This window comes from Chenopodium quinoa, unplaced genomic scaffold (assembly GCF_001683475.1).
Source record: "Chenopodium quinoa cultivar QQ74 unplaced genomic scaffold, ASM168347v1, whole genome shotgun sequence".
In the NCBI taxonomy this organism is placed as follows: domain Eukaryota; kingdom Viridiplantae; phylum Streptophyta; class Magnoliopsida; order Caryophyllales; family Amaranthaceae; genus Chenopodium; species Chenopodium quinoa.
In genome coordinates this window covers 1,811,105-1,883,193 of record NW_018744996.1, presented here as the reverse complement: position 1 = coordinate 1,883,193, position 72,089 = coordinate 1,811,105, and the positions used below count along the sequence as shown (strand labels likewise).

Below are 72,089 nucleotides of genomic sequence, written 5' to 3'. Positions count from 1 at the left end.
GGGTACTCAATCTATCAGGATTCATCATAAAACGTGCACAATGCAGCAAATATCTTGTAATCGTTACTTAGATCCAAGCAAGCAAATACACTATGTAGTTACATAGTTAATTCAAAGGGTGAAATAAGACTGAGGTGGGAATAACGTAATGATGGCAACGAAACCAATTTCTCCCAAACAATACAATCATCCTGTTTCTTCATAATCCCGATAAATACCCTTTATAGGCTTTCATCTCAACACATTGATATGAATAACAATCACCAAGTGAAACTGGCACTGGAAATTCTCTTAACTTTTCGTCCACTAAATTAAAACAAATAATAAATGAAGAACCTCCCAAAGTGCTGGCAGTCCAATACAAAGAATTACCAACAAAAACTCCCCTCAAATCATACGGATAGGCCATAAAATTGAGATTATTACTCGCAGGACCAATCTGTTTCCACCATTGTTATTAAAATGCCGATTTAAATCTTAGAATCTTATGATTTTATGATTCATGTATGTCATACGATTTGATTTACGATTCTACCCGATTTTACATATTTCTCTTAACTAGCCAAATCCTTACAAGTTTAAAACATGTCGTTATTTATAAATATATATTGTCAATTATTGGTTGCTTAATGGGTAAACAACTATTTTCTATTAATAATTTGTAATACTCCGTATTTTTTATAATATTTTTATACATATAAATTATTTATTTTATAAATTAAAATGATTCATTTCATTTTAAAAAGAAATTAATTATTTAAATACTATGTAAGTGTGCATAAAATAATATGGGTCAATAATTGAGGCAAAAGTGCTTTGAATTGGGTCATCTTTATTTTAATAGTTGGATCAACTTGTTGGAAAATTGGGAACACTTAAAAGCACAACAAGTTGGCCCTAAAGGAAGAAGTCAAGGGGGAATAGGATCTAGTAATGACAGTTTTGTAATTATGAGTTTTTGTTTTTAAAAGGGGAGTATAAATACTTCAACACCTCACGAATTTTCACTCTAAAATAATAATTGTTTGATTTCACAAAAAAATTCCAAGGTTTTCTCTTTATTTTCTCTCTCCTCTTTCTCCTTATTTTTCCTCTTCTTTTTCCTCTCCTTCCCCACGCCTCTCTCTCCCTCTTCTTCTTCCCTCACGCCGGCAGCCGCCGGCGCACCACCAGGGGCAGCAGCAGCTGGCGCACCGCCGTGCGCCACCCTCTCCTTCTCTCTCCTCTTTTGCAGTTTGGTATTAATATTATTATAATAAAAAAAAATAATAATAAAAAAAAAACTCTTTTTCCTCTTCCTAATTTAATTCCATTGTTTTTATTAATTTAAAGCATGATTTTGATTATGTTTTCGTATTGATTTTGGGTATTTGATGTTGTTAAATTATTTATACAATTATCAAATTTTTATTCAATCAAAAACCCCAATTTACAAACCCTAGAATTTGGGAATTTAATATTTATGGTTAAGGTTTGATCCTAGGTTGATGTTGTTGTTTAATTAATGGTTTAAGCATGTTTTTAATGAGTTTAAAGCCCTCAAATTAATGCTGAAATTTATCTATGCACACTACTTTTTAATTATTGAGTTTGAGTTTGATTACCCATAAAAAGGGAAAAAGGTTTTAATGATTTAAATATGATTTCCTAGTCTATTAGTGATGTTTTCTATTAAATAGGTATGCTGGAATTTTATTTAAGTCATAAGAATTAAGTCTTTTTGAAAGAATTTAAAGTACCCACTTAAAGAAAAGGTTTTATGGCTTTTATGTCATTAAATTGAGTTAATTAGTAAGGTTTAAAGAGTATTATAGTTGCTGGAAATTTGTGAGAATAGTAGATTAATTATAGTTATGTATTTTCATTTGTAGGAAGCTTTGAGCTAGGTGATTTCTAGCGAGTGTGGCCGAGTTTAGGCATTATTCAAGGTACATATGTGCACAAGAATATTTGTGTATGCATAGTATCATGCTAGGATTCGTAAAGTATGATTTAAGTGATGAATTAGTAGCAAGTTTGGTTGATTATATGCTTGAAATTAACGTTGATTAAGCATGAATTATTATGCAAGCATGTGAATATATTATTTGAGGCATGATACAAGTTGAGTATGCATGAATTATGGAAGTATGTTTTATTTTCAAGTATCAAGAAAGTATGTATTTAATAAGCAAGGCTTATATATGAGTTAATGAGTTAAAGAGTTAAAGTTAGAATTATTGATCATGATTCATGAAATTATTTCTCATCAATTTATTATTGGTGTTGAGTCAAGAAATTAGTTTATTTATTTACTCACTCAAGTAAATTGAGTTTGAGTCAAGGAAGTTTAGTAGTGCGTTTTATGCACCAAGGTAGTAATCGTGCAATTTTGTGCACAAAACTAGGCAAGGAACCTTAATTATAATAAATAGTATCTGCTCACTAATTAATTCAAGAATGAATTGGAAGTTTGTGTTGAATGTTGTTATGTTTATTCTTAATTGATTGGTTGGAGTCATCACAAGTTAAATTGGTAAATCACGTAAAGTGTAAGAGGATACGCACCAAAACTCTTGGAACGAATATGCCTTTGAGTATGAACATATGGGAGGAGTTATGGGGTTTTATATTTAACCATAGCTTCTACTGGGATACAGGACGCTGTACTTTCTTTTATTATTAATGCGCTGGAATTTCGTCACCAAGTGTGACATAGTAGGTGTCAATTGGGGTAGCTTCCTGATTGGAAGCTCCATATTTAAATGGGCTATTTTCAAGGAAGGAAACCCGTTCGATGCGTAATCCAAAATTATTATTAATAATTAATATTGCTAGTTATGAGTCAAAGGTAATTTGACTTGTGATTGTGTGGCGAACATGTTGTAATTATTATTTTTATTTTGATGCTAGGACATTCATGTCAATGTGGTGCATATGTACTCAGCTTTGCTGATTCGTACTTTTGTGTTTGTGTTTGGCTTTCCTTTGGATCGGCCCTTCTATGACCTTTATATGGTGCGTAGAGGGTTGAATAAAGAGGAAGTAACAGGCCCTTGAAGCATGAAGAGCATGATGGGATAGAGTGCAGAGAGTTACTTGTTATGTTTCTTAGTTTTGATGTTTTTGAATTATTGGTTATTGTTTATGGACTAATAATATTATGTTTGTTTTTTTAGTTGGTTTTTAAGAAAGGCCATGTTTGAATTGGTTCCGACTTGTGAATGTTTTATTGTACTTTTGTTTAAAGGTTGTGAATTCAAATTTATTTTTAAAAGTTGGTTTTTGTTTTAGACTTCCGCTGTGAGACTTTGAAAACTAGCCTTAGCCGTTATCACGGTGGCGGTAATATTTTGGTTATTTCCTAAAAAGGGTTTTATTTAGAGTAAATAGAATATTTTAAAGGAAGAAAATTTGCAGGGTATTACAAAGCGGTATATGGGAGCTTTGGTTCGATTTTAATTACCACTAAAGCCAAAAACATTTTTTTAGGTAACTTTGTTTTAAAGCTTGGCCAAGTGCTTATTTAATTATGTTTGAAAATATTTTTCAAAGGTTCAATTTTTTTTAAGAAGGCCGATTTTTTTAAAAAAAATTAAAATAGTCCGAATTTTTTTTTTATTTAATTAAGTCCAATTTTTCTTTTCTTTTTTTTTTTTAAATAAAGGGGTCCAATTTTTTTTTTTATTATTTTTGGACAATTATTTTCGAAAAATGAAGTTCATTTAAAAAATATATATATTTATATTTATATTTTTGTATGCAGGTATGCGAAGGAATTAAGGTATGTAATTATGTGTTAATTGCTTTTGAAAGCATGTGGTGAGATTGGGTAGGAAAGAAAGGGCATATAAGTTAGAATTGTATGTCTTCCTATGTGCATATTTTATTTATGCAAAGTGTTCAAGCATGTTATATGATAATATGCATTTATGTGAAAGCATGTTTATGTGGAATAACCTAAATTGTATGATTGAGCACCAAACTTAAATTTTTTCAAGGAACTGTATATTGATTGAAAAGGAATTTTCTCTCATTGAGTCATAACCCAAAATACCTTGTAGGAGTTTGATTTACCTAGTAGATTCACTACCACGGGTACTTTAGTAAAGAAGGACTATGAGCATGTGTGGGATTATATTCTCAGGATTCGTTTTTATTGTACTTATAGATCTGATGTGTTTTGAGAGCGTCATCTTGACCAACCGGACTATGTCTCTGCCATGATTGTTCACTGTTTGCCTAACTATCCTCCCTATTAAGCTATTAAGAGTCGCTTTCGTGATTTTTATTTGCCTAATGGTGTAGCTAAATATACTAAGTATAGGGACTCTAATGGTCAGTGGGGAGCAGATTGGAGATGTTTATACCGTTTCATTGCTCACAAAGAATTCATTTACCTTAACCCTCAGTATGCTTCTTATCCTCCTCCTTATCATAACTTTGGTGATCCAGCTCCACAACAAATCATTATCCATTATTTCACTTATGTGCTGTGTCTTCTATTTTTTTTGGCATCGAATTGTATGCAAAGTTTTCTATCAATTAGCTTGAGTTGTTTGTGCTTGCTTTGTGGTCAGGAATTCAAGATGTTGTTTAAAGTGCTTGGCGTGGGCAGATGAAGAACCCGAAACAACTGCTAGGAAATTTAGCAAGAGTGCTTATAACCAATGTAATGCTAACAATATCACCTGCATTTTGGTAAGGTTTCACTGTGACTACGCCAGTGGGCCCTAGATTGAGCTACATAAGCCACTTGAATTCCATCAAGACATAAGTGCGGAACCCATTAAACTGGTGAGAGTTTATTTTAAGCATGACATTCTTATTCTTTATGTGTTATGGTTGATTTCTCGTTCAGCGGCTTGTAACTACTGTCACTTTATATAAAGTATTGATTAGGCTTGCCGGCTTTTTTACAAATTACCATATGGTTATTTGGTGAATTAGGGAGTTAATTTAATGAATTAGTAAGTTAGTTATTGATTTATTGAGTTATACCAGTTACTCCCTCCGTTCCACATTGTTAGTCCCCTTTGGAATCAATTACTTAAAATAAGTAAAGGAGGAATCCTAATAATTTGGAATTTGATTGTATCTTTGTAATTAATGTTTTGTCTTTTCCTGTTTTATTTGTTTTATTTATGGGAATTGGTTGTAATTAAATCACCTACAATAAATATTGATTGGAAGAATTAGCCATATGAACAATCCACTAACACATATATTAACCAATCAAAATCATTTGACTCTTTGCACTTAATCTGCTGTCTTATGGTCTACACTCCTATAATGACCGTTTGTGTAATGGATTCATGCTTAATTATTATTTTTTTTTTTTTAGCAAGGGCTGTTTTAGGAGGGGCTTGTGGCTTGAATTTCGAAAATCTTTCCATAAAAGTAAAAAGGATCTTGACAATTCAAAAGAATAAGGCAAGGGCTAGGACAGGCCAGGGGAGTTTTCGAGGAACCACCCTCAATCCATCATCATCAACAACAACAATAATCATACTACTGGCTTGTGAATTACTGATAATTAGATGGTGCCGGTTTGTGATTATTTGAGGCAATTATATTATACAACAATGAGTTCATGTCACTGTCTTATGCATAATTAACTAAGGGATATATGCATGATTAACTAAGGGATATATGCATGATTAACTAAGGGATAAAACAAAGGTCTAGTAATCAGTCAAGCCTTTTGACCATACTATTGTACAATTGTTGGTATTGTAGCCCGTGGGGGAGCATGTCCCAAAGAGGGTAAAGTAGCTATAAATTGATTAGTGTTACTTGATTTATAACTAATATGTTTGTTCTAAACTTCTAATAAGTCTTCTTACATAAAGATAGTACATACAAAAGCAATGCTCTGATAAATCTGTTACAATTTGATTTCTGGCTACTTAAACTGTGGTTTTTTAAAATTCTGTTTGAATTAAGTTGTGCTCTTAATTAGTTTCCATGCATTGCACGAGTTCTGGACCAGTAACACTTTGAAATTACAATTTCTGAATGTGGGTTGTATAATGTTGAATTAGTGTTCATGCATTACATGAGTTCCAGACCAGTAACACCTTGAAAGCACCATTTTATTCATGATTTTTTTTAACAAAAAAACAATACATTTTAATAGACTTTATTCTTTTACATTCGGTGTTACATATTGTTAGAAAGTTAATCGCAATTTCAAGTCTTCTATGTGATTTTATGTTTATGGAGTACAGATTATATGCACAGGATGAATGTTATATCTTTCAACAAACATGTACAACACCCTTTTTAAAGGAGTACGCAAACAGTTAGGGTGATTAAGATAATCTGCACTGTTTCAAAAGAAATTAAAAAAAAAAAAAAAAAAAAAAAGATAATCTCCATGAAAAATCTAATCTTGATAAAACAATTTAGATTATACCATTAACCATCTTTTTTTTGGTTTCTTCATTTGGTCTACATTATTAGTAAAATTCATCAAATCTTTATACTCATACACTTAATGTTTTCCATTTTATTTCACAAAATTGGAATCTTTAAGTAATCAATAACTAAATGACAAACCAATCTAGATTATACCATTGACCATCTTTTTATTGTTTCTTCATTTAGTCTATATATAATAATAAAAATTCATCAAATCTTTATGCTCGTACACTAATGTTTCTCGCTTAATTCCACAAATTTTTTTTGGGGGGGGGGGGGGGGGGGGCACACAACTAGTGTTTCAAAAATTCCGATCCCCACTCTTAGAATCTAGCTCTAAAAATTACCAAACTTGCATAACTAACCCCTAACACCATTCTCATCATAATTAAACAATAGTTAGATTAAAATTAGAAGTTTTAAACCCACTAAACACTAGAAATTTTGTTATTTTAGTGGAGACAATAATGAAAAAGCATGGGTGAAGTACATGAAGGCACCAATTTTATAAAGTATTTAGAAATTTTTATTATGTTTAAAAGGCATAAAGTAGGGTTATGTAAGTAATTATACGTGAAACAAAAATAAAAAGGAAAAATACACTTTAATAATCCCAACTTTGCCCAATTTTCTTGAATAATCACAATTATCGATTATTTTGCAATAATCCCAACTTTTACCTCTGTTTTCTTCTAGCAATACCGAACACCGCTTACGTGCTGAAAAGGTTTTTTTTTAAAGAATTAAAATCCCACATGTCACACTTTTATTAGTCCAAAAAAATAAAAACAAACAAAAAAAACCCATAGCCACCCCTTAATTCCCAGATCCGGCCACCAGAAATCCACTCCCCTTCCCTAGCCCCATCCCCTCCTCCCTAGCCTCATTGGGAACCACCCCAACTGCCACCCCAATTCTGTACCACTAACCTTGATCGCACCACCGTCAAATTCTCTCTCCTCGGCCACAAGCCCGCAACCACCAACCACCATAGCCAACCTTGTCCTCGATTTATTTCCAGTTCGCACTACCGTCAAATTCTCTCCTCCGCCGCAAGCCCGCAACCACCATCCACCATAGCCAACCTCGTCCTCGTTTGTTCCACCATACCCCAACTGTCATTCCCAGAACCTACACCGTAAGCCCGCAACCACCAGTTCTCGTTCCCCGCCTTCGTTCTCGCAGATTGAGCGGTTTTGGGGGATGGGAGTGGTTTCAAGGGAAAGGGTTTGGGGTTTTGTCCGATTTCGACGGTGGAGCTAGGGAGAGGGGGTCGTTTCCGGTTGGTTGGTCGGGAAAAGATGTGGTTTAGGTGGGTAGCGGCTGTGCGGCGACAGGTTAGGGTGGTTGTATGGCTAAGTCAGTTTTTCATTTTTTTCTGTTTTTTTCTTTTTAAAAAAAAAAAAAAAAATGGACCACTCACGTGACGACGCGTGTCCAGCAACCTACAATAAAAGGTTGTTGACTTTTGTTGACCAGTTTGGGATTGATAGAAGAAAACGGGGTGAAAGTTGGGATTATTGCAAAATAATCGATAGTTGGGATTATCAAAGTAAATTGGGCAAAGTTGGGATTAATAAAGTGTATTTTTCCAAATAAAAATAGACACTAAATTTTGGGACACCAAATTAGAATATCAGGCACTTAGGGCTTGTTTAGTTCACTTTAATTTTGCTTATCTGATTTGATTTGGTATGATCTAATCCGATCTATGTACGATAATCACCTAAAGTTGAGATTATTAAAATGAATTTTTCTTTTAAAGAAAAAATTATTAAGTGATTCTTGTTAGATTTGTAATAATGTGTATTTTTTACTTCCTCCGTCCCATAATACATGTGACGTTGGCATTTTTTTCACTATTCATGCATTAGGTTTGACCATAATTTTTTACTAACATAATAAAAAATATATTTTATCATAAAATATGTTGTTAGATAGGTTTTAATATAAAGTTTCGTAATATAATTTTTAAAATAATTTTTATCAATATTTAATTATCATATCACTAATATATAAAGCCGGTCTTGCAGCCAGGCCACGAGACAGCGACACTTGACATTCCAGTTTTTCGCCAAGTGTCACGCCATGTAGGAGATAAATAAGTGTTATTGTGACACATATGATGCTAAGTAAGCAATTTTTGGATAGATTTTTTAAGATAAGATTGTTTTATAGAGTTTTATTATCGATAGAATTCTAATATTTCAATCGTCAAATTTGTTTTAAAAAGTTATTTTAAATAAGATCCATTTATAATATATTTAATTACAAACTTTTATACGTAGCTGGCCAAGCCGTGTCACCAACTATTACAAGAGTTACTTCGTTAGTGCTATAGGGGTTACTTGGTCAATGTTATAGTGGTTACTAATCAGTGATATAGATAAGGGTTACTTAGGCAGTGTTAGAGATTACTCAGTTAGTATTACAGGGGTTACTTTGTTTGTCCAGATGGTGTGGCTAGCCGCATAAAAAATGCATTGTTATTTAAATTATTTTAAAAAATTATTAGAGAATCAGTAAAAATAATTTTTAATCAGTAGAATTAATTTTATTTTGGTAAAAATACTTTCAGATTAGTAAAAATAATTTAAGTTCAATAAAAATAATTTCAAGTCAATAATAACATAGATATCTATTTACAAAAAAACTACAAAAAGTACACCTAATATATAAATATAAACCATATAATATCGTATGTCTAAATATCCTACATTATCAAAAGGGATTATAGAATTGTATTTAACATTCAAGAAAAAAAAGTTTATACTGAAATTTTATCAACAATCTAGGCATCGCCCAGGCACAAAACTAGTATAAAAATAAAGTCAGGCTAATGGATTGGCATGTGTGCAATGTTTGAATGTGTCATGTATTATGGGACAGAGGGAGTAATATGTAATTTTCATAATTTTTTTCGTTACAAAATAAAGATATTTAACGATAAAAAACCGCACATAAAATTGTTAAAATTAATTTTTTATTTTATTTTTTTTTATCTAAATTGAACTAATCTGAACTTATTCTTTATCAAAAAAAATTTGTATACATTCTTTCAAAAAAAAAAAACTTTTGTATACATGCGATGTACAGTAATATTACTGTACATCGAGATAACTTTTATTGAATTTAGGGTAACTTTTATTTTTTTTGGTAACTTTTATCAATAAAGCATAAATAACTTTTATTTATATTAGGGTAACTTACATATGTGGGTAACTTTTATTCATTATAAGGGTAATTTTTTTATCATTTTAAGGTAACTTTATAGCAAATGTATAATATTTTACAAAAAAATTTGCATGCCCCCGATTTTCAATAAAGTTATTGTAGATCCAGCGGCTGGCACATGCGAGCATTTTTTTTTTAATTTCAAAAACAAACACGCAAGAACACGCAGAACAAAAATGGAGGAGAGAGAAATTGAGAACATGCAGAGAGAAAGAGAAAATGGGAAAACTCATACCTTAGGAATTTGATCATCAACGGAAAATTCATCAACAAACTTCAATACCTCAAATTGCGGTAATCTAATCCACGAATTACTACAATAACAGAGGCAAATTGAAACTCCATTGTTAGGTAATTTTGAGAACTCAAATTCTTTTGTTGAAATCGATTTAAATCGCTCGATTATAGAAAAAGAAACAAAGAGTTTTGGCGATAATAACAATCCAGATGAAGCAGACAATGCAGAAGCGAGAGAAAATCAGGTTGTCCCTCATAAATCAATTGACACAAATTCAAAACAAACATCCAAATCAAATGCAACTAAAGGTAACTTCTATACAATCAACCTTCTAATTAATCAAAATTCATATTGTTTTATTTTAATTGTTGAGTAACCAAATTAGATGAATAAGGAATCATAATTGTTATTTTTGATATGATATTATGTTACATGTATGAATGCACGAATTACTAATCCACGAATTACTCTCGAGAAATTCAGAATACACAAGTTACCCTTTGTATGCACAAATGTTACCCTTTTTATGCATATAAGTGACCCATATACCACATATTATTACTCCCCTTCACTTTGATTTATAAACAGAATGTTATGCTGCCTCTGGTTGTTTGATATGTCTGAATTAATCCTTTAGTATGAGTGTTGTGTGAATATTATGCTAAAACATATACTTATTACATTAAATCACGGATGCAAATCTAATTTATGCTTCTGGTTTAGATATTAGAGGATCATTTGTTGGTGTGGTAAAAAAAAACTTTTGCAAAAATTTTGGAATCGTACGAAAAACATGCTGCTATACTGGGGTTTTCAATAAGAAAGCATACAACAAGATACTTCACACACACAAAGATAGTCCAAGAGAAGAATTATGTGTGTTCTACAGAAGAAAAGAGAAATTTAGGTGATAAGAAAAACAAAATTAGTTGAAATGGTTGATGAAGAGAATGTAAACGTGGAAACAAGAAAGCCAAGACAAGTAGCCATTACACGAACTGATTGCAAGGCATGCATAAGAGCGAAAGTAAATAAAGGACATTTTGAGGTGGTGGCGCATGTATTACAACATAACCACGAACTAACAAGGTCACAGTGGCATTATTTGCATCGTTCTGAAAGAAAAATGACAAAAGAAAAAGTTGAAGCAATCAAAACAATGAAATCTTCAGGTCTGACTACAATAGACACTTATAATTACATTTCTACATAAGCTGGGGGAGAGAAAAATGTAGGGCATAGTGTTATAGATCACCTGAATTTCTGCTCAACGTTAAGAATGGAGCAAATTGAGGCTGGAGATGCTCAAACTTTAGTGAACATTTTAAATCAGGAACAATCAGAGGATCCAAACTTCTTTTTTAGAGTGAAATTTGACAATGAAGGAAGAATTTTCAACATCTTTTGGAGAGATTAAATGATGCTAGAAGACTATAGATATACGGAGATGTTCTTGTCTTTGATACAACATACAAAACCAGCCGATATAATCTTATATGTGGTCCTTTTTGGCATAAACAATCACTAGAAAAATTGTATGTTTGCATGTGCTTTTATTAGGGATGAAAAAACAGAGTCATTTGTGTGGTTACTAGAAACCTTCAAGAAAGCTATGGAGGATAAAACACCAACCTCAATATTCACTAATTAGGACCAAGCAATGTCAAATGCAATTAAGCAGGTAAAAAGTTTATATTTACATATTACCCTAACTATTTTGATTGCAAAACTAACAAGTTCTGACAACATACAACATTTTGCTTTGAATGTAGGTGTTACCTAATACAAGGCATCGACTTTGTATATGACATTTAAAACAAAATGCAATCACAAGATTTAGGACTCTTAAAAAAGATAAAGAATTTAAGCATGAATTCAACAAATGCTTAAAGGGTTGTGTGACTGAACAAGAATTTGAAGAAAGGTGGCATGCAATGATACACAAATTTGAATTGACAACACACTCTTGGTACAAAAGAGTGTATGAACTCAACAAGAAATGGTGTCCAGCCCTTGGTAGAGATTTCTTTTCAGCAGGAATTCTTTCATCACATAGGAGTGAAAGCACAAATCATGCAATAGGTTTCAGAGCAAGTAAATCAACTACCTTGACAAAATTTTATGCCATATTTAAGAAGACAATCAATCGTTGGAGAAGCACAGAGAAATATAATGAGTTCACCTGTAGCAAGCCAATAGCATTCACTTCATTGCCACTGCCCGAAATACTAAAGCATGTTGCACAGGTAAAAAGTTATACTCAAAAGTTATAAAAAAAACACAAAATATATAGCAAATTAACAATAGCTACATGATTTTGGTGCACAGGTTTTCACTTTGTCATTCTTCAGAGATTTTGAAGAGGAGTTTGGATACTCTATGCCAACAACTGTTCAAATGATAGGGAGAACTGAGGAATATGTACTTTATCAAGTATCCCTAGAAGACAAGCCATGGTCTGCACATTAAGTAAACTATTTACATGAGAGCCAAAGTGTATGGTGTACTTGCAAAAATTTTGAAGCAACTGAATGGCTATGTTATCATTGCATCAGAATTCTACACCTACATTCAGTAACAAGAATACCAGAAAAGTATGTTACAAAAAAAATGGACTAAGTTACCAAAATCTGAGGCATGGAATAGGTTGAAGAATCAAGATCCTACGCAGCTATATATACCATGGAGGCAAACAATGATAAGGAAATACTACAATTTAATCTTAAGAAGTCAAGAAAAATGAAGAGACAAGAGCATTTATGGAAGAAATCTTTCGAAATAGTCTAAAATGGGTGGAAGAGTTACTTGCTACTACTGCTCAGAGAGAACAAGGTGCTGAAGCTACTTCTGACATTCCTGGTGTGGCAGATAGCACTCAGAGCAATAATGATGTTTCTTCATCATCCAGTACAAGCACAAGTGTACCAACTATACTTGATCCTAAAAGAGTTGTAACAAAAGGAAGAAGCAAGAGAGAAAAAGGAGGGCTTGAAAAAGGGAATTAAAAAAAAAAAAAAAAAAAAAAAAAAAAAAAAAAAAAAAAAACCAGCACTGCCACCTCCAAATTCAGAATTTGGATAAAAAAAACTACATACAACTCTTTTAAGAATTTTTTCTACCAAAGTTAGAACAATTTTTTATCATTATTTTTATACTTTGTATTGTTATACTCTTTTTTTTTTACTCTATATATAGTTTGGTTAAAATTTAAGTACTCATTTCAAGCTTTAAATGATACTCTTATTAGCACAATACACTAGTAGAAAATAGGTAATGGGAAGCCACTAATTGGAAGCGGTTATTGGAATCCGCTTCCAATTTCATACAAAAACCCGGGAAAAAAAAAGAGGAGAATTGGAAGCGGTTTGGTTTGAACCGCTTCTAAATATTGTAATTAGAAGCGGTTTGGGGGTAAACCGCTCCCCATTCCCCCAAAAAAAAACACGGACCCCTCTCTCAGCTCCCTTATTTCTTCTCTCTTCTCTCTCCCCTTATTTCTCACGCCCCTTCTTCTTCTCTCTCCTCTCCCCCCTTTTCTCACGCCCCTTCTTCTTCTCTCTCCTCTCTCCCCTTTTCTCACGCCCCTTCTTCCGTCATTTCTCACTCCTCTCCTCTCTCCATCTCCTTCGTTCTCTTTCTGATCTTTCCTTCTCCTTTCTTAAGCCTCCCTTTGTTTTCTCTCTCCTCTTATCACCGGCAAAAATCCGAGGAAAAAACGAGCAAAATCCGAGCAGGTAAGTATTGTAGATCTAGATTTTTTTTCTTTTGTTTTCAATTTAGTTTTTTTTTTAATATATTTATTTTATTTTTTGGTTTTCTGGTGGTGAATTTTGGTGGTTGTTAGTGGTTTTAGGGTTGTGGTGGTGGGCTGGTTTGGGTATTCGGTGGTTAGGATGGTTTGGATTGTGGGTTAGGGTGGGTGGAGTTGGTGGGTTCAGGGTATGGTTATGGGTGGGGGTGGCGTAGTGGTGGACAGAGGTGGAGGTGAGAAAGGGCGTGGATGCAGGCTGGGGGTGGCGTAGTGGTGGACAGGGGTGGAGGTGGGAAAGCCGTGGATGCAGGCTAGGGGTTTTGGGTTTTTCTGGGTTCGTAGGGATTTCTGGGTTACGGGAAAAATCGAGGGTTGCGGTGGTGGGCTACTGGCGTCAGTTGCGGTGGTGGGCTGCCGGCTTCTGTTAAATGTGTTAATTGCTGGCGTCGGCTGGTGGCGGACTGGTGGCTTTGACTGTGGTGGTGGCGGAATAGGGTGGTGGTGATTTTGGTTGTAATTTTTTTTGGTGGTGAATTATAATGTAATAATATTAAAATTAATTATTAATGGAAATATAAATTTTTATACATATGTTTTATATTTTGTGTGTTAATTTCTGTTAATTTTTTTTTTTAATTTTTTAAATTCACAATAGGCAGCGGTTTAGCATATAACCGCTTCCCATTCCATTTAAATTGGAAGCGGTTTGAACCGCTTCCCATTTAAAGAGACAATGGGAAGCCCCCTAATGGCAAGCGGTTCAAAAACCGCTTCCAATTATGGTTTTGAACCGCTTCCAATTTACTAATTTCTACTAGTGATAGTGAGAACATGTTGCTATAGTGGGAACATGCACAGAGTAAAAGAAATAGGGAAACACATACCCTTTTGTGAACATAAGTTACCCTTTTTATGCACAAAAGTTACCCTTTTTATCCACAAAACTTACCCTTTTTATGCACAAAAGTTACCCTTCATGTGCACATAAAGTGACCCTTTATGTGCACAAAAGTGACCCCATAAAAAAAACTAAACTTACCCTATTTAGTGCATAAAGTGACCGTTTTAAATAACTGCATAAAGTGGCCCTTTTTAGTGCATGAAGTGACCCTATTTTGTGCACAATTTAAAAGAAAGATATATACCAATAACATCTTAAATTACTTAATGTATGCACATACATTCAGTTTTCAAAAAAAAAAGGCCACCAAAAACTACATTCAGCTTTTACAAAAAACCACCAAAAACTATACCATCGAAACTTTAATTACATCATTATACTTGATGTATGCACATACATTGAGTTTTCAAAATATACTACTCCACCTAATCATAACAAGTCAGTTCACTCTTTAGAAGGAGTGTACTTCTTTGTCGGCTTTTTTGTCCTTTTTTCTTTGGGATTTTCTTTTTCCTTACCTGTGCTGCTTTCTTTTTCTTCTCAGCTATTGTAGCCTTTCTTCTTTCTTCAATTTCCTTGATATAATCAGCATTTTTCTTCCTCTCATTGAACTTGTCTACTTATGTCAATACGTCTGCCCTTGATTCATTCATATCACACAATACAAGTGTGGTACGGATCTGTCCACGCAAATATTTTCTTCTAACAACCTCACAACAGAGAAAAAAAAAACTTATCAATATGAAAGAACTAAACATCAGAAAGGGGAAAAAAAAGACAAATAGATGAATACTTACTGTACGTTTTGAGTTCATTTTATATGAACAATTCACCAATAAAATGGAGCATGTGATACATGACAAACACTCCACATTCAGTGTTGTCAATCTTAGTCTTTTTCCATTGAAAATCAACAACTTTAAACTTATAGAAAGGTAGCTGCTTACTCTTTAGATGATTTCTTTTTCCAAGAAAATCACTCAATTGATCACACTGATAGAAAAATATAAAAGTTAAGAATGCATTGAATACAAAAAAAATGAAATTGAAAATATAAGCTTGTATATACACAAAGTATATTACTTCTCAATAACAGGAACATACCATATGTAAAGAAAACTTTTGAAAGTAGTTTAGAGTAGCATCACACCAAATAATATTGTCAAGATAGTAAATCAACTGTTTTGCATGATCAACAACAAACAGAACGTAGTGTTCCTCAATAAGAATAGGAACATAGATCTGAAACAGTAATTAAAAGTGTTTTAATGAGCATTTCACAGACATGACTCTTTTAAGGGTATGATATTAGTTTAGTATGAAATATACCAGTTTAGAATCCAATATATCACATCCATGATTCTCGTAGTCGACCCACCCTTCCTATAAACCTTGCAAATCATTAACAAGACCAGAATTGTCACCTTTCTCAAGCTCACAAACATGCAACAATTCAAACTATTAAAGTATCAAGTTATTGTGTTTAATATAAATATAAAGTCAATGTGTTTAAATATAAAAGCATCAAGTTACTTACACTTTGCCTCACACCAAAAAAGAATCTTCGAGGACCAGAAGACTCAAAACATGCTACCTCATTCAAATACAGAGCATAGCAATCAACAATGCACCATCGAATCTTAAGTGGAGAGGAAATGGACACCATATCTTCTCTTGGAACTAGACAATTCATCCCAAAAGTCACAAGGTTCTCACTGCAACGATAAAAAATAAGATAAGCATTAAAAAAATCAAGCAAAAAAAAAAAAACGGAGAAAAGAATATTTATGACTGAAAATGACACTTAACTTCCTATCCATTGCTTTATCCTTCAGCAAAGAATAATCAAGAACTTCCAACTGTAACTGAGGCAATCTGTCGAAAATCCGAGCATTACCCTTCATAAAAAGAGTCACAAAAGGCACCTTCATACTGGCCCCCAGTCTAGTGAACATAAAGATTTATTGGATCTGATAGGCTGAGGAACATCTTGATTATTACGAGGTTCAAGAACATCTTGATTATTACTAGGTTCAGGAACATCTTCATTATTACCACGTTCAAGAACATCTTGAGGAACATCTTCTTGACGACAACCTTCAACATGAGTTCTTGCAAAAGGAATGTCAAACTGAAAAAACTCATGTGCAGACTTCATCTTCATACACTCCTCAATTATACCATCTAAAAGCTTATGATAATGAGGATCAGAGAGTAATTGTTGAGTTTGAAAAGCTGCTACAGGATCCTCAAAAGACAATGAAGTAGTTATTTCAGAAGACCAAATCACTCAAATTTTTAAAACTCTTTGACTGAACGCTTGAAAAAACAACCATATTTCTTTTAAGCAAAAGAAAGGATTCATGAACAACCTACAAATAGAAAAACAAAGAAAAAACTAAACAAATGTAACAAAGAAAAATAATGAAAAAGTTACTTAAACTGAACATTTAGGGTAACTTTAGTGCACATAAAGTGTAACTTTTGTGCGCATAAAGGGTAGCTTTATTAAAATAAAGGGTAACTACTAAACAAATAAAACACTTACAGCAGTTGAAATTTGTTTGATTTCATCTAGGGGTGTACATAAATAGGACCGGATGTAATCCCCCATATTTTTCTTAGTAAATAATAATTATATATTTTTATGTATACGAATATTTTTAATAATTTTATATTCATGCAAAAATATTTTTGGGAAGATTTCACAAAAATAAAAACAAGAATTTTTAAACCCATACTTCCATTTCAATTAAGTAAACTTACCCCTTATTTCTCCTCATTCACATTTATAATTAAGGAAACTTGCTCCTTATTTCCCCTTCTCAAAACCCTCGTATATTGCCTTCTACTTCTTCCCCTTATTACTCCCTTTCCCTTGCTCCCTTCTTCTCCTTTCACGACTCACAAACAAAAAAAAAAAAAAATTTGCTGCTTCCTCTGTTGCGCTGTTGCTGCCTCAACCGTAACCCACCACCGCAGTGCCGCCGGCGACCCTCGCCGCTGCCTCAACCCTGCTGCCGCCGCCAGTTTCCTCCCTTTCCCCCTTCTCTTCTATCTTCCTCTCTTTTCTTGTTTAAATTCTTCAAAGCTTTAATCTTTACATGAATTTTTCGTTGATTAACAATTATTATAGTTTGATTATGTTTTTGAGTTGTGAAAGATTGCAAATTTATCGAGTTTATGATATGTTAAGCATATAATTAATTTTCAGATTTCATAATTTGTGAAATTAGGGTTTAAAACTTGATTTTCATGGTTTTAGGGCTTAAAAACGTGTTGCTAAAGTTGTTTAATTTGAGCATGATTTTGTTGTGATTTTGCTATGACTATGATGATGTTTAATTCAACAGCAAGTTCTTAATTTTTCGTAACTAATTTCTGAATTTCCGTTCGTAAAATTTCTTAATTACGTTTTAATCGCATTTTGACTGTAACCCGTCTGATTTTCGCAAAAGAATATTGTTTTTCGTGTGTAAATGATGTTCTAATCAAAACTCACTACTTATGGTAGTGAGCACCACCCTCTCGTGGCCAAATTCAGCTTCTAAGTATGGTTTTCGTGCAGTTTTTTTTTATTTTTATCGAAGGTTTAATTGAGTTTTTATGAAACAAATTAAATTATAATTATATATTTCGAGTTTAGATTGTTGTATTCATACACTTTACAATTAAATTAAATTTTCAGATTTTAATCTTAACTTTACATAGCTTTAAGTCATGGTTTTATGATGGGTTTTCAAGTTCTCAACATACTAACGTACTATATAATGATTGTTTCAAATGAAAATGTTTGCGAGATTGTTTTACATGCTTGAAACGAATTTTCGGATTTATAACTCACTTTAAAGTTGCTGAAATTTTTGCTATAAGCCATATTTTTTGTGATTTAAGCATATAAACTCATAATTCAAGTACTAAATTATTAACTTTGGCTATTGGGAATAATTTAAGAACATTATTTCAATGATTTAAAGGATTTTAAAATAGTTTAGTATTGTTGTAATATATGTTGCTTGGGTATTAATTGAGCAATTGTTGTTCTGTCTAGGAGAGGACTTCGTAGAGGGTGACTTCTAGCCTTAAAGTGGCCAATCAATTTGCGTACTCAAGGTACGTACAAGTATGCGAAGAACATTGACTTTAGAAGCATGTTTAAGGACTTGGAAAGACCTAAAATCATGTTAGGAGACTTGTGGATTGGTTGAAATTGTTTGGTAATAAGTTGATTGTTGATAAATGTGATGATTGCTTTAATTCATGTATGAGAAATTGCATTGATGTTTCCTATTGAGCATTATTTATGCAATATTTTGCAAGGAGAGCTTAGAAGCAAAACTACAAGTATATATATGGAATGAATCATTTTAATTACTTATTCATCTGTATTGAAATGGAACGAGTAAAGGTAGAGTTAAAGTCTTATAAGACAAGATTGTAGATATGAGGTGCCTTATGCACTTAAGGTGTTTATACACCGAGGTAGTTAAAGGATTCAATAATAAATGTTGTTTGTCACTAATAAATTAAGAATTAAATTGGAAACTTGAATGATTTGAATGATCGATGTATGATTGGTTGTGTTGTTTGCATATGAGTCATCACCAAATTTAAACTTGTAAATCACGTAAAGTGCAAGAAGGATGAGCAATAAAACTCTGGATTTGTGCACATCTAGAGTAATGACAAACAGGGGTTAGGGTTCACGGGGTATTAGCCGTGCACTTTTCAGAGGCCGTCTGATCTACGAGTCTCTTGTTTTAAATTATTTTAAAATTATAATGAGTTAGATGAGATCTCATACTAGCTATGGCCACGGAGTCGCGCCCGTCTGCCATTGGATGTTTATTAATGTCTTCCGAAAGGAGGCATATGGTTTTCTTATTTAATGTTCCGGAATGGAGCACAGGGGGACAACCTGGTCTATTGCTTAATCCAATTAAATTAATGAGGTGATCAATACTATTTAGAGAAACTTTGTAATAAGTAACAGTTGAATCATGTGTTCGAGTCAATGATTATATTGTGAGTGTATGGAATGCTTGATAGTATCATGCTAAGACTCTTTACTATATTTCGTAGCTTGTATGTACTCAGCGATGTTGATTGCGTGCTTTTGTGTGTTTCTCTTGGTCATGGCCTTCGCCTTCAATGACCCTGTAATGATCCAATTCTTACACTTGTAATATTGGGGAACAGATTAATCACAGGTTTTTGCATAAACTGATTTCAGGGTGATGGGATTTGGGTGGAGCGTCGGTTAATCACTTAGCTTATTTTATATTATAGATTGAATTTTATTTTGGTTCTAATTCCATTTACTTCCTATTTTACTGGATTTTGAATAAAGGTCGTTATGGTTCCAACTTGTAAGACTAAATTGAGTTTTGACTTTTAGTTTTGAAACTTATATTCTTTTTAAAACTAAGTTAGTTTTCCGCTGCTGATTTCTAAAACCAGCCTTCACGTTTGAACACGTGGTGGTAGCACGCCAGTAATTCTCACACATATTATTAAAAGTATTTACAGGTGATTATAGGTTATTACAGGTTAATATAGGTTTTAAAGAGAGATTTATTGGGGTGTTACACCGGACCTGAAAACCAACCTGAACCAGACCTGTTGGGACCAGACCTGATCCGGACCTGTAGATTCAGGTCCGGTCCCGGTCCTTGAAATTCAGGGATTCCGGATCCGGTCTAAAACCAGGGGTTTCAGGTCCGGACCTGAAACCTGGTAAAATTGTGTTTTTAAAAAAAAAAAAAAAAAAAAAGAAATACAGCCTTGTAAACCCTAAAAAAATCATTTCAGTGTTCAGCCGTCACTTCAAACTTAACTCTTCTCCTTCTCCACTTCTCCTTCTCAACTTCTCTAGATAAGCTTTGACATGAACCAATTTCTCTACATTAATCACTCTATTTTTCGCCACTTTTGACCTCTTCTTCGCCCAACCTGTAATGGTTCATGTTAATGTCTCAAAAGTTGTTTCAAGATAAGAGTATATTGAGAATATGGAATCCTTCTATTCGAAAGTTTTTGTTTCTTCCCTCATGTCCTTTGAGTTCCGACCTATTTCATCCATATACATATTTGCTGGGATATCCTTCTTCTGACGATGGAGACAATGATTTTAAGGTGGCTGCCTTTAAATGTCATCCATTGATATCGAGCCCAATGATACAATTGATCGGGTTAAGGAGCGTGTTGAGGAGAAAGAAGGCATTCCTCCTGTTCAACAGAGGTTGATTTATGCCAGAAAACAGAGTCCGATTAGGTCGAATTCGATCAAAATAAGTATCGAAAAGAAGAGGGTTTTGAGCAATGAATTCGTTTGGGCTAAAATGTTAATTTTTTTTTTTTTTTTTTTTTTTTTTACTTGGGATTTTTTTTTCTTGATATTTAGTTTATTTTAAATTTGGTTAAAATTAAAAACAGGTCTTTTCAGGTCCAAACCCGGACCGGACCTGATTTTTCAGGTCTAACCCGGAACCGAACCTGTTGAATCAGGTCCGGTCTCCGGTCCTCAAAATTCACTAATTCAGGTCCCGGTCCCAACAAGTCCGGTCCGGTTTTGGACCGGTGTACAGCCCCAATTTCATCATCAGTCATGACACCATCTGGAAGCTCAATTTGAACAAAGCGACCAATTATACTACCTGAACAAGCACCACCAACATTTAAACCACCCTAATCAGATCCCAAATTAAGAGGTTTCTTAACAAAAGTTTGGCTAATTGCAGACTGTGACAAAGGATATGTAGATGTATCCAATGGTCCCTGCCCTAAACCACGAGCTGTAAGCTCTTAATTAATCCTACTCTTAACCTTAGCATATGTCCAATGTTGAATCAAAGGAAGGCTACAACTTTCCTTTTGTCCTTGAAAGTTTAAATAGTGAAAATACAGAATTTGCAAAGCCAGCAAACATCCATTCACGCTTTGAACAGTTAGATCCTTGTTATACTTATCAACAGACTTTTTTAACTTCCTCAAAACATAAGAACACCAATCAAAGTTTTTATTTCATCAACTTCTTCAACAACCTTTAGCAAGTTCAAAGAAACTGTCCTATTAGGAGTAGGAGTTAAAAAAACTAGACATAGCATGAACAACAAAATACCTCTTAAATGCTACCCCTCCATCAACCAACTCCTGCATCCAAGACTCTAATTTTGCCAAAGGAATAGATTGCTTATCAGAAGCATCAAAATCATATCTCCATGCTTGAATAATACAGTTATCTACACTTGCAACTTCAGCACTTTTGTTGAGTTCAGGAACAAGAATATTACCCATAGGTAAGGAAAACACATCACATACATCATTCTTAGTAACTACAAATTCTTTACCACTAGCAACAGTAAACATGCAGCTACCACCATTAAAGTTTTCAACAAGCCAAGGAAGCATTTTACGACATAGAGTTTGTAATTTTAAATGCAACAAACCGCCAAAACCAACTTCAACAACAGCTTGTTTTTGTTTATCACTTAGGTTCTTCACCAAATTTCCCAAGGTATGTGATCTACACCTTGTCATCAAAGGTCTCTTGACCCTAAATAATTAAAAAAAAAAAAAAAAAAAAAAGTAACTTAAACAATATAGACTACAAACAAAATATAATAAAAAAATGCAAATCAAGAATCATTGAAAACATGTTCTCTTAAAAGAAGTATCAGTATCAGAATCAGAAACCAATTCCAATTGGGAACTCCTCTTTCTCTTCTTTACATCAGGTGCTGTTTTGACATTCTTACGTACTATTTTGACCTTCGTAGGTACTAGATTACCCTTAGCAGACTCTTCAAGTACTGTTTTGACCTTCTTAGGTACTACATTACCCTGAGCAGACTCTTTAGGCATTGCTTTTCCCTTTGAAGGCACTTTATAACGATATCCACCTATAGAACCACATATATCAAATAGTTATGCATAATGATTAATACAAAGTTTTTATGCATATAAATGACCCATATATCACATAGTATTGCTCCTTTTTACTTTGATTTCTAAACACAATGACATGCTGCCTCTGGTTGTCTGATAAGTTTGTATTAATCCTTATAATAATCCTTTGGTATGAGTGTTGTGTGAATATTATGCTAAAACATATACTTATCATATTAAATCACAGATTATATGATAATTCCCTAATCATCCCTATAAATTCTCATACTCTACCTAAAGACCAAGATCAAATCCAATTATCATACTCTGCCTAAAAACTAAGCAAAAAATTCAATTACAAACTCTGAAAATAACATGTACTAGTTATTGGACATATAACAGCACAATTATAAGCAATTTATAAGCAATTAAATACAATAAACAAAAAAGTAAAGCAAACTTAAACACATTAACTTCAAAATTCAATTCCAATTATCATAATCTGCCTAAAAAATAAGCAAAAAATGCAAGAGTAAATTCTGAAAATAACATGCAGTAGTTGTTTGACATAAAACAACACATTTATAAGCAATTTTTAAGCAATTAAATACAATAAAGAAAAAAAAATAAAGCAAAATTAAACACATTAACTTCAAAATTCAATTCCAATTATCATAATTTGCATAAACAATAAGTAAAAAATTCAAGTGCAAACTCTGAAAATTACATGCATTGGTTATTGAACATATAACAACACATTTATAAGCAATTTACATGAAAATTGACTTGAAAATATTGAAAAAAAATCTTGAAAAAATTAAGAATACGAATATACATCATCTGACGATTTATTTTTACTCTTCTTCTTCGCCATTGCAGAATACGAACACTATAAAACAACGAAACCAAAAAAACCAAAAAACCTAAAAATCGAAGAATCAAAACAACTAAAACTAACAAAAATGCTCAAAAAATTAAGTAAACAAACCTGAATTTAGCAAAAACAACTTCACAAGTGAAAGAAAAGAGAGAGAAAAAAAAACTCGAAAATTGCTGCAATAGGAGAGAAGAAAGTAGAACTTCCGTGAGAGGAGAGAGAAAATACAGGAAAAAATTGAAGAAGAGAGAGAAAGTAGTTTGTCTGGATGAGGATGAAAGAGAATAATTTTTTATTTTTAAATTTAAGGCAATTAAAGCCTTGCACGTGTGAAACAAATTAGGAACAAATTTGTTTCCTTTTGCAGCACTGATTTATAAAAGCTTAGTGTAAATTCGGTTTTTTTGAATATTTGTGAATATTTTGTTGTACATTCAATTTTTTTAAATGTTTATCATTCTTTCTAATCTAATTTGAAGTTATTTTTTCCGAAATAAGTAAAAATAAGGTGAATTAAATATGATTTAATAATGGGACAAAAAGGAGTAGATATAGATTTGTACTTTTTCTTTTTTAAAGGTTAATAATAATGGGACAAAAAGCAGTTAGGTGCTCGACACTAAAGGTAAAAAAAAAAAAAAAAAAAGTTTTAAATTTTTTGTGTTTTTTTTCTTTTTTAAAGGTTGACTTGTTTTTGTTTACCACTAAATCAAGACTTTTCATCTCCCCTCTTTCTAATTCTCCTCCGTCTTAACGCGGAATCAGGAATTCATGCCGGAGTTAACCAATTCCCTATCTACGCCGACTTCATTATTTCTACTCCGTACTTTAAACCAAGTTTCAAAAGAACCCTTTAAATCCAAGCATTCAATTTCCAATTCCTCCATTTTCTTTGTCAAAATTTCACAAAGTAACTAAGAAAAAGAGGGAATCATTCCTTCTCAAAGATGGGAACTCCGGCATTCCCAAATCTGGGTAAACATTGTTCCGTTGATGATTGTAAACAGATTGATTTCCTCCCTTTTACCTGTGACCGCTGCGACCAGGTTCCTACTTTCTCTCTTTCTATATTTTAATCTTATAAATTAAATGCGGTTTATTTGAATTGTTTATTGGGTAAATTGATTTAATTGTTATGTAGACGGGATTTGATCCGAGGTCTCGGGTACCACTGCCATGACATATGCATCATTTAAAATTGTTAATTTGTATTTGGATTGTGAAATTGAATGTTTGATATCTTCAAGATTGAATTTTTGATAATGTATTAGAAATCACAGAATTGAATCATTAGGAAACACTATTGAAGTTGGGGCAGAGGGATTTAGTGCAAATTTTGAATTGGGTATATTTTTTATACTAAATTTATTGACTTGGGTATATTTTTTATACTAAATTTATTGAATTGGGTATACTTGTTATACTAAATTTATTTAGTTGGGGATTAATTGTTCAATCTTCGAATTATTCATGGTAATTAGCTGAATGCTGAAGTTAATTTGGGGATTTGGAAGGCCTATTAATCTTTATGAGAGAGATGCTGGATGCTGGCTATGAAATAGGAGCTAGGAACTATGGACATGTAGAATAATAGCCCGTTTCGTATATGGTTATGGAAATCTTGGGATTTTCTGATTATTCAAAATGTATATTGGGGTACATTGTGATAACTAATAGAGTAGAACATTAATTTTGATATCGCAGAACTAGAGATGTATTCAGTGGATATTGATAAAGGACAATTCATGCCAAATTGCACAGAAATTTCAATGACCTTTTCTCAAATTATTAGCTTCAAATAGAGGAGCTGTTAGGGTTGTGAAGAATAATCTAGCTGCTTGAATTTCATATTTATAGGCGGGGTTTTCGGACAGTGGGTACAAGCTAACAAATTGCTTTATATTATATGTACATTCTATAGTTCTATGTGCCCTTGGAAGCAATCTGTTACTTTGAACTAGAATGAATGAAATAGTTATTGGGCTGATACTATATTCTGTGAAGTTGTAAGACAGTTTGTTGAATCTCCTACAACAGTTAAGCGTAAATAGCCTGAATCTCCTACAACAGTTAAGCGTAAATAGCCTCTTCGCATTTAAGTGGTGATGTGGTTGTCATGGCTCTACTTGTCTCAATTCCAAGTGGTGCCCGCCTCTTGTTACAAGCTTGAAAGAAATTGCAAAAGCTTGCATATGTATTGATTAGCTGCTTTGGTATGACATTGTTATGCTAAATGGATAGATCTACACTCTGCAGATAGGCTGTGAAACTTTTTTTCCTTTCTCCTGTAACCTGTAGGATAGTTAAAGGATTTAAGGCTGGTCTGTGCTCTAAACCCCTTGAATTGAACCACATGAAACCAAGTTGGTTCTCAGCTTTCTTCGCTTGGATTGGTCAACATTTAAAGCTCATATCTTGACAGACTTTGGAAAAATAACACATCTGGAATTCCTGATCCCAGTGCTACAATGTATAAGTTTTATGCATTTGGCATGCATGTAGCCGGTACAATTAAGAATTACTGATAATTGGTCCTCCATCTTCTAGGTTTTACCTTGCATCGTAGCCTTTACGTTCATGAGGAAGTGAATATGTGTGTGTTTGTGCTCTAGTTTAACCAGGAATGAAATGCTTTAAGGATTTGTGGTATTGATTGCTTTAAGGATTTGTGGTATTGATTAAGTTAATAAGATGTTGACTTGTTCCTATTATGCTTATTGCATTGTGCTGACTTGTTTGTTGGAGCTGGAGTAGCTGCCTAGTATCTGGATTCCATTTCATGGCCTTCTAAATACCTTAGAGTATGGAACAGCTGTTTGGTCTTATGTTTTGAATCTTGTGATACAACTTGTTTCCTACTTAAATTTCCATTGTTTCCTACTTGAATTTCCATATCACTCGCTACTTGTGCATCAGGGACCAACTAACTGAATTTGTGCCTGTATTCAAGTTTGTTGATGCTCTAATTTCTGTGGAAATACTATGCTTTTTGGGACCAACTATTCGGGATTGTGTATAATCCACTTGAGCAAGGACTGTAAAATCTATGTTTCAGTTGATTTCATCATGATTGGTCCATTGTTTATCAGGAACAGGTGTCTACACTCACTTATTTGTCATTGATACTCACTGCAATGACCTTTATTATTTTGATTATTTTCTCAGGTATATTGCCTTGAGCATAGAAGCTATAAGCAGCACCGATGTCCACATGGTGACAACCAAGGTGTCACTGTTGTCATTTGCCCACTTTGTGCCAAAGGAGTTCGCCTAAAACCTGATGAAGATCCAAATATCACTTGGGAATCTCATGTCAACACCATCTGTGACCCAAAAAATTACGAGAAAGTAACTAAGAAGAGGAAATGCCCTGTTGTTGGTTGTAAGGAAATCCTCGTGTTCTCCAATACTGTCAAATGCAAGGATTGCAGCACTGATCACTGCTTGAAACATCGATTTGGGCCCGACCATAAGTGTCCTGGGCCCCCCAAATCCAACACTGGATTCCCATTCATGGGTCTCTTGACCAGCAGTAGTAGAAAAGAAGTGCCACGGCCTAAAGCTCCAGTCCAATCAACTTCATCAGTATGGTCTCGATTTGTTAATGCAGCTGAAACAGGCATGGCAAAGTTGAGCAATGATTTCAACCAGGTACTTCAGGTAGGCCAAGGTAGTAAAAATAGCTCAAATAGTGGTGGATCAGGTGGACAGGAAGTGTGCCCACAGTGTAACGCGAGGTTTTCATCAGTTACTGCACTTGTGGAGCATGTGCAGAAAGCGCATGAAAAAAGTAATAATTGCATGGGTGTTAGGAAGTCAACAATTGATGCATGCCCTAAATGCAGCAGAGGATTTACTGATCCTGTTGCCCTTGTTGAGCATGTTGAGAAGGAACATGGTGGCACTTCAAGGGCTTGAAAAGGCCATTTCTTTCATTATCTTTGGGTTGATCTGGTCATGTCTGCCTGAGTAGCTGGAAAATTATAATTTAGTGATTTATTCTGTTCTTGGGTGTCCCTTTAGGGCTGGAGAAACCCAGGTCTGCAGATTATTTTTGTACTGATAGCTGAAATATCTCATCAAAATTCTTTTACAAAGTTGAAATGTACATTGAATGCCTGAACGGTCAGATTGAAATTTAGTGTGAATTATACCGTGTTCGAATTTTTCTAGCTGTAAATGAAGTCTGCACTGTTTTATGTCTTCTTAGTTCTTACTTCATAGCCTGTTTATGGTTCTTGGTGGGTGTATGTAGAGATGAACCATGACCTATGATGGCTCTTGAGTTTTCTTTTGTATTCATATTGCAATACCAGATTACCAAGTTCTCAATATCCTTCTTTAGTTCTTTATAGTCATCTTTTTCCTCTCTGATATTAGGTTTTGATCTATTTTAAATGAAGTACACCTGGTTTTGGAAGTCCTATCCTAGATCGCTTCATCTTAACCCCATGATTTCTTCTGAAGGAAATTAGGTGTAGCCAATTACACGGTCTTCGAGATGCAAGAACAAAATCCTTTCAACCCTTCTGAAGCCCAGAATACAAGCGCACAAAACAACACTTGAACCAAATCTGATGCCTAAATCAATAAGATACACCCTCAAGCTTCATTTGATTAAAAAAAGACCTAAACATGCAGCTAAAAATATAATGATTCGGTTTTGACAACATCTCTGGAGCATAAGTTATAGGACCTTTATCAACATCATAGACGATAAATCAATAATATCAATACTTGTTCACCATTAAAAAACTTAGAAGAGTAGCACTTATATAAACCTCAAAAAGAGTACAAATCCAGCATAGAAACAAAACTGCAAGATGAGTTGGTGTCTTTCTAGCAATTTGGACATGACATTAAGCAACCAAAAACATCATTAATAAACCTATTAACTCAAATCACCTAAAAAAAGTTTGTTTGCTCATCTAGGAAAAGCTTAGGCTTCAACCCTCTCATCTTCAATTAAGGAGATCTTGGCAGTTGGCTTTGAGAGGAAATCAGTGTGCTCCTGGAATGGAGACTTGGTGAAGCGAGTCTCTTTCCATAGATCAGGGGTCAGGAAACTGTAGGTCTTCAACAGACAGTCGAAGGTGGCCTGCAAAAGCATAACACGTTAAGCTATTTACAGAGCATAATGCATTACAGACTTACAAACATGTATTACTCCATACAAACCAGCATTGGAAGACGATAACAAGATACAGGATGAAATTTTGGAGCTAGACATCATACTGATATAACTCAAGTCACAGAAACCATGATTTACTGAAATCGTAACAGGATTCAGCAATTGATAACAAAATGAATCATCTACAAAGGGATCATCTTAAACAATGAGAAGAGTACTGAGTATGAGGTTAAAAATTTCATTGCATCCAAAACTTACCCTGATCCATAAAAGAAGCAATCAAGACAAGTTCAAACCCATTAAACATATACGCCTCAGACTAGTTTACAAGAAAAATCGCATGTTAATGCCTCAGATGGTCCACTACAACTTCAGTCCAATACCATGATTTCATAATGCATAAACCACACACAAATGAATCACAGTCCCTAATGAAATATCACAAACAATGACAACAAATTGACAAGAAAATATTGCAGGGCAGTAGTACAGCATGAGAAAAATGACTGCAAAAGAATACTAACCTTTCAACAAATAATCTAAAAACTAAACTAGATAAATAAAAATAACATTGTTAGAAATCAATACAATACACATTAAACATAGTTATCATTCCTATATTCCTTAAAACAATGTACCAAAAAATGACCTAACAATAAAATTTAGCTTTTTGGCGAATTCGATCACTTTCACCTACCAAAAATACACCACAATAGATCAAACTTATTGCAAACCATAATTCACATTCACATATCATATTATAAATCATTTTAAACATAATCATATTTAACAGATCAATTATAAACCATTTTGAAAAAGAAAAACAAAATCAAACAATAAAACATTAACAAAAAAATAAAATCACAATCGCAATTACAAATCTAACAATAATAATCCAAAAAATAAGACATTAATCAAATTAAGAAAAAAATAATAAGCAATGAAATTATACCTTAACAAAGTTACCAAGAGTCTTGGTAGATCCACGAGAAGAAGTAAAAACATCTTCAATCCCAGCAAACTGAAGAACCTTCTTAGGAACCCTAGCAGCAACAATCCCAGCACCACGAGGAGCAGGAACCATCCTAACAGTTACAGACCCACATTTCCCGGTAACCTTACACGGTACCGTATGTGGTTTCCCAATCTTATTCCCCCAGAAACCTCTTCTAACCGGAATCACACTCAACTTGGCCAATATAATCGCGCCACGAATAGCCGTCGCAACTTCCTTAGAACACTTAACACCAAGCCCAACATGACCGTTACCATCACCGACCACAACAAAGGCCTTGAACCGGGTCCTCTGTCCGGCCCGAGTCTGCTTCTGAACCGGCATGATCTTCATCACCTCATCCTTCAAGCTTCCGAGGAGTTCGTCGACGATTTGGTGCTCTTTGATGGGAAGAGAATGGAGGTAGATTTGTTCGAGAGAAGTGATGCGTTTGTCTTTGACGAGACGACCGAGTTTGGTGACGGGAACCCATTTTTCTTCCTCGTCACGACGGCCGGCGCGACGGCGACCACCTCGACCACGGTCGCCGCGAGGAGGGCCACCGCGTCCGCCGAAGCCGCGGCTGAATCCGCCTCGTTCTCCGCCTCGTTCTGCCATTGTTAGGGTTTTGGGGGTGGGAGTGAGTGGTAAGGGAGTTTAGGGTTTCAGAGAGAAAGGGGGCGATAAGAGGGAAATGAAGGGGGGATTGTGGGTTTATATATGAAGGTGGGAATTAGGGTTTATTTGGTGGGAATGTGAGACAGAGTTTTAGGGGGGTTTGGGCCTTTTTTATTTTTAAGGGTTGATTTTTGGGCTGCTTCGTTTTAGTTTGTTGAGATAAATAATGTAGTGTCTTGATTAATGAAGATGAGATGAGCCTTATTTACAAGACAAGATGAAATAGATAAGAAGGGGTCTGACCGTCTAAAGATTGTTAAACGTGAACAACGCTCCCATTTTACAAGGCATCGCTCCCATTTTGATATGAAAGGACGATATTGTTCTTTGTGTAAGTTGGACTATATAATGGTCCATTTTGAGACACATGGGCATTTTAATATTATTCCGACCCCTCCACATAGTACCACGTGGTTAAAAAAATTCCCGAGCCCACCACATCCGACCCCACAACATCCAACCCCACCACATTCGATCCATCACCAAAAATCCGATTTTTTTATTAAGCTTTAGCGACAGGTTTAGGACGATGGACGACGACAACGATCGTACACCGACGGCATCGTCGGAGGATTTTGTAAGTTCTCGTACTTTTTTTTATTTTTTGAAATGAAAACATTCGCCTAACATATCCTAAACCACCTTGGTGGATCGCTTAAAATTTCCGGATCCACCAAGGTAGATCCGGAAATTTTGGACAGATGTCTTTTTTTTTTGGTATTGTATTGATTAATTAATCAATTTTAATTTTTTTTTTGAAACCAAATCAAATTATTAATGTAATCTTTGTATTATTATTATAAATTTTATTGTGATTATTATTGTTTTTGTGATAATTTATTAGTTAATGTTGGTTTATTTATTATTTGCTTATTATTAGTGTTTTAAATATATTATTGTTATCAATCTTATGATTTAACCCGTGATTAGTGATATTATAGTATTTATATTGTTTTATAAATATCTTTATTAATATTATAATAAAAAAAATATTGGAGAATTTTGTGTGTTCCCTTTTATTTTTATAGGATTTGGAGTCTGAAGACGGCGGTGATGGTGTGAATTATAGTGTGAATTTTGTCTCAGACACGTTATTTCCAACGTTTGATGATGCAGTTAAATGGGCGGATGCTGTTTTGATAAGTCGTATTTTGTGTATATTAATTAGCTTGTTTTTAGTTGGTTTTGTTAGCTTTGTTGAGTGTTTTGGTCTATTTTGATGCGATTTGGTTTAGTTTCGATGATTCGATGCTTTTATGGGTAGTTTCGTTGTTTTTGATGTATTTCAGGAATAATGGAGCTAATTTGGATATGTTACGAAGCCATGAAGCTAAACCGAGGCCCACGAACCTTCACGAAGCTTGATGATTGAAGAAAGAATGATTTAGGGCTTTTTGGAGCAAGGCACGACCGTGCCTAGCTAAGGCACGTCCGTGCCTCCAAGTCAGTATACTCATCAAATTGCTTCGACATTAGGCACGTCCGTGCCTATAAGCGTATTCAAAGACCAGCGCAGGCACGTCCGTGTCTGGAAGTCAGAAGCTACCCAAGTTTATGCACGCAGGTAGGCACGTCCGTGCCTATGAGGAGGCACGTCCTGGGATTCTTGTGCACCAAGCCTTTTGCCAATTTTCTTATCTTTTCTAGGCTTATATTTACACTAAGTGGTGTTTTATTATTTTCATGAAGTTTTATTCTAGCCTTTTATTTTACGTTATTAAGAACTAGTTCTCTCTATTTTATTTTCTTTATTTTTGTAATTCAAGATTCAAGATTTACACTTTCCGCCTTCAATTCAATTCAAGATTCGGTATTTTCTTTTAATCTCTTGTTTCTTAATTATGTTTTCTTCAATTATTTTTGTTATTGTTTCCTTCAATATGTGTGAGTAGAATTCCTATTCCAAGATCTAGGTAGCCCAATTATGATTGATGCATGAATTAAATCTTTAAATTCTCTAATGACTTTTGCAATTGCTATGCTAAATTGATTGTGATCATGCCAATACTAGGTTAGACGTAATTTAGTATTGCGATTATTCCATTGTTTCTATCACAACGAGAGTTGGGTTTAAACGGATTTGAGTAGATCAATTTAGGGTTTGATATTCAACACGAGAGTAGTTGGGTTTGATAATTGGGAAGTTAGAATAATGTGTTCAATGTTTCTAATATGCATGATACCATGAGAATAGGCTTGATTGTATGTTAGGGAAGCCATTGATACTCGAGAGAGGTCTTTGGTATTTATTAGGGTTTACTTTTCCCCGTTCAATTGGAATTGTATGTTAGGGGTAGAAATATAATTGCATCAAATGTAATTGTGGTGATACTAGATCTTAGATGTTTTAATTACCTGGTTTCTTCATATTCTTTAGTTTATTTTCGAATTTTCCATACATTAGTTCCTTAGTTAATCGTTTACTATTGATTCTTGCTTAGTAGGGATTTGAGTCTATTTAATTATTTTTGAACCTTAGTCTCTTGGGATTCGACCCTTGCTTGCCAGTCTACATAGTAGTGGTTAGTTAGGTTATATTTTGTTAGGTACGCGACACGCCTATCATGTTTCCATAAATCTGGGATTTATTTTGGTTAAATTGTCTTACAACAAAATCAGAGATGGTCCGCCATATCGATATTTGAAATGTGATCGGGGACGGAAGAGCAAGCCGAGAGATTTTGAGAACGCAATACGAAAGGACACAAAAACCAAAGCTAACGCTTGTCCTTTCTACATCAAGATATATTATGAATTCATCACAGACAGTTGGAAGATTCGTGCAAAAAATGATGAAACTGGGACCCATAACCATCCAATGATTGTGTATCAGGAGGGTCATCGTAAAATTAGTGGCTTGAGCCCGGATGCAAAAAAGGCTGTGTGTGACATGACAAATTCCAAGGTTGCACCGCGTAATATCATGGCAACTATTGCAGAGCAATCTCCTGATGATCATCCAAACATTAGACACATTTACAATTGCCGCAATGACTTGAGAACGGAGATGTTTGAAGTCACAGGAGTTGTTCAGCAATTTCTTCATTTGGCGAGACAAAGTCAATATATTTACTGGGTCATGGCCGATGACCTCGGCATTCTACAACATGCATTTATGATGCACCCAATCAAGGTAAATATACTACGCACATACCCACATGTAATCGGTATGGATTCGACATACAAGACCAACCGATACGGGATTCCGTTCTTTGAGATAATAGGTGTAACACCGACAAATCAGAATTTCTCGTTGGTTATGTGTTCATGCGCAACGAGTGCCACAACGAGCTATCGGTGGGTGTTGTAGAGATTAAGGGAGTTGATTAGGTATGATAAAGAACCATTGGTATTTTTGTCAGACCGTGAACTTGGCCTTTGTGCGGCATTGAGATAAGTGTTTCCAGGGCCGTCGCATTTACTTTGTCGATGGCACACTAATAAAGATGTGGAGGCTAGGGTGACTGATATGTTCAAAAATAAGAAGATCGGTGCGAGTTTTAAAAATGGCAAATGGAAACGTATCATGGATGCTACAACCGAGGCGGATTATAATGTTGTTGTGGATACAACGAAAGCTAGGTGGGCAAGTTATCCGGCAGTGATTACTTACGTTGTGTGAACATGGCTTTGTCATAAAATCAAATTTGTGACATTTTGGACGAACCAAGTTCTTCACTTTGGTAACACGAGTAATTGTAGAGTTGAGAGCCAACATTTGGCAGTGAAGACGTGGTTTGAATTATCGACAGGTTCGTTGTTATAATGTTGTAGTTGTTGTCTTTACTTCGTTTTAGTAATTTTAATTAAAAGTCATAATTTTTTTTTATAATCTGAATCAACGACAGGTTCTTTGGATACCGTATGGGCCCGAGTACATTGTCATATTGGTAATCAGATCATTGCAATTAGTAATGGTTTGGAGGCATCAAGATTGAAAATTAGTGAGAAGTACAGACAATTGCCACTGCCACATATAAATGGCAAAGTGTCTCAACATTGTTTGAAAATTCTCGATGATAAACGAGAAGGATAAAGGAGTTGAGTTACCAGGTGTATGAGCATTGTGGATGTGCAATGCGTGTGACCCATGGCTTACCATGTGCTTGCCAGATACATGATTCGCTAGTTGCACAATCAGGCTTGTATATCAGGCAAATTCATCCATTCTGGAAGACCTTGGTTATTGGTGATAGTGTTGATATACCGTGTTCGTTAACGATTCAATCGAGGAAGCTACATATTTTTGTTCCCTGGTTGATGAGGTCATTGGTAGTGATCCTGCTATACTTCGAAATGTATCTCGCATCATTGAAGAGGAATTGCATCCGGATCATACAAACCTTGAAGAACCACATGTAAACCACAATGTTCGAGGTCGACAAAAGAACAATGATACCAGGCGTGATCCTTGTTATTCGAACATGTAAACCGTTGAAATACTCAACGTTGTACACAACAAACAGGTATGACCTCAGGTAAGTCATGAAATTACACGTATTTACACTTGTGAATTACACGTATTTTATCTTGTAGCGTACTAATAAATGACCATTAATTTTATGCAGAAGATCAATGTGACATCAGTCAATGCATGTATTTGCACTTGCTTCCAGGACCGATGTTACCTTACAAAACGGCATGGAAGGATGTCATTGGTGATGGAAATTGTGGCTTTCGTTGTGTGGCTGACTTCTTTGGAGATCAAGCGCAATGGTTTACCGCTCAGGAAACAATAACAAACGAGGTTGCCGCTCATCCAATGTTGTACAAAAGGATTTACAGGATTGGAAGGGTTTGGATGAATGTAGAACGTATTCGATGGGATGTTGGGGCGGTTAATATGCGGCATTGGATGGTAGAAATTCAAGATTTATTTCCTATTGCTACTTGGTTCAACGCAAGGGTGATTTGTCTCAGTATAGGCAGCGTACCAACCTACTACTACCCATGCATCACAGTGTTACCGTTGCGGGCACGAAGCACGGTCAGGGCACCCGCTCGAGAGTTCGTGATCGCTATAGTTGGTGGGTCACATTTCATCCGTCTTGATCTTACACAAGATTCACCTCTTCCCCCAATTGCAAGTTGGTAGACCGAGTACCATGAGCCAAGTGTTGATGGATGAGATCAGCAATATGAAGTTAGAAGGAACATGTGGGATGCATTAATTAGGTAGTGAACTTATTTAGGTACTTTCACTAAGGTTGAACAGTTGTAGCTATGTAATATAGATTAATAAAAGTAAATAAACTAAGTTCCAACAAAACCAAATATAGAAGTGTCCAGTTCTTACATTACATGCTGAATACAAAGTAATATAAAATAATGAAGACAAGTAATAAATATGCAACCACTAATACGAATGAAGAGTAATCTACAACTCCATCATCGCCTTCCAGTCAACTATCAGCTGCTCAGTCATTGCCCTTAATTCACGCGACATGTTGGGATACTCATCTAGTGCTCTTTGGTGAATCTCCATGGACCGACTCATCCACTGCAAATAAGAAAAAACATATTATAGAAATTACAATTATTGGAAGTCGGATTAATAAAACACAACTACTTATGTTTCGAGGTTTTTGGAGTCCCTCGGGAGAGTTACAATTCCAAGAATGTGTGTCAACCGTCTGTACCTGCAAAACCACGGAAAACTCCGGTTGGGTGAAGTTCTGCCTCCGACGATCAAGTTAGAACGCATCCGGATGTATAAGAGTGTGGAATGTAAGGGTTTTTCTCTCGGATTTTGAGAGAATTCTGCAATTAATATTGCTCAGATTTTTTGCGTGTATATTTATGAGAATGTAATAAATGAGGATTTTCCTCTATTTATAGTGTAAGGGGATGTGTATATTTATGAGAATGTAATAAATGAGGATTTTCCTCTATTTATAGTGTAAGGGGATCAATTCCCCTTTCATGGATTGGCGTGCCACGTGTCACCAGAGGGTTGGTTCTCTCATAACCTCTCTGATGTTGACACGTGTCAGCACGCGATTGGTCCACGTGGACAGGGGGTAGTTTTACCTTAAACATTTGCCCCTCACAGGTGTGACGTGGCTTGCCACGTGGCACTTGTGACAGGTGTCATGATCTGAGAAGGTGAGTTTCGTCTCCTCCTCTCTCCTTTTTTTTAATTTGAACTTGAAAGATGACGGTTCGCCTTCTAGGGTTCTCTATAAGTAGTGGTCCCCCCCCCCCTCATTTCAACACTTATTCACTTTTGAGAAATTTTTCTGAGAAAAATCTCTGATACCGGCTGCTATTTCTTACACAACCGTCTTTCTTTTCTTCACTCAACCGGCTTTCGTCTAAGTGCTCTTCATTCAAAGCATATTAAAACCGCCCGAGGGTCTTTTGACATTCTCCTAGCTTTCAATACACTCAGCACCATCATATTTCTCATTACACCTGAATGGCTCCCAACCTCCATCAACATAATTCTGCTGCAATAACTCACCCACATTCTCTTCCACTACATCCGAATCACCATCCTTACCTTCACTCTCAATCTCAATCTCTTGCTCTTCTTCAGGTATGTGCTCACCATCACTCTCAGAACTGTTGTCATCATCACTATGCAGGCTATCATCATCATTAACCTGGACCCCACTTGCACCTCTTCTCCTAAGTACCCTACCACTCCCACCTTCTAGTGTAGTTTGGGATGACTGACTATGTGGAACAAACACACCCTTAAGCCTTGTAGTGATGTTAGACAATTTCTTACCATGAGGAAAGAAAAGTACTCTACTTTGGCAAGTTCTAGTTTTTCTGGTAGGCTCAGATGGGGGTTCATTTTAGTTAACTTGTGGTGGTCTCAATGGTACCTGACTAAGATTTGGGCTGGGGGTAGCTTGCAATAGCCTTGGACTTCTTTTGGGTGCAGGAGAAAGCATTTGGGATTCAGAGTTAGATGGGTGAAAGAAATCATCATCACATAGTGTGATATGCGGGGGAGAATGGGGGGATATTTCTTCTAACATCCTAGGTAACCTCCTAGGTTGACTGAATGAGGGGGTAAACTTTTGGGGTGACAAGGAATCAGTCAACCTTGGGCTCCTCCTAACAGGTTCTATTATACTCAAGGTCCCTGATCCACTACAAGGGTGTTCAACTTGTGAAGGTTTTGTGTTTTTCCAAGTGGTTAATTTTGGACTGAAATGCTTGGGTGGGCCTGGTTTGAAGGTGTCTGGTTTAGAAGAACCTGGTTTAGATGTGGATGGGTTAGATAAGCCTACTTCATTTGGGCTTGTGAAAAGTGGTTCTAGGCAAGCAGAAGATGGCCCAGCAACAAGAGGTTGGCCAATAGCAGAAGTTGAGCCATAAGTAGAATCTGGCATAATAGCAGAAGTTGAGGCATGTGGCTTAGGCTTAATTTGTTGAGGTTTCACTTTCCTATCCAAAGTCAGTATAAAACTAAGCTCACTCAAACAACCCACCCACAAATCTATCTCTTTGCTTTGCATAGTCCCAAACATTTTCATCATTGTACCATCATCCACTAAATTAAAAGCCTTCTCATTATAGCAATAATGTAACCCAGGATACTCAGGTAACTCAAACCCTCTATTAGAAAATTCCTCACATATATCATTAATCACATCAATTAGCAAACATTTATCAACATCATCAATTGTTAAATCAACACAATTACCACGATAGTGGATTTTCAAAATCCTTTCTTCATCCATCTGCAAGATGTTACCAATACATCTATCAATATTTAAGCAACTTCAAAGCAATTAAACTAATCATACCCCACTTGAAAATTAGTCACAACAAAACCCACAAACAATCACGCAATTATACAAAAAAAATACCCCCACAATCGAAATAACCGACACACGAAGTTACCCACAACCAAAGCACGCAAATTTCCAAATAACCACCACATAAACACTACAAATCAACAAAATTTCCAAACTTTATGAACTCGTCAAACCAATACATTCATAATTCGACAAAAATGGAACAATTGTAAAGGGATGAATAAACGACCGAAATACATACCTCCGTTGATGCTACTCCTCCACTCTGAGATTGATCTCCACGAATGTCGCAGCCTAATTTTCCACGCAAGAATTTTCGCAAATTTTGTCTGAAATTCTCTTCTTAGGGTTTTTGATCAACGAGTGAAACAGGGGGGGAGTGAAGTGAAGTAAGAGAAGAGGAGGGAATTTTGAAGGAGAGAGAAAGTATAGTGCGTGTACAGTAAGAGTTAGGTGACGGAATAAATGCCAACTCAAACGTCCGTCATAAATGCATGCTAACGTAGGTTACTGTATATTCACTTTTCTTACTTTAGGGTTATAGCGTAGAAAGTCATATATGTTAGTGCACAGCGTAGAAAAGTGAAAAAAAAAACGAGGTTATTACATAGAAAAAACCAAAAAAAAAAAAAAAAAGTTTTATTATTGGACCAGCTAGAATAGATGCACCAGGGTCCATCTTAAAATTATTATTAGGGTTTGTAATATATTTTTGATGTGGGTTGAGCAAATGTAAAAAAAAAAAAAAATTACAAAAAAAAAATCATGCTTTTTAACAGTATCTTGAGTAGACATAGAACTCAAGTTGACACCGGCTTAATCAGTTTAGCCTGATACTTCAAGAAGTACTAGGCCATTACTATTTCTTACAAACAAAACTATGGTTTCTCATACAAACTATTAGTAGTATTCACAACTTTCCAAATCCTTCCTTAGGATACGATCAAATACAAAGAATCGATCCACTCCAAGCACAAGCAAAATATCGTAGTCATCGTTATCAAAATTCAATATCACCTAATTCATACGTAGTATTTAGTTTACTTATCAAAAAACACTCCCTATGTTCTCATTGTATGGGTATGCAAAGATAAGGCTTGGACAGAGCACCACGATTATCAAGAAACCTGAAAAAATAGAGACAAATTTTAGAAAGTACTACATCATATTATTGATATTCATTTAAATTCAGGAAAAAAAAATAATAAATTACCCGTAACAAAGCTTTTCCAACCGACAGATCGGCTATTCTCTGCTTAAGATGAAGGATTTGAGCATGAATTGCTTCGTGGAATTCATAGGCAGTTACTGTGACAACAGTCTGAGATATGGCTATAGTACCAGCATGACCAAAATGCTCTCTCTCCAGATTATTTGATGTAGGCCCAACAATAGCAATATCATCAAGAATGAGTTGTGATGGACAAGTAAGGCCCTGTTCTGCTCTGTTTTGAATTAAAAATAATAATTAATAATATCTTTAAAATAAATTATTAATAATAACAAAAATAATAAGAATAATAATAATCATTTATAATTAATATTTAATAATAATAATTAATATAAAATAATAATAATTAATATAAAATGATAAAATATTAATAATAATAATTAATATATAATAATAATTAAAATAAAATATTAATAATAATAAATAATAATTAATATATAATAATAATTAAAATAAAAAATTAATAATAATAATTAATATATAATAATAATTAAAATAAAAAATTAATAATAATAAAAATAATTAATATAAAATAATAATAATAATAATAATAATAATTAATATAAAATAATAATAATAATTAATAAATAATAATAATAATTAAAATATTATAATAATAATAATAATTATTATTATTATAATAATAATTAAATGTGATAATAATAGTAATAATAATCAAAATAAAATAATAATAATAATATTAATAATAAAAATAATAATGATAATAATAATAGTAGTAACGGAAATTATTATAATAATAATAATAATAATAATAATAATAATGAATTTGCTCTGCTTTGCTTTGTTGAAATCTGCTCTGTCTAGAAGCTAAAAAAAAAAAAAAGGCCTAAGTGCAGCAACAACATCTAAACCACTAATGAGATTAGAGCCAAGTGTAGCTAATGCTTCTTTGCCAATATTCTCCGCTACTATGATTATTATGGAGGTTTCAGTCAAAAATTCTTGTAAAATTTTAATCATTTCAGCCGAAAAAGAAGAGATGGTATCTCTCACCAAGAGCACCTGTCATGTGCAATAAAGTTGAGTATGTTAGGCTACAAGAAGAAAGCCTAGAAGCCAAAAAAAATATACAAACCCACTCCAGCTCCTTCCTTCAAACTAAACAGATTAATACCAACTTAAACACAAAAATTAACAAAATAAATTGTACCTTGCAATTAGTAGTTGTAATTGATTTAACAATTCCATCATTCTCGAAATTGAAAAGATAATCTTTGGTGACATCAAGAATAGCAGCTGATCTTGCCAAAGTATAGATTTTTATTGTCCGTGTGACTCTCAAATTCAAAAGTGAATTTATCTTCCTTTCCAATTGCCACTACCTAAAAAAAAAAAAAAATAATAATAAATAAAATAAATAAAAAAATACAGTTAGAAATATATAATTATGGCATACCACCTACAGAATCTGAAAGGCTTTTTGACAAGAAAAAGTTGGGAGTATATCAATAGCTAAAAAACAAAAATAATGGGGGGTGAAAACTGATGAAAAGTTACAGAACACTGAAAAATAATGGGCGAACAACAAGAACATGTGATTTCACTCTAAGACAAGTTGGGAAGAGAAACTAATTACTATACAATTTCTCTAATAGAAGAGTTTGTACATGTAGATTAGAGTAACTCATTGTTTGGCAGGCATCTTATGAGTAACTTTCCATATGTAGAATATCCAAGGAAGATATAATTTTGACCTTATGGTCCATGGTTATACAGTAACTCCTTGCCCATTTTCATTACTTTTTTGATAGGTATACATGTAATGAATGTAATCGTGTTGTTGATTGGATAACAAATGTAGCCCATTTTAAATTAGAAATTCTTCTTTGTTTTCAACCAGTATCCAAGGAAGCCTTACTTTGGAACTTTTTTCCACTGTAGAGAAAGACGGACAATGTGTAGTTAAAGATAGCATTGAGTCAAGCTAGCTTTTGGCAAAATAAGGTCAAACGCAAAAAAGCATTGCACGACACGAATGTAAGGTAGACACGACACAACATGTTATTGTGTATGCAATTTATCTAAGACATACAAGCAAGAAACAACAATATGTGTGCTTGAATTGTACCTGGTTTGTAACTGTAAAAATTTCACTAGGACACATGGCAAGTGGACTTAACTATGGGCTAGGCGCAATACACGCAGAGGTATAGTCCGACACGACCAACAACCATCTTCTGATCTTCTTGTATGAGCCTAACATAAGAATGAAGGATTATCAACCACTAGAAAGAAGAGAATGCAATCTTTAGAAGAAACCAAAGTAGAATTGCCTCTCAAATTTCAAGGCATACAATTATACAAGGCCTTAATGAATTTTCCTAGTGAATGAATGCTACTACTCCTATGTAATAGTACTACTCTACTAGTGCTCAACAGAGCAACTTGGGAGTGACCTACATACATTTATTTAGCAGTCTTTTAACATCCAAAAATCATAATGTGGGACACACAAACAATTCATGAAAGACAAACAAAAACACAAAAATAATTACATTATTTTGAACAAAAAGAGATCCTAAGCTAGCAAGCAACAAAGTTAACAAACATTGTCCTTAAAACTTTCATTCGGGAATCTTATATTATTTCACTCATAATCTTAACGTTAGCTCTTCTTCCCTTTATTACATACTCTCACCACAACACAAGTATCCATTTTATAACTTTTGCCAAAATAACATGCCAAGAAGTGTACATAGGTGGATAAACGTGGTGGGAAGATGGGAGGAGGGCAGCAATGATCTGCCACCTCTAGTAGTCCCGCCGCCGCCACAAGTAGAAGTCGACACGGGGCGGTATAATCATCGTTCGATCGAGACTCTGGTAGTGGTGCTAGCAGTAATAACTATTGCAGCAGTCATTGCCGGTATCATTGCTAGAGTGTGTGGAGGTAGACATCTTGGAGGAAATGGTGAGCATGATATTGAAGGGTGGGTGGAAAGGAAGTGTAGGAGTTGTATTGATGGTGGCCTTCCTCCTCCTCCTCCGTCTCCGCCACCAGCTCCTGCAGCAACAGCAGTAGCTGCAGCAGCAGAGGAATCAAAACCAGCAGCCACAGAGGAAGAAAAGAAGTAGCGCGAATATCATCAAAAAGTTTAAACCAATGCTTTTATTCTTGTAAGTGAGTTCATATATTTATTTTCTTTTTTTTGGGTTCAGAGCATGAAATGTAGGTTTTTTAACCTGAAATTTAAGTAGGTGTTATCAGAACATAAGTACTTATATAACTACTGAGAGAAAAAAAAGGATTTTTACTAGAAGATTTTCAAGATTAGTAGCAAAAGTTAAGGTTAGAATTAGGAAAAGCTGAACAATGTTCTGTGCAATACAACTTTATTATGTTATAAAAAATACAGGTGATTAATTTGTCCTGCAAGCAAGTTTCTACCCCCTGTTCCTTATTGTTAAGCCGAGGTTTGCCTGATTTATAACTGTGATATGTTAAAATACATATATTACGACGGTGTTTTTGTATATCATGGGGACTAATTGGAAACATTTTCGGGCTAATTGGGGTTGCTATGGGGTTGCTAAATGCAACAACCTGCACTTGCATATCGCGATTACTCGGACTTACTCTTGATAAGCTAGCCCATGAAGACCCTTATAAGAAAATTCCTGCCAACAATTGAAAACTGCACAATGTATATGGCACCCAGTTAAAAATTCCCATCCTCAAAAATGCTTGGTATTTTTAATTTTACTAAATATGGTTTCTAAATTATCCTTATTTCTTGACAACTAAATGGGATAACATGATTTCTGACAAGAAATCCAAGTAATCTTGGTAAAACAATATCAAAGTTTACAGAACTGACCTGTTTTCCATTTTGTACAACATTTTCATAAATGCATATTATCAATTTTATCAGAAATCAAATGTTTTTCATTTACTGCACGTTCATAAAGCCTTCACCAATCTAACATTTATGTAACGTCTCTCAAGTCTCAACTGCCGTGTTAAAACCAGCTAACAGTCCACATATCACATCGAATTACACTTATAAAGTAATTTCAAGTCGGGTGAAATTTTGCCAGGTCTATTCGATTAAATCGGAGCACCGAGATCAGAACTATCAAGTCAACTTAATTCAATGTCAATGTTACAAGATCAGTACTGTAATCATTATTCACTGTTGTAAAATCCCTCATGTAAAAATTACAGTAACACAGTAGAAAAGGTGTGAATGGAAGTATAGAACTACAAGCAAGTTTTCTGTTGAAAAATGCAAAGAGTTGAAAAAATTGACCAAAATGCAGCTGCTTTAATAAAGCTAATGTGTTGAACTCTCATATCTTAACTGAAATTTAATTTATTAATGCAATTAACATACATAAAATGTGACCGTTGCGGGTCCCAAATTCCTTTTTACAACGAAAGATGAAGCATGAAAAGGGGGAACCTGACTGATCTTTAGGCTAACAGTTCTCCCGTAATATTTGAGTATTTGTCTTCTAATATAGCACCTTTTTTTCCTAAACCACTTTTCTAAGATTTTGATTTATGTAATTTTCAAGTGAGGCATAATGATTCATCCATTATTCATCCCAACGGACTTTTATACAAGAACATTAGTTAAAAACTTAAAATGATTGATCTTTCATGATAACTTGATATCCATAGACCAAGGTATGCTTTGATTCGAATTAACCAAAGCCGAATTGAAACTAGCCTAATGGCTCATCACCTAGATATAACAACCCAAACCAAATTATTTGGATCTACTATTCCCAAAAAAAGTATATATATATATGCAGATCTAAATGGTCCGCTTATGACCTCAATAGACTTTCGCGATAAACTTTTAAATCAACCAAATATTTATCGTGGAAAGGAATAACCTACAAAAAGAGTAAGAGTGTTATTTAGCTGCAACGTATCACAGGCCATTTTTCCCAAGCCTTATGAAGGGATAAGATTTATATATGCCAATTAATTTAGTTGGTTAAAGTTTTCAGGATGGTACCCAAGACTAGAATTAAATCTCGTCTACATCACCACCTTTTGTGACCTTTCACTGGACCAAAAAAAATGCAAGGGCTAGTTTGGAATGGCTGGAAAATGCATCCATGTATCATGTTTATTCAAATTCTTAAAAGCACCAATGCTCGAAAAAAGAATCATAAATAATTTGTAGTAGGAGAAGAATTAAGGAGACGGTGAAATCTATTTACGTATCAACCACCCTTTGTGGAGAGACTAACAAATTAACAACTTCGTACAATCATCCAGTATTACAAAGATCTTCAAAGAAATTGCTTATCGAATTTCACTATGACAAAACAAATCAAAAAATTTTAACTTAATGACCTAGCTTCCAGTGGCCAATCTGATCCAAATACAAGAATTTCTTGAAAGAGAGCTAACTTTCTAATAATACACTTAACTGCTTGGTAACAAAAAGGAGGGAGAAGAAAGAGGAAAAAAAAAGTAAAAATACATATAAAACAATTGCAATTGGCTACAGTATATGTGCTCACTGTTTATACATATTATAGACGATAACATCAGGCCAAGAGATGATAAGTTATGATCCAATACCTTCAAATATTGCTGCAATGAAGTATGGGATAAATCAGAGGAAGTTGCGAAGCTTTCTCCTTATCGAGCCATACTAGCAATTAATTCCACATATCTGAGTGTCGGGACCAGTCACCCGGGTTGTAAATGGATCAACTCTAACCCATAACAAGGAAAAGATAGATGCAAGTAGAATCGACCAAACAACAACAATTGTTGGAGTTCTGTTCTGGCGACCCATGAGACCCTTGAGGAAAGGATAAAGATGGACGATCACCCAAAATGCGAAGAAAAGCTTGCCAAAAAGTGGTCCCCATGATTGGTAACCACTGTTGATGGCATAGGATATTCCAGCAACCACTGCGACGAGGTTTATTATGAGAAGAGTGGTTGGTGGGATAAGCAAAGTCGTCCATTTGAACAAGTAGAGCTCAGCAAAATCCCCGTCCTCATCTGATGCCTTGGAAGTGACAGTAAAATTGGTATCAATACCAGCAAGAACTTTGAGCAAACCTTGGAAAACGGCAAACAGATGGGCTGAAACTCCTCCAATGACCCAAAACTGCTCATTCCTCCACCATTCATCAATTCCCACACCACTCCATCTCATTTCCAGTATACCAGTAGCAAAGATGGAAAGAAAGAGCGATAAAAACCAAACACTAGCCAAGTTACTAATCTGCAATTTGAAAAGCATGAAAGATATCAAAATGATGATTAGGTGGATGCACAAGGATAATATACAGAAAATTACACCCCTCCCATATATGTTATTTACACCCAGTTTCAAATTCTATAACTTTCATCAATCATATTTCAAAAGAAAAGCAAACTCAAATGTTTGCCGATTTTGTCCGAATAAACTACAAGGGACACAAAGTATGAGTTAAAGGGTGGAAGTATTGCACAAATCAAATTGTGTTTACCTGAGGAATAATGAACTTCCCAGTAAGCAGACAGACAGCTGGTAAGGTACAATATGCAAGAAGTGGAATGGATGTGATTGGATAAATTGTGGTGTTGACATAAGCAAATCTCTCAAGCCATTTCAACCGTCCATTGTAACCATACCATAAAGGACAATGCCGACTGAAGAGAATTTCAACTGAACCTAAAGCCCACCTAAGCACTTGATTTAGACGATCAGACAGATTGATAGGAGCAGATCCCTTAAAAGCTGCGCGCTTAGGCATGCAATAAATTGAACGCCATCCTCTAGCATGCATCTTAAATCCAGTAAGAATATCTTCTGTCACAGAACCATAAATCCAGCCAATCTGCACAAAAGTAGCACCAATCATAAGTTTGTCTCGTGTTGCATGATCAGTGATAAAAGTGGGAATTATGGTGAATAAACAGTCTAAATCTTTCAATATTTTCAGCATTGACTGGGAAACAGAGAATCCAGAGTAGATCTCACGTCCATATTAATGATGTTTTAAGTCAACGAAGGTACGACAATTCAGTTGTATTTCTAATTGCTAACTCATTATAATATAAAGATGTAATACTAAAATGCACTGGCGAGACTCGATGAGCAAGAGGCCTAAGCTAAAAAAAAAAAAAAAAAAAAAAAAAAAAAAAAAAACAGATGCTACAGCCGAAAACAGAAAAAGTGAAGTCGGTCTACTCTGATGACAAAGGAAACATACTTCAGCTCCCCAGTCGGTCTTGTCCTCATAGCCACAACTGATAACATGAATAGCTTCTTTTAGAAGCGTATCAGGGTTTGCAGACTGTGGAACACCACCATTTTCCATGAGCGTAGAAGCCACAAATACTTCTGATTGACCAAACCTTTTCTCCAAGCTCATTTGTGACATAAGTAGTGACTTCTCATCATCAAATCCAGCTCCTAAACACAAAAAAGGAGTTCATCAGTTTTCTACACATGAAAGGGTCTTAATGAGGTAATAAAAAGTTACTTTACAAAAGAATGCTAGTAATACAAGGTCATTGCCTAAACACCTCACTATTATGTCACCAAAAGTGAAACCATTAATTACCCCATAATAATAAAGAAAGAAAAACAATAAAAAAAGGTCAACAGGATCAAACTTTAATTGAATATGAAGTGAATGGACAAACTAGCATACCTTCAACTCCTTCCTCAATATCTTCAAGATTAAATATTGGCACAGTAGGGTCAACATTCTTTGATTTCTTCTTGGAGTCTTTCTTGCTTGATTTTTTACGAGATCCACCGAAGCATGATGAGAGAATACCTTTCTTCTTGCCCTTTGGTTTAAGAGGAGGCTCGTAACCATACAAAGCTGTTCTGTTGAAGACACATCCCGTACCCACATACACAGGACCTTGAATGCCATCCAAACCTCTCAAATTAATCTATAATGCAGAAAAAATAGAGCATGAGAAAGAGAAGAAATACGAAGCCAGAACTGAGAAATTGTAACAGCACCAGGGAAAACAAGTAATAGGACTCACATCAAAAAAGACAGTGTTACGATTAGCATATCGATCATTCCTATCAATTCCATCAAATCTCTGTGGAAATTGAACGTAACAAACATATTTCCCTAAGTTTGGATCCATCATAAAACACATAGCTTCCCTCAATGCCTTGCTGTTGTTGATATAATGATCACAATCAAGATTCAATAAGAATGGCCCATTTGTCAGTACAGCTGATACACGAACCTGCATGGTTAAGTTAACCAAGTAATTAGGCAAACACATCCCAGCAAAGACAAAACAGGAAATGTTGAAGTTGAATGGGTTACTACTTACAAGAGCATTCATAGCACCAGCTTTTTTGTGATGCTGAAACCCAGGCCGTTTTTCACGAGAGACGTAAACCAAACGTGGAAGCTCATTACCATCAGTATCAAGTCCTCCACTCTGGCCCAAGAAAACCTGCAAATAACACCAATATGTATAATGAAACTGAAGTAGTTTGGAGTGGCAACATATGTATCTGTTTTGTGCAAGAATTTCAGCCCTAAACCAACTTCCCCCGTAGGGAAGGAAACAAAACTTATCCCAGTTTCTCAACCGGCATAGTATACAGATGGTTTTCTTTAATCTCTAGATTAAATGGACATACCTGGATCATTCCTGGATGGTCCCTGGTATTGTTGCCAGGCCAAGGTGTCCCATCTTGCATGACCCATCCTTCCTCTGGAACTTTTGTTGCCTTCGCAACTAGCCCATTAATACGGATCTTGAATTCTTCATATTCTCTCTGCAAAGGAGATTAGAGCTATCAAGAAAAATAAAATAGAAAAAAAATATTGAAACCTGGTGAAACAGGAAAAATTAATCTCTCACCTTCATAGCCCTACGATCTTTCACAAAAGAAGGCAGAACCTTATCTTTTAGATAGTCAATCTTCTGACAAAAGTACCATTCCGGAGCTCGTGGCTCAATGTTATATTTCTTAACGAAAGGAACCCATTTTTTTGCAAATTCTGATGTCTCCGAAAGAGCTTCAAATGTCAGCATAGCAGCTCCATCATCAGAGACATAGCAAGAAACTTTGTCAACAGGATAGTCAACTGCAAGAATGGATAGCACTGTATTGGCAGTGACAAGGGGAGGTTCTTTTAACGGATCCACAGTACTGACAAATATATCAACGGCAGCTAACTGTGATGGTTCCCCTTCACGATCATACCTGTTCAAAGTAACAAATGTGCCATTAAAAACTACAAATAATATCATACAATCTGAATTAGGAGTGCTTAAAGCATATAGTCTATAAGATTTCAGCTTGTTACCTCAGGGCCAGCCTGTCAAGATATGTCTCACGATTGATGGGAAGCCATTTGGGAAATTGATCCAGAATCCATGAAAATGCAAACCAAATCTCACAAATGACAGAGATCAGCCACAATGCATAGGCATCACGCACAGGGTTTGTTAGACGGTAGTGCAAAAAGATACCAAGAACAACTAGACGCAGAACAATAACCATCCTGTAAGGATTAATCTTGGATGAAGGAATGGGAACTTTCCTTGATAGCGGCTGGCGTGTCTCATCATTTCTGCAATTATACATCCGAGTGTCAGGCAAATGTAACAATCATATATATAAATATCAGAAGGGCTTTTTTAAATTATTTCCTTGACAAGTTATAGCTGACACAATTACACCAATAATCTCCTAAAAGACAGCACCCTTCCACTGAAGAATTAAGAATCAGCGTAAGCAAAACTAAAGCTGCTCTCAAATTCACATATAGCATTTCAAGGGTTAAACCCTCTACATAGCCTAGGAACTGAAACAGTTAATTAAAGGAACTGTTCTGATTGTAAGATCAATAGGTTAAAACTTTATTGATGCTGGAATCATCCCAGCCTATATACCTTCAACTCTACAAGTTCAATAGTCATTTTTTGTCAATGTAAGCCCCACCCTTCAACCAAAAAGGCTACTTTTGTAGGTAATTGTTTAAAATATATTTTAACAATCACTAAATGCTGCAGGTTAGAAGAAAAGGTTGTGAATTTAAATATAATATACTAACAAACAATAAGGATATATCAAAATTCATAAATAAGTTGAGCAGGATACTCACAGTAAAGGATCGTCCATAGCAATTTCAGTACTGGCATCAATATCATTGGCAAACCTTCCTTCTGAAGGTGCATGACTAACACTTGGAGGACCTGTACTCTTCTCTTGCTTCATCTTCCAACCATCAATCCTTTCCTTCCAAGCTACATTACCAAATCCAGGCGACGCAAATTCCCTTGACATTCTAATATTGGCTGCAAAAAGATATTCCCCATACTGTAAATAGACATTATACCAGAAAGCAGTTCAATCAACAGCGAAATCTGAAGATTGTCTCTATTAATATCACTGTCAGTAAATATAGAACATTATCATTAGTTCATTACCTCCAGTGCTGGCCCCAGGTGATGGCATTGAATATCGCTCAGGTGATGCAGCTGACAGGTCTCCAGAAATCTAAGCAGAAACAAGAGCATTTCATCAGCATGATAATCAATTTGCTAGATAACAACTTCCAAAACTAATAAGAGAATATATACCGTGCGTCTACTAGCAAGCCGGGGGATATGGCTATGGCTCATAAAAACCTCTCTATCATAGCTAGGGGGACCAAGCTCCCCAGATTGTCCCTGGTTCATATGCCAACCAAGCATTCTCTCCTGTGGCTTCTCCTTTGGTATTCCTGAAGGCTCGTTGATGTCACTGACCTCATCATCAACATCAGAATCTTCCACCTTTTCCCCATGAATTGCAGGACTACCTGTGAGGAAGGAAACAACACTCATTAATCACCATTCTTGAGCACATTTCCATGACCACTACAGAAATTAATACACAGGCAGGTCACTTAAGACGCACCTTTCTGCCTCTTGTATCTTGTCTTGCATTGTGGGCAAGATTGGTTGCCATCCTTCCGCTCATACTCATAACAAGCACGACACACAGGAAAGGCACAAACATCACAGGCAACAAATGGCTCTCCATCTACAGTTGTGCCGATCTTATCACTACAGATCTGGCATACTTGTTCACTTGTTTTTGTGGGCTTCAACTAGAACAATGCAGAAGATCCAGTTCCAAAATCAGCATGAGGACACCATGTATATAAAATCATAGGGAATTATGTATGGTAAATAGGTTTTGACAATCAGAGTCATTGGGAATTAAGAAGCCAGCACATGAATTGTTAATCAAGTCACTGAGAATGACGATTTGTAAATATCTCATGCTAATCACAGTGTACAGCCAAAATTGAGCTCAATTACATACACCCAGACATGTGATCATAAGAGTTCATGATAATACAGTGGGTACCAACTAGCTTAGTTGGCTAGATTCTCGAAGGATGTACACTCGAACCCACGACCCAGGACCAAATCCCCCATGTACACTCGAACCCAAGACCCAGGATCAAATCCCCGTCTACATCACTATCCTTTATGACCCTTTATGACCCTATACGCAAAAACAATTCGACAATATGGACAATAACTTGTAAACAAGAAATCCAGATGCTACAATCATTTCACTATAAGCTAACTACAAAACACTCAGATTTCAGACCCAGTTACATAATTCAGCAAATTCAAAGAAATAGTTAATACCCAATTTAATAATTAGACTCAATCAATCATTTCAAGTTACAATCTTCAAAATAATTCATAATTCATTTCGATCAATAAGAAACTCAAATGGGTTCATTAAATCAAAATAAAAAACTAAAAAAAAAAAAACCAATATAATACAACTCAAGTATTCATAGCAATTGATCCAAAAATGCAAAAATATGTTATTCTTACAATAATTAACCAATAAAATCAAATGCATAAATCAAATCAATACAAAATTGGAATACTAACCCCACTTTGTGAATCCTCCATTAGAACAAACAAGATCTAATAATACCCAGAAAAATTCAATCCCTCCTCATTAACTTTGAAACCCCAATAAGCTTGAAAATGGATTAAGATCCAGAAATCAAGAAAAAAATAGAAAGGGTAAAATTGTTGTCGGCGCTTCAATGCAACCAACCTTCCTTCCTTTCCCCAAGAAGAGAGAGAGAGATAAGAGGAGAGAGAAAGGAGGAAAGAGAGCAGAGTAGAAAATAATGAAGGGAACTTGAGTTTAAGACTAGAGTGAAGCAAGAAAATTATTATACAAATAAATTAAAAAAAGACACCGACAGTGAGAGAGAAGATTTTTGGATCTGACTGCTGGATGCTACTACTACTGTGTGATTAGAATTTTACAAATATACAGCTAACAGATTATCATGCCATTTTTGGATATTTCTTTGTTTTTAAGCATGTTTTACTGTCTTTTCATCTGGGTTTTGATTTATTACTGGTACTCTAGAACTACAACTAGAACCAGATAGAATTGGAAAGCCATGGGCCTGAAGAGCAGTATCTGACTATCTGTCAAACCAGAGGTTCGGGTTTAGTTCGAGTTAAGTTATATAATATAAAAAGGTCATGTTGATAAGGTCAATTCAAATTAACCATGGGTTAGAGGATCCAGGAGATGGGAGTTCGATTCCTCATCCCCTCATTCCTGTGATAGGGTGAGTAGTCCTCCTCCATATTTTACTGTTAAAAAAAATTAAAATTTAATTAACCCTTCAGTCACTTTGATTCACATAAATACAGAGTACTCCATTTCAATTTTTTGCGAAGTATTGTACGGAGTATGTGTCCAGGAGAATTATATTGACCAAACTACAATCTTCACAGCCTTTTTGATTCAATATATACAGACCAAGTATTTGGATATAGTGAATGAGAGGTAAGGCAATTGCCACCCTCAAGCATTATCAATTGACAATATTCGAGGTAGAATCACAAAATGTGTCAAAGTCTTGTTTGATATCGTAAATATCGAATTATCAATTTAACAATAAGTAAAAGCATTATATATCATACAGAGTACATACATTAAAATAAAATTAACAAGATTTTTTTTACTATGTTTTTTCTAAATTAAACTAAAAAAATTATAATCGCACAAATTATATTTAAAATAAAATACGTAAATAATGTAAAAATAAAAGTGTTACAACTAAATAAATACGAAAGAACGGGTCGTTCTCAACTTTAAAAGAAAACCAAAGGATTTGGTGCCAATTTGCAATTGGTGTGAAACGTCAACGCGTCGGTGTATGTAAATAGTAGTAGTTAGTGTAATAATAATTAATAATGGTTTAATTAGATAAAGAGGATGTTTAAGCATCATTTTCGGTGAAGGATACAATCATCCTACCCTTTTCATTTTCTTTCCCATCTACCGTCACTTGTTTCCATGTGCTTAACTGGCAATTTCTTCAAATCCTTCACGTTTCGCATTCTTTATTTTTTAATATATTAATAAAATCGAGTGGGTGAAGTCACTACTAAGCTTATTTTACTCCACTCTAATTTTTCATGATTTAATCTAATTCTAATGTATTATTTGTACAGTTGGCTGCACCGTGTAACCGCTTGTTAAAAAACAAAAAAAAAAAAAAAAACAAAACAAAAAAAAGTAATATAACATTAGAGTAACTCTAATATTACTAAGTAACCCCTATAACATAAAACAATTAATCCATAGTGACAGGTCACACAATATGGTCATATGACTAGCCACATATAAAAATTAGTGTAATTTAATTTGAACATATTTTATATCAGATCTTAACTTTTCTTATTTTATGTCATTGAAGTGAATGAAGTCTAATCTTTCAGATTTAATTTGATTTGATTCTATACTATCATATTTATTCTAAACTTTTTTTTCATTGATCAAATTTAAATTGTTGAGAACTTTAAAAAAAATGTAGGATGATTATTATTACTATGTACATTTAATGATGTCAATATCGCTCTTTTATTCTATTAGGTTGTGCAATGTTGTGTATAAAATTGTGTCAAAAGTCTTAGCTAACAGACTTAAAAAAGTACTACTACTGTTATTAGTGAATCTCAAAGTGGTTTTGTGCCGGGTAGATTAATTACAAACAATATTTTGGTAGCTTATGAATGCTTTCATTACTTGCGGAAGTAGAGGACATGGAAGAAAGGTTTTTGGGGTTGAAGCTTGATATGAGCAAAGCATACGATAGAATAGAATAGAATTTTTTGGAAAAAATGATGAAAACATTTGGCTTTCCGGATCTTTTGTGCAGAATATAATGAACTGTGTGACCTCAATTTCTGTCGATGTGTTGGTAAATGGACAGCCGTCTCGAGGTTTTAAGCCAAGTAGAGGGCTCCGGCAAGGCGATCCTTTGTCCCCATTTCTCTTTATCATGTGTGTGGAGGGTTTATTGGCGATTCTAAGGGATGCGGAAAAAAGAAAAATGATTCATGGAGTAAAAGTTGGAAGGCATGTTGAGCCTATTCCACATTTGTTCTTTGCAGATGACAATCTTCTGTTCGTTCAATCAAATGAAGAAGAAACCGATAGAGTTCTGGAGATTCTTTCAACCTATGAGGTGGCATCGGGCCAAAAACTGAATATGGAAAAATTGGAGGTGTCTTTTAGCCGAAACATTGATTGTGAGAAGACAAATATTCTTCAGATAAAGTTATCTTTTAAGGCTATCAAAGGACATGAAAAATATTTAGGCCTTCCAACCTATATTGGAAGGTAAAAAAAAATCGTTTTCCAGAGTATTCGAGATCGGGTCTAGAAGAAGCTTAAAGGCTGGAAGGAAAAATTCTTATCTTAGGCGGGTCGGGAGATTCTTATAAAGGTTGTGGCTCAAGCTATTCCTACATATGTAATGCAATGCTTCTCAATTTCAGTTAGCATTTTGAAGGAGGTGGAAAGAATGTGTCGGAATTTCTTTTGGGGGCAAAAAAGGGGAAGAAAGGAAAACTTGTTGGGTCGCGTGGCATAAGCTGTATCGGGAAAAAAATAATGGTGGTTTGGGTTTCCGTAATATGCAACTCTTTAACAAAGCAATGCTAGCGAAGCAGGCATAGAGAATCTTTATCTGAGGTTGATGCTGGCTTTTTGCTCGTGTTTACAGGGAAACTTTGAGGTTGATGTTGGAGAAGCAATTGCAATGCGACAGAGCTTTATGACTGCTATTGAAACAGGTTTCAGAGACTTTGTTCTTGAAACCGACAATATCAAACTGTTTCATCATATGAAGAAAGGCATCACTCCTCCGAATGCTTTCGGTAATGTAGTGAAAGACATTCTCATGCTTTTGAAAGATTGCAGAAGAGTGGAGTTTTCGTTTATAAGAAGGGTAGGTAATGTAGTAGCGCATAGCTTAGCTAGTGTAAGTTGCAATTTCAATGAGTGTCGTATTAGGTTAGAAGAGTACCCTCTTGATATACAGGGGGGTATTTGCAATGATCTTGCAAACTTGATGCTTTAATAAAATGCTGAGCTTCCGGTTTGTGTCAAAAAAAATAAATTATCGCTCTTTTATTCAAATTTACTACGGAGTAGAATTTACTTGTGCATTGGGATATGGGGTATTTATATGTTTTAAATATAGAAACTAGTTTTAGGTTCGGGCGATGTGCCGAGTTATTGCATTAATTCCATGATTGAAATCCTTATATATATATATATAGAGAGAGAGAGAGAGAGAGAGAGAGAGAGAGAGAGAGAGAGAGAAATGAGATCATGTGAGAACACATCCCTTATGTGAGAACCCCAACTTATGTGAGAATAAATCTAGACCTTTGAATTTTTTAAATCTAAGGGTTGTGATTATTCCCTAAAAAATCAAAGTCAAAAGAGTATTTTAAACCAACCCCCTTATTTCTATCTTTCACCTCCACATTTCTTTCTCTTTCTCTCCTCACCTTCTCTTTCTCTCTCCTCTCACCTATTTTCAGTATACATCATCAACTTCACACCATTAATTTCAAAGAAATTAAGTTCTAATCAACCATGACGTCTTTGTACTGTGCTCATATCACCATCGTCTTCGCGCCATTAAAAACAAGGAAATTAAGCTCGAATACAGGTCAATAATTGCGTCTTTAAGCTCCAATCGGCGACGATTATGTTCTCCATCAATAACATCACCATTAACATCATTGTTATTAACTTTGCAACATCAATAACAAATAAATTAAGCTCAAAATTCAGACCAATTATGTCATTTTCAAGCTCCACTCAACGACGATTATGGTCGCGCGTTCCGATGAAATTGAAAGATTTCGGCAATCGAAAATGAGTTTTATGAGTTTGTATTATGTGATGATAGTATGGAGTAATTTTCTGAGATTCTAATATAAGTTTGTTCATTTTCATTTATGCATTTTTATTGTATGTGTTTTTGCTCATTTTAATATAGTTTGCTCATTTGTGAAGGATATGAGCAAAACAACATGTATTAAATTAACCTTGTGAACTATTTATTTCAAAAATAGGCAGAAAATGAAGTGCATAATATAAATTAGTATACGGTTGGTCTCTTATGATCCAACAATTGTTTACATTTTCAGACATAGTAAGTAAGTTCAAGGTTTCATATTAGTTTGAATGTTTTAGAATTGTTGCTCAATTGATAAATGAACTAAGAATAGTTGCTCATTTGATAAATGAGCAAACAATACAAAGAACTATTGTTTGCTCATCTAATAAATAAATAAAGAATTATTGCTCATTATTTGCTCATTTGATAAATGAGAAAAAAAAACCAAAAAAAAATAACAAAAAAAATAACGTAAAAAGAAAATTAAAAATGTTGCTCATTTGATAATTTTTTTTTGCTCATTTGATAAATGAACAAAAAATTATTGCTCAAAATGAGCCAAATAAAAAAAAAATGTAAATTATATTTTTTCCATTACTATGTGAGAAATCTCAACAATTGGATCATGAGGTATCCAATGGTTGAGATTTGTTCTCATATATAATAGGATTTTCACATATAGACCTATTCTCACCGGATCCCTTATATATATATATATATATATATATATATATATATATATATATATATATATATATATATATATAATGACAAATAATATGGTAATAGCTTGGTGGCTAACACTATACTTCTAACGTAAAAAATTGGGTGAGTCGGACTTACGGTGAGTCCAATATATCTGACAATAATAATATAATATCTGACAATAATATTATAATATATGACATTAATATTCTAATATATGACATTAATAATCCAATATTTCACATTAATAATCTAATATCTGACATTAGATTATTTTTATTAATGTTAGATATTAGAATATTAGTCCCAGATATTAAAATATTAATGGCATATATTAAAATATTAATGGCATATATTAGAATATTATTGTCAGATATTAGAATATTATTGTCAGATATATTAGACTCACGGTGAGTTTGGTCTCACGCAAAAGCTTCTCAACCTTTAAAACTTAAGATTGTGGGTTCAAATCTTGTATAAACCATATTCTTAAATCTTAAGCACGTGAATAAAATACTCGATTGATTGAGGAAGGTATTACGTGGCACATAAACTTCATTAGGAAGCCTTTTAATATATAGTATAGATAGTAGAGTAAAATTTATGCAAAACATTTTTTTGGGTGTTCATTTGAAGAAGTGTAAGTTATTTAATAATAATAATAATAATAATAATAATAATAATAATAATAATAATAATAATAATAATAATAATGCACAAAATTGAGAGGTTTTGAAGAGTTGTGGTGAGAAGTAAATTTGTGTATTTTTAATTGATTGATTGATAATTTATGGAAAAGCTAGAGGACATCTCTCTCTCTCTCAAATTTAATTGAATATAATCTTAATTATATTAGTTGATTGATAGAAAATTTACATTTATGCATTAATTGATTTTTTACTAGTTATCCCACATGCACACACTTACTAAATTAAAGTAAATAGACTAAGTTACCCCATTAACTTGCAATATCTATACTTATATATTAAAATAAAAAGCGTTCTTAAAACTATATATGTGTCATGTGTTATCTTTTAAGTACTATAAACATGACATGTCAGCAATATGTGTCACACTTCAGATCTTTAAACACTATAAACATGACATGTCATCTCCACAACATGTATTAGATTTGACAACTAAAAAATATTTATACAGACTTAAACTCAAAACCAACAAGTATTAAGTTTCGAATCTTACCATCTTAGCTATTCATTTAATTTGTTTTTCTATCTAACAAAATTATAGTTAACTTAGATAGATAATTAATCTGTATTTAATTGTACTTTGTATCCATTATGAAATGACATAATACAATTTAACAACTTTAATTTTGAAGTTTAATTTGAAAAACTCTGTGTTGTTTTTTGATTTGATGAAAAATAATAATTTTATTTTTTTTGTAGTTAAATAGTCAATAGTTGTTAAATATCTTTAAATCATAACATATCAAATATATTGAATATGGATCTCCTAATACAAATCTTTTTTCAACTCATGAGATTTCAAGATAATTACCAAAACACTAAGAAAAAACAGTCGAACATGATTAGTAAAATAAACAACTACAAACTAGCAACCCGGGTAGCGTCTGGACCACACACTAATTTTAGATTAAATCTTAATAAACCTCAATAAATTGCATATAGAACAATGAATAGGGGGTAAAGGGAGTAGTCATACTAGTCAATATGTTTATGAGCTCTATTACTCCATACATAAATGTTAATGCACTCTCAAACAACACATGTAACTATGTAACTAATGAATGTTTCTCATATTGATAAAAGTTGACAAAGTTAAACACTATATAAGACTAAAGGACTAGTGAACTACATCTCCTATTTCCATATTATATTGGGATGAAACCTCCTTGAATTTATAAAGTGGACTCTCTCTTAATGACTGGTGCTCACTTCATATTTTATTACTTGCTCCACTTTCCTTTGCGGCCATATTTTATTACTTGCTGCATTTCCTTTTTTTAAAACCTTTCACAATATTTTACTGGTTTCTTCTCTCCTAGTGAACCCCCCCCCAACTGCCATACTTTAATACTTCTAGATTTTTTCTCCTCCCAAATATCATACTTTATTCTTCCACCAATCACACTTCCTTCATATTTTATTACTTTATATTATTTCTCCTAAACTCTCGCATTGAGAAATGGGGCAAGTATTAAAATACGGAGGGAGTACAACCCCACGAGTGGAAATCCAATGGCCAAATTTTGAAAAACCAAATATTATGAAATTTCTTTATCATTTTTATTCAAAACTAAAATTAAAAAATGGTTTATGCCATTATAAGAATTTAGTTAGTCATAGACATAAAAATTTGTACACTTTGTTGTTATATGAATACTAAGGCAGCTAACACGCGTGATGTGCTTGCCATAGCTAACTATGTCTAGAGAACTATTTTTATTTGACCTTACATTAGAACTTTAGTTGTTGGTAGTATTAATGAAGGAAAATATATAAACAAATATTTTTAGTGTATAATGTCCACACATTGTTCTTAAAAGTTCAAAAATAAGGCAATTAACATTAATGAGGGCAACTAAGTAAATGGACATTTCTATTCAAAAGAAAAAAAAAAACAAGTAAATGAACATTTTAGAGAATATAATTGTCCAAATATTATTCATAGAATTTATCTCAAACTTTTAAAAAGAATAAAGGTGGCTAACGCACGAGATATATTTAGCGAGCATTTTCAGTTGTTGGCAACATCAATGAGAAAAAAATATGTAAGCAAATGTTTTAAGGGGTATAAATGTCTGCACACTGTTGTTAAGAGTTCCAGGAAAAAGATAATTGACATTAATGAGGGCAAATAAGTAAATAAGCATTTAAATGGTATAACTGTTCAAACATTATTCATAAGAGTTTAATCAGTAAATCACACAAGGAAAAGCTTAGATGTAATTAAGATCATATCAATAGAGACATATAGGTAAACAAACATTTTAAAGATATAACTGTCCTCACACTATTTACATGTGTTTTCTCATAATTCCATAGGGTAGGGATGTCGGTTTGTACGCATCGAGTGCATCAAGTACTAGTATACACATAAGCCAAGCCTTTTACATTGGGTAACCAAACATATTAAACGCCTTTATTACAGGAGAAATATTATAGGGGTGGATGGATTAAGAATAGATCAACAATTCAACACAATCAGACAATCTACAAGACTGGATTCGAGAACCAGCTTTAGTTACTACTCAGTTCCAATATACTTCATCTTACTACATATGCAAACACATCTAATTTTACTTTGGCTAATACGAGTACATAAATTCAATCATTACTATCTTTTTTTTTTTTTTTTTGGAAGTGGACTTTTTATATCCCACTCTCAGTGGTACCTGCATTATCCCTCGGATGGATGTCATGGATCTAAACAAAGAACACTGGCATTAACCTAGACAACCAGCTCGAATTTAAATTAAGTTCCAATCGATAATTTCTTCATAGAACTATAGAAGCACCTCTATTTTCATCTGATTCTTCCTTTAGTATCCTTCCAATCATGCCTTCTCTGTACTGATACTAAGTGATGACTTTATCAGTACTGATATATTGAGCTAGATAATCTAAGTTCTAAAGTGTTTCAGATGTAATACGGCATGCTATCTATCATTCTGAAGCAATATCAAAGAAACGCATCAACAAAAAAGCTGCAATCTTTGCTTCCAAGCGAGAGACAAGAACATAACATAATGGAACATCTTCAAATTAATCCAGACGATAAAACAAACAATCAAATATGGGGTCTGTGTAAAAAGACATTAAACTGTATACGGAGAAACTTCTATCATGATAGCTTCAAATTTCAAAAAGAGTACACAGAAGGGGGAAAAAAACCTGACAAGGATAAATAACATAACTATATGCTAAAAAGTCAATGATGTTGGAAAATTGCTAAGAAACAATCATGATTAACACCTACAAGCAACGGTACCACAGTTTTCATTAAATCTCAAGCAACAAACTGAGAAGATCCAAACCTAGAAATCAGACTCAGCATATAAACATTTTGCTTTTCACTCAGCAATCAGGCTTCACCAGTTAACCCATAGGCAATAAGCTAAGTGTATTCGAAATAGCAGAAGTCTAAGTCATTCGACAAACCCAAAATCCCAGTCCCCGGGGAGAAACATAAAAGAAACAGCTAGCCAGAGTACCACTTGCACAAATGCCCTTACTAGAACAGACCACAATGTTTTTCCACTTGCTGTTGAAGGCATTCAAAAACTATTCTCCTCAAGTATCACTTTCTGAGCTCAATGAAGGGAATCATAACCTACAGTAACTGAAATACTTCGTTATCATTGACAATCTACGGGAACAATATAACATACCATTGCTTTAGTTTCTCAAGAGAAGACATGAAGATAAAGTAATATTGTATGTTTGACTTATGGACAGAGGTCAGCAAGGATGTTAAACAAAAAAAAACTGCCAAATACCACCTAGTATAGATTGTGCCAAGTGAAGTTTAGGAGGCTGAAACATGACTCATAACTTCAAAATATTCTAACATGAAAGCAGTCGAATCCTATTCTAGAATTAGATGAAGAGGCTATTTCAAGGTATACATGGAACAAAACAAGCTATTATTACAGGACCTATATATCTTATAACATGCACAAAGTTGAATCAACGGTCATATGATGACAAAGGGTCTCAAACATATATTAAAGCTGATTGTCCACCAAAATCCTAGAATCTCCTACATGGAATACAGAGTTGAACAACACAATAATTACATTGTGTTAGGTATCACACCTTAGTACCAGATATTTTCAGAAGATGCTCAGAATATTTCATTCTGAGAGACAAGAGTAACCAGAATAGTCACACATCTTGAGAATTCACAATTATTAATTGTGTGATGAGACGACATGTACTAGGTTCAGACCTAAGAAGTGCATCAACTGGGTATCACCCTTCCTGGGAAGATTAATTTCACCAATTAGTTTTTACTGATCTATACTAGTGGTTCAACTTCTTGTTAGTGATGGGATGTTAACGGAGTTCTAGGCTCCTAACATAATATCGCGTGAATGGTTAACAAATTCTCATATTATAGCAAGGTCTCATTTGCAGAGGTTGATTCACATAACCTTTATAAGTAGCATAATCGTGTCTTATATTCTATGTTGCACAGACTCGGATTTAGGTGTCGTGTCTGACATGGTGTCGGATCCTTCGACACTCCTTATAAAATTTTATATAAGGCCACTATATATCTAGGTGTCATATCGCGTTGAAGAGTCAAAGGATCTGACACTTGACACTCGACATACAGCAGGATGTCGGAGTAATACAGCTTAATGGAAACCCATTAGGTTGCTTGTATAAGCTATTAGTGGCTGAGTGCAAGTTCATCTACTATTGATTTATCCAAGAAGATTCCAACACCACCTAATCTTATACCCTTTTTTCTCATATCGGGTTGACTAGGAGCCTAAGAGGCATAACGACAAGTAGACAGACTTAAAATACCAGTCTTGAGTACTGAAAATTGCGCATTATAAATGAAAATATTTTAGCACTTCAAAGCGATAAATTTGAGTATTTTAATTTCCATTTGAACGATTGAAAAGCAAAACTTCCATTCATGAAACAGGTACATTCAAATCCATCATAAAGCTTCCTATATTCAACAAAATAATCATATAATTGCACAGTGTGCCCGAATTCGCAACGGTAACATAAAAGCAAAGAGGCACTAAATTCAGCACTATTAAAATACCAATTCTCTCTCTTTAGTAAATGAGATCTACTTCTAAATTCAAGTAAAGCACATCTAGAATCCATTGACCAAAAATAGGTATGCATTATCAAATAATATAACATGAAATGAAATCATATCATCATCAGATTGAGCATTATATAAGCACAATTAGAATTAACAACACTATGAACAGAATCAAATTAAACCCACTTCATAATTTCTAAACCAACAAAATCAATAAAATCACAATTTAATAAACTCAAATTTAGAAGCAAACCCAATATTTCATCAGTCGCATTAAAGCAATCAATCAAACATTGCGCCTGCTAATTTGAACATATTTGCAGCTTAATTAGTAATTGCAATTGACAGCACCAACCTGAAATTACAATAGGGTTAATGTTCATAAATCAATCAAAGAAAAAATACCCAGAAAAAAAAAAAAAAAGGAAAGAAAACAGAGAAATGAAAGAAGAAATTGCAAATCTAGGGTTTTTGTTTCATGAGCTCGAATAAGGTAGATGAGGTACTTTGATAGCTTTCTTACGTCTCTTTTACCTCACAAAGAGACACGAGGTACCTTTCATCAGCTACTATCATTCCCATGGTATCGGAGGAGAATCACAACCCTGACAAATTAAATTTATCGTTAACATCTTCGTTCCCGGCCTCGCCAACAACTATACCAATAAACTTTACTACACATTCTATTGAAGCGGAGTGGGGTGGAGTTAATAGCTGCATGTTTGAATGTTGGTTAGGAAACCGCGCCATGGATGATTAATTTGTCAGAGTTGTAACTCTCCCTCGATAACTCATGAAAGCGATAGTAGCCCATAAAATCAAGGTGCTCATGCTCTCTTAGTGAGAGAAAGAAACTTAAGATACCATTTTTAGTGAACCTCGTTGGACTTGTATGTAATATCCACTTTTCTAACATAAACTCTATTTATAATTGGTGAGTCTCGTTAGTCATCCCCAAATACTTAAAGTTTATCTCTTATAATCATCTAAAATAATTAAATGAACATCATTATCAAGTTAAGACCAATACCCTATCTCCATCTTTGAAATAATAATAAAATAATAATAAAAAATAATAATACTTCCACTATTAGATCATTCCTATGATATTGTATGTAATAGGTTACATGGGAAAGGATTACGCTACCTAAAACACATTTTAAACTTTAAATATCTTTAATTTATATAGAAATATACTTGTATATTATAAGATGCTAATATTGAGAAATTATACATTGAGACAAATATAATAAGATTCCATATGAAATATGAATATGATATTCCGTACATACAGATTTTAATTTGTGGTATGAAAAGTGTGTGAATAGTGTCAAATGCCCAAACATTGCAATGTAAAAGGAACGAAAAATATATATATATAAAACAATACCCTAACTATCATCTACGGAATATTTATAATGGATTACTTTTTTTTTTGTTCTACTTTAACTTGATCTTGTAGTATTCATAATATTAAATTGACCATATTTTTTCACTAATCTCTCTGTTACAAAATAAATTTATTAGTTTGACTTACACACTTAAAAATGTACAAATTTGACTAATGATATTTTTAAGTATCTCTAAGTAAAAAATTATAAAAAGTGAATACGTTAAAAATAAACACTAATATATGAATTAAAAAGAGTGACAACACTCATTAAAGCTGGGTTTTTAGTGCTTTGTGCGTGTTTTGTAAGAAAAAGAGTGAAGACGATTTTTTTTATAAACTTTATTATTTTTGGTGACTATGTTATTTGTGTTGATGTGCTAGGTGGCCACACGGAAATTTTGTGTGTGGTTAGCCACATAAAAGACGCGTTATCTTCCATATAAAACAATAAAAAAAAAGTTAAAAGTAATGGACTTTATTCAAATAAGTCAATTATAAAGTAATAAATTGAACTAAGCTAAAATTTAAAAATAACAAAAGAAAAGACCATGAAATAGCTTATCTAAATATAGAAATTTGGAGCCTTAATCGGATTGGGCTAAGAGGTCCAACAAATCAACAATTTATGTACCTTTTTCATTGGGTGGGCTCTAAACTACTCAATATCACTCAAAGAAGATTTTTTTCTTTCATAATTTCTAACAAGATTCATTGTGTTCTTTTCAGTTGATGTGTTTCTTTTATCGCGGTTGTCAACACACAAATTTAATGATTAAAAATCTAATTATTAATAAGTATAAAAATTGATATTATAAAAATATACGTTAACACAATTCTAACAAGATTTTACAGTTAATATAGAGTTTATGAATAATATCAAAGTCAAAACGTGTCAACTAAAATAGAACGAAGAAAGGATAAAACAGTCTCCCTCTCTAGCTCATAACAGTACGCGTTTCTTTTGGATGACTCAAAATGTTATTCTTTGTTAAAATATCTCCACGTTTTTTTTTATCTTTCATTTTACTCTGATCCTTATCTTGTTTGAAAATTGCTTTATACTAAATATGATTTATCTCTAGTTAAATATACTTATTTCATGATTATCTTTGGTATTCTATATAAATTAATACTCCATACAAAGTACTCGTATTTTGTTTATTAGTATAACTCCTCCTAAGCATTTTTATTTAGGTTTTACTTGTAACAACCTGTGTGGCTGTGCTTCATGGATCGAAATGCCAGTTACAATTTGGAACACAATTTACTTTTTAAAAATTGAAGCCTTGAGCAAGTAGTACCATACTGCCATATACTTGTATATAATACTACCATATACTTGTATATAAAAAGTCAATCACATAGTCCAATATCAAATATTATTCCAAATTTCCAATCAATTTATAAAGAAGTAAGTATACCGTACAATATATACAAGAAATGAAGACTAACTTATGTTACAAATAATGTTAACCTGGCTAGAATAATGAGCTAGATATATCCAATTCGACTATAACATACTTTCTACGAGTATTATTAAATTACTACATACAACGCCGGACTATTAATTCTGGACAAAGGGTGTACTCCTACTAATAATCTTTCATTTAAGTTGTTGAGCATTGCGGGAAGACATCTTCAACCTTGGATATTTTGACATTATTGCAAGTTGCTTCGGTAGATTTTCCCCCATCAATACCATCAATCTCAATATTCTCCATAGTAATTCCTTCACATGGATAATTTTCACTGCAATCAAATACCACGGCTTTTTCTGAAGAACTTGTTCCTTTTATGTTTTGGTACACCACATTTTTCACTCGTACTGCCGAGGCCTATTTTCCAAAATTATATATGCACCAAATTAGCCAAATATTCGACCTTGTAAAATACAAATGTTATGTACATTATTATTGCGTGATTGACGTACCTGTTTTTTGCATGGTGTAGCTTGGTCGCAGTATTCTTGGTCTATAATTATCGGGTTTTTAACATTAGATAACATTATATTTTGAAATACAATGTTACTTGCAACTCCTGATCCACCCTGAAGATAAATATCACATTAAAAGTGTAAATGTATAATGTTGTCATAAAATAAAAAATTAAAAAGGACTTGCAATAATTTATCATAATCGTCGTCTTTAAAATTAAAGGGGAGACATCGTTCTCAATTTTAAGGGGTTATTTCATTATCTACTGCGATACATGAAGTCATTTTTATCTTGCTATGAGATATTACGACCACTATATGTACATACCTCCCAAGTCTTGATTCTTAAGCCATTTGTTGTTCCAGTAAGAGTTGCTCCATTCACTATTACATCTGAAACATGAGCCTCAGAATTTTGGTCACCTAGGCTTCCAATACTGATCAATCACACCCAACAAAAATTCAATTATTAGTAAGTAAATTAGTTGCAACTAATTAATTCCATTGAAAATTTACAATGTTGGCAATTGATCGTAAGAAATGGAGGAGGAAGATTTTTGTGGATGACTATACGGAATAATCACTTTTGGTTCATGTAGCTGACTTCACTTATGGGATTAAGAGGCTTTGATTGGTTGATTGAAAAATTTACAATATTCATTTTTTCATAGAGAAAAGAGAAACCCAAAATTGTTGTTATAGTTTCAATTATACCTGATTCCATGACCTGGTCCGCAAGTAAAGTCAGTGACTCGAACCTTTTGTGAACCGCTCACAATCGAAATGCAATCATCACCTTTAATTTTATGGACAAAGAAAAAATCCATGTTATTACAAATTTTAAGGATCGGAATAGCCTTCGTTATTAATATTTTAATATTCGGATTATTTAATTATAACCATGTCAAAAGTCTACTAGCTTAGAAAGATATTTTGTAATAATAAAAAGTTCGATATGTTGAGATGTCTTTTAATGGTAAAGAAGTACGTAATGTTTGAGAAAAGTTTAATAAATATAACTCCTAGGGTAGTTTATTTCTTATTGATCCGGTCAATATCTAATTTAACAAAAAATGAAGTACTATTCAATTTTTTGATAGTGAACCTCTAATATTTTGATCCTATTCTAAGATGAGTAGTTGTTAATTTTATTACCTGTTCCAACATTGGACTTTGTAATTTGAATGTTTTGGGTGCCGGTAATGTGTATGGCATCAGTATTAGGGCTATCCTCCGGAGAAGTAACCTTGAGACTAGAAACCTTAACATTATTGCATTCTTGAAAGGAAACATGCATTTGTTGAGCATTTTGGATATTCAAATTTTTCACAGCCAAATTCTTGCAATTTTCGAACGTTAGAGCCTACAAAAATACACAATAAAACCAAATATATGTCAACGTTTATATACTTGTAAACAAAAATTAAATATGATTTGATAAATGGTGTTATACTGCACGGTGTATGTAATAATTGACAAATGAGTTAGCCAAGAAAACTTACTGTTGGTGCATGCTTGCAAGGCTGAAATTTAAGAAAATAAAAAAAATTAAATTAGCCATTTTTTTCAAAGAAATAATAAAATGATCAAATACTAGATTTTGAAATTCTTCCAAATTTAATTTCTTACCAGTTTTTTATTAATTTTACAAGAGTTCTTCCACCATGTCTTTCCATTACCATCAATGACACCGCCACCTTTGACGGACAAGCTATTGACCTTTTTGATAACAAGCCAGAGCCTAGCATCTTCTTCGTAAACTGATCGATCTTCGGAGGCTAAGATGGTTCCCGAAATCTGATCATTTATCAATACAACAATATTAGAACATTCATATTTATACAACACAAATGATGTTTAACAATTTATATATTTTAAATCGAATTATTCGATTGATAATTTTGATTATAACCTGCATGGTTATAGCTGATTTGCATGGACCCGAAAAGGTTATTGGCTTGAGAAGATAATTTTTATTGCTTGGCACCATAAATATAGCTCCTGAGAATGAGCAAGCTTCTTTCCAAGCTTTTTGAAAAGCCTGAAATTAAAACATTAAAATTCGAAAATTAGTATACAATTAATTTAAATTTGAAAACTAGTATACACTACAAGTATGTGATTATTAATTCTAGAGATAGGATCTCGGACGGATATGTTTGTGCATATTTAATTCTAAGTATATTTTAGTCAGAAAAAAAGTACAAGTCCTAGAATACAAGTAATATTATTATTCTTTTAACTTTGTAGAAATTAAAACCCAAGTAAGGTAAGGTTGTTCGTTATTATTCGGTAAAAGTAGAATAACTAAAAACAATTGGTCGTATGCTAACTAATTTTAACAGAAAACTTTATCCCACATGATAAATGGGAACCAGATTCATAATATTGTTGCATAAATTAACATTGTAGACATTCCAAAATGATGGGGCCATACCAAATTTTTTAACTAAAAACAAAAAATAAAAACATGACACAAAATATAAACCGGTAAAAGTTTAAGGTAGTTACATATAAATGGAAGTTGGATTCAAGGTATATAGAGTTACACGACAAATATTGTAGCAAGGTGAACAAGCAACCACCTTTTTTGCCATTTAACAACCCATAGAATATAAAAATTATTTTATTATTCACAAAAAATCTTTATTTAAAAAATAAATAAAAATTGGAGGGAATTTTTTTTTTAAAAAAACTATGATTATCTAATATTAAATCCGAAATCATATTTTTAATTTAATTTGCCAATTATTGTGATACAATAATCCGAATAGATAGATAGTAATTATTTTGATAAGCTAGTCATGTTTAAAGTTTAAACTCAAGTACGACGTGCACGAATTTACTAGAGAGACATGCATGAATTGAATCATAACATATACTTCGTAGATCAACTATATAAGTAATTCATGTTGCATGCACCATAAGAACATGCATGCATTCATGCTATATAAGTATAGTAAGCTACCTGAGTATCATCAGCTTTTCCATCTCCCTTAGCTCCATAATCAGCAACATTAAATGTTTTCGTAGCAGTTCGAAGAGCTCTTCGAACATTATCGACATGCCCTCCACTGTGTTTTTGTTGAACAATATTATTGTCCGCGGAGTAAGAATGATTTAATCCTTGTTTCGTACCAAAAAATTGTATGTATCTTCCATAGCATGAAGAAGAAGAGAGGTGTAAAACAATAATAATGAAAAGAGGAAACATGTGGTACAATTGTAGGGCCATTTTGAATAAGTTTAGGTATAGAAATAAAATGTATGATGTTAAAGCTAGGATGTTTATTAAACACAAGACTTTTGTATAAAAATAATAATATGGTATGATGTGAATGATAGAAATGATTTGCATATTTATAGACTTCAAAAAATAGGAATTATGAGGAATTGAAAATTGATCCCATAACTTTTATGCATGTAGATAAGGCAAAATGAAGTAGCTCAAATGTAGACGAAAGCACTTCTGTTAGTTTTGTTGCCCATTATTTTTTGACTTTATTGTGCAAAGTTTGCTACATATTTTATTTTTCTTGTATTTTGATTGGAGTATATAAGATTAAATAATGAGTCAAATAGCGGCATTTATGTTAAGAATATTGTAAAAATATGAGATTAGATAAATTATTTCTATGGGTAACTACTTTGCTCAAAACTTTATTTTTATAATTTTTAGAATATTTATAGAATGGTTAATTGGTCATTGATATATCTTCATTACGTTTAATTGTTATGTGGCTGGCCACACCGTGTGGTCAGGGTTACTTAATATTTATAGAATGGTTAATTGGTCATTGATATATATTCGTTACAATTAATTTTTATATGTGGTTGGCCACACCGTGTGGTCGGAGTTACTTATTCAGGGGTTACTTATTTAAGGGTTACTCGATCGGTTAGAGGTTACTTATTTTGAGGTTACTCAGTCGATTAGCGCGTTTTCGTCAGGGTTACTTATTAGGGGTTACTCAGTCGGTCAAGAGTTACTAGCTTATTTTGGGGTTACTTAGTTGATTAGCGCGTTTTCTATGTGAGAGTAACAAGGGAAGCATGCATCCTTAAATAGAACATTAATGTGAATTAACTTTATCGATCGAGTCTATTGTTGAGTGTTTTGTAATGCCGATAAATCTAACTCTAAATTAACTGGCCCTAGCTAGAGCAAAGCACATATTGGGATCAATCGCGTTATTATATAGATCGATTAACCATTGGAATTGAAATAAGAAGTTAGCTTAATTGGTCAAACAACAAGCTAAGTTATAGTTTTCTTGACATGAAATGCTAACACTTATGGTACAAACTAGGTAAAGAGAGGAATATAGTATTTTGAAATCCTACTTAGCATGGCTAACTTGGCAGTTAGTTTTTGATGCTTTAATTTGTATAGACTAGACTAACGACTCAAAACAGCACTCTTAAAATTGATAATCAATATATGTTTTTTCTTTTCTTCTTTTCTTCTTTTTTTTTTTTTTTTCTTAGAGAGTCACAAGGGCGGGTAATGAGAATAAATCCGAGGATCACCTGAAAAAGAGAGAAAATGTATAACCAATTTATAAGTTAAAATATTTAAACAGTACTTTTAAAAACGAAATCAATACACATACAAGCTTAATACGGAGTATAATTTTCCTTTATTACATATACTACATCCGTTTTTAAAAGTTCGACTCGCTTACTATTTATGTGGTCAAAACAAAATAACTTTGACCACATTTTATGATCTATAACATATAAATAAATTAGCATGTGAGATCTTATTAGAATCCTCTTATTATAAATTTTCCAAATATCAACTTTTTATAATTTTTACTAATATATAGCTGAACATATTTATGGTCAAAGTTGTTCATTGGAGACCGCACAAATGTCAAGTGAGTCGAATTTTTAGGAACTGAAGGAGTATTATAAATTGCTATACGCTTTTGTCCTCCTATCTTACATAAAAAGGACATACTTTTGACCACATGATATCTACACTAAAAAAAACTCGATCTCTCAATGTCTTTTTTAAATTGAAAAGCTTTTAAATACTACGTCAATAAATTGGGTGTATAATAAATATTGTATAATACATCATATCGATAGTATAGTACACCACTATAAATAAAAGTTACTTATTTTTGTATTGATAAAATTGCTCTACTTAACTAAAAGAATCAAATTCAAAACTTTTCAAAAAAAAATAAAAAATAAAAAATAAAAACAAATTATTCTTATTAAACCTATCATGGCCAATTACATTAAAATTATATCAAGATTATTATTATAAATTACTCTCATAACAGGATAAAGGTTACCCACATTTAAAAGTTGCTCTAATATTGTTCGATTACATTAATATGATCAGTTTTTGTTCAAAATTTGTGTGCAAATAGTTTTCACAAAGAACATGTAGATTTAGAGATATCGTGCAACTTGATCACTTTTTTGGTTATTTAGGTCAAATATACGCAATTGCGGAGTATCTATCTACACAAGTATATATAACTATCCCAATTTTCAAACTTTATATATTTTTAATGAAATCATTTATCAATTATCATTAATTCTTACGTAGTACAAAGTATATACTTATGCAATACTTTATATCATTCATTGTTACTCCGTAGTTGATTGTAATATTGGTATGCAAATAGTACCACATATTCGAGATTTCAAGACTTCTTTTAATGCTCAAGATGATATGGCGTAATTAGAGTAATATAATACAATACGGCGTAGTTTGGATGACCAACAAATTAAATGGTCAGCAGCCAAAGTGTTTTATACGGTATAAACATGGTCCATTAGAGAAACTATTACTCATAAGTAACTATGTCACAAATTAATTATCATTTCGTCCAATCTAGGTGTTACAACACCATCCATATAAATCATACTTCGTATTTACTATCATTGTCATTTGTGTCTCGTGATAGACCATAATTATATTAGCATAGATTTTATTATTTTAAAAAATCTTGTAACATAATGCCTATATTGGATGGATTAATACTTAATATCATGCATGTATTGAAAGGATTAACGAATGTGCAAACTAATTTGTGATAAACGACAATTAACAACAATGAAGATGGAAAAAACAAGTAATAAACGAGACAAGGAGAATTTACCGTGGGAAACCCGAGAATCGGGAGAAAAACCCACCAATCCACTATGGAGTAACTTGATGATGATGATTACAAGCTTTCAAAACACCATGAAAACTCACACCTCTCTTAATTCACTTACTTAAACCCTAAGATGAAGACCTAATTACAAGAGGGCTTTTTTCTCTCTTCAATCTAACATCATTTCCTAATTAATGACATACATGAGTATATATAGTCTAAGAGTACAAGATACAATCCAACGACTAAGATTAAAACCAATCGCACAAGCCGAAACGAAGCAACAAAACAGAGCGCAGGGAGGTTCGGCCGAACCTACCCAGAGTGTGGTCGAACCTAGGGTGGTTTGGTCGAACCTCTTTGAGGTTTGGTCACTCCTCCTCTAGAAATGAAAACTGGTGCACCTACTGACTTAAAACCGGGTTCGACCGAACTTTTCACAAGTTTGGTCGAACCTTAACACAAGGCAGCTTCTATGCAATCTCCTTATGTCTCCATCCTCTTGAACCACTCTCCACACATTTCAGAACCCAACATGTATGTCGTCGCATTAGGCTCCTTTAATCTTCTAACCTATGAAGAATAATACGTATACAAATAGAAAACATGTACCAAAGTAAGTTTTGACATAAATACATAGAGATTGTACATGTGCACAATCTAATTAACCTTGTAACTATCATTTTAATTTTTTTTTTTTTTTTTTTTAATATGGTAAGGTATAGCCTAACGCTCCTATCATAAAAAACCATGTTGGCAATGTCCGGAGTAAGAGGAGGGGATTTTTCATTGATGACAATCGAACCTTGCATCCTTGTCATTGATGAGAATCGAACTTCGCATC

General features: G+C 33.7%; 6 protein-coding genes and 1 long non-coding RNA gene across 7 annotated transcripts; 3 read left to right on the top strand and 4 right to left on the bottom strand.

The window, feature by feature from the left end:
* Window positions 1-11,808: 11,808 nt before the first annotated feature.
* LOC110707164 (protein FAR1-RELATED SEQUENCE 5-like) lies at window positions 11,809-12,343 on the top strand. Its single transcript, XM_021885170.1, has 2 exons — window positions 11,809-12,120; window positions 12,203-12,343. Exons 1-2 carry the CDS (start codon window positions 11,809-11,811, stop codon window positions 12,341-12,343), a joined length of 453 nt encoding a protein of 150 aa, XP_021740862.1.
* Window positions 12,344-23,420: 11,077 nt separating this feature from the next.
* LOC110707271 (zinc finger AN1 and C2H2 domain-containing stress-associated protein 11-like) lies at window positions 23,421-27,438 on the top strand. The gene is made up of 2 exons (XM_021885286.1): window positions 23,421-24,336; window positions 26,456-27,438. The coding sequence occupies exons 1-2, from the start codon at window positions 24,238-24,240 to the stop codon at window positions 27,206-27,208; spliced, it is 852 nt and encodes a 283-aa protein (XP_021740978.1). The 5' UTR covers window positions 23,421-24,237; the 3' UTR covers window positions 27,209-27,438.
* A 569-nt stretch (window positions 27,439-28,007) lies between these two features.
* Window positions 28,008-30,107, bottom strand: LOC110707269 (40S ribosomal protein S2-4-like). Its single transcript, XM_021885285.1, has 2 exons — window positions 29,374-30,107; window positions 28,008-28,388 (listed from the first exon to the last, which is right to left on the bottom strand). The coding sequence occupies exons 1-2, from the start codon at window positions 30,031-30,033 to the stop codon at window positions 28,230-28,232; spliced, it is 819 nt and encodes a 272-aa protein (XP_021740977.1). The 5' UTR covers window positions 30,034-30,107; the 3' UTR covers window positions 28,008-28,229.
* An 11,427-nt stretch (window positions 30,108-41,534) lies between these two features.
* Window positions 41,535-42,471, top strand: LOC110707121. Its single transcript, XM_021885135.1, has one exon. The coding sequence runs from the start codon at window positions 41,800-41,802 to the stop codon at window positions 42,193-42,195; it is 396 nt and encodes a 131-aa protein (XP_021740827.1). The 5' UTR covers window positions 41,535-41,799; the 3' UTR covers window positions 42,196-42,471.
* Window positions 42,472-44,272: 1,801 nt separating this feature from the next.
* LOC110707268 (cellulose synthase A catalytic subunit 3 [UDP-forming]-like) lies at window positions 44,273-51,355 on the bottom strand. The gene is made up of 14 exons (XM_021885284.1): window positions 50,978-51,355; window positions 49,977-50,169; window positions 49,658-49,878; window positions 49,505-49,574; window positions 49,180-49,372; window positions 48,379-48,645; window positions 47,930-48,275; window positions 47,706-47,843; window positions 47,390-47,515; window positions 47,087-47,299; window positions 46,738-46,987; window positions 46,294-46,496; window positions 45,568-45,918; window positions 44,273-45,320 (listed from the first exon to the last, which is right to left on the bottom strand). Exons 1-14 carry the CDS (start codon window positions 50,996-50,998, stop codon window positions 44,736-44,738), a joined length of 3,177 nt encoding a protein of 1,058 aa, XP_021740976.1. The 5' UTR covers window positions 50,999-51,355; the 3' UTR covers window positions 44,273-44,735.
* A 7,989-nt stretch (window positions 51,356-59,344) lies between these two features.
* LOC110707267 lies at window positions 59,345-62,940 on the bottom strand. Its single transcript, XR_002508460.1, has 2 exons — window positions 62,054-62,940; window positions 59,345-60,348 (listed from the first exon to the last, which is right to left on the bottom strand). It is a non-coding gene; the product is annotated as an uncharacterized LOC110707267 (long non-coding RNA).
* Window positions 62,941-64,575: 1,635 nt separating this feature from the next.
* Window positions 64,576-68,454, bottom strand: LOC110707266 (polygalacturonase-like). The gene is made up of 9 exons (XM_021885283.1): window positions 68,095-68,454; window positions 67,039-67,167; window positions 66,756-66,923; window positions 66,629-66,649; window positions 66,282-66,489; window positions 65,841-65,922; window positions 65,455-65,563; window positions 65,124-65,240; window positions 64,576-65,028 (listed from the first exon to the last, which is right to left on the bottom strand). The coding sequence occupies exons 1-9, from the start codon at window positions 68,359-68,361 to the stop codon at window positions 64,801-64,803; spliced, it is 1,329 nt and encodes a 442-aa protein (XP_021740975.1). The 5' UTR covers window positions 68,362-68,454; the 3' UTR covers window positions 64,576-64,800.
* Between the last annotated feature and the right edge of the window lie 3,635 nt (window positions 68,455-72,089).

Bases quoted from the DNA above. Each gene is read 5' to 3' on its own strand.
- LOC110707121 (XM_021885135.1), top strand. From the start codon at position 41,800: ATGCCAAGAAGTGTACATAGGTGGATAAACGTGGTGGGAAGATGGGAG.
- LOC110707268 (XM_021885284.1), bottom strand. From the start codon at position 50,998: ATGGAGGATTCACAAAGTGGG. The intron at 48,646-49,179 runs GTGAGTATCCTG...GTATAATTGCAG, and splicing joins GCTATGGACGATCCTTTACT to AAATGATGAGACACGCCAGC. The intron at 48,276-48,378 runs GTAACAAGCTGA...TACTTTGAACAG, and splicing joins CTTGACAGGCTGGCCCTGAG to GTATGATCGTGAAGGGGAAC.
- LOC110707269 (XM_021885285.1), bottom strand. From the start codon at position 30,033: ATGGCAGAACGAGGCGGAGAACGAGGCGGATTCAGCCGCGGCTTCGGC. The intron at 28,389-29,373 runs GTATAATTTCAT...ATGCTTTTGCAG, and splicing joins CTCTTGGTAACTTTGTTAAG to GCCACCTTCGACTGTCTGTT.
- LOC110707271 (XM_021885286.1), top strand. From the start codon at position 24,238: ATGGGAACTCCGGCATTCCCAAATCTGGGTAAACATTGTTCCGTTGAT. The intron at 24,337-26,455 runs GTTCCTACTTTC...TTATTTTCTCAG, and splicing joins CCTGTGACCGCTGCGACCAG to GTATATTGCCTTGAGCATAG.
- LOC110707164 (XM_021885170.1), top strand. From the start codon at position 11,809: ATGATACACAAATTTGAATTGACAACACACTCTTGGTACAAAAGAGTG. The intron at 12,121-12,202 runs GTAAAAAGTTAT...TTTGGTGCACAG, and splicing joins TACTAAAGCATGTTGCACAG to GTTTTCACTTTGTCATTCTT.
- LOC110707266 (XM_021885283.1), bottom strand. From the start codon at position 68,361: ATGGCCCTACAATTGTACCACATGTTTCCTCTTTTCATTATTATTGTT. The intron at 66,650-66,755 runs GTAAGAAATTAA...CTTAAATTTCAG, and splicing joins GTAAAATTAATAAAAAACTG to CCTTGCAAGCATGCACCAAC. The intron at 65,241-65,454 runs GTATGTACATAT...ATTTATCTTCAG, and splicing joins TAAGAATCAAGACTTGGGAG to GGTGGATCAGGAGTTGCAAG.